At 43.8% G+C, this 72,089-nt stretch overlaps 1 protein-coding gene across 1 annotated transcript; it reads right to left on the reverse strand.

The window, feature by feature from the left end:
* Window positions 1–24,068: 24,068 nt before the first annotated feature.
* On the reverse strand, window positions 24,069–58,821 carry WDR1 (WD repeat domain 1). Its single transcript, XM_063309619.1, has 15 exons — window positions 58,698–58,821; window positions 58,076–58,197; window positions 49,056–49,146; window positions 43,105–43,252; window positions 41,707–41,887; window positions 40,367–40,444; window positions 38,987–39,067; window positions 34,681–34,914; window positions 33,063–33,152; window positions 32,224–32,378; window positions 29,866–29,953; window positions 29,355–29,465; window positions 28,812–28,985; window positions 26,472–26,616; window positions 24,069–24,709 (listed from the first exon to the last, which is right to left on the reverse strand). The coding sequence occupies exons 1-15, from the start codon at window positions 58,711–58,713 to the stop codon at window positions 24,600–24,602; spliced, it is 1,824 nt and encodes a 607-aa protein (XP_063165689.1). The 5' UTR covers window positions 58,714–58,821; the 3' UTR covers window positions 24,069–24,599.
* Between the last annotated feature and the right edge of the window lie 13,268 nt (window positions 58,822–72,089).

Here is a 72,089-nt window from a genome sequence, read left to right on the forward strand (position 1 = left end):
GGTACCGCTGCTTCCAAGACGTTCTTGACGTCCCTGGTAGGGATCCCTGTGTCTCATCCCAGGTGATCAACTTGCCTGGTGACTCGCCGGTCGGTTCAGGGGCCCGCTTACCTCCAACCTCCTCATCTCTTGGGCTGAAGCTCGACCCCTCCCGAATTTCTGAAGCCTCTCGAGGAGGGACTCTCTCCGTTCTTATCACTGTGGAGTCGGGTTCCCCCTCGCTCGATTCCTCGCTTTCCATGGTTTGTGGATTTGGTTTGCTCATCGCTAGCACTTCCCCTCACAAAATAAATCTGGAAAGGGGCTAACGGAAAATTTTTTGGATTCTCAGCTTTATGTAATGATTGCCTATCCTGATATACTCAGACTCACAAGCAGGTACTTAATGATATCTGATTTATTACAAGAATAGTATGCAAATACAGAGAAAGCTGAGAATGACTAAAAGCGCGCCAAATACAAACTAAAAACCCTCGGCTCAAACGTAATCCCTCCCCTCGCCCGGCCGTTGCAAACTCCCCCCCCCCCCAGGTGCTGGTAACCGTTTCAACTGCTATCCTGGGAAAGGAACCTTGAACACACGAGATAACCCAAACACATTCCAACCCAGCAGCCAACAGATAACAACTCCCCGAGATGGAATCCTCCGCCCTTCCCAGATGAAACACGTATCAGTGAAATGACATGCGAAGTGTTACGATGTACCAGGAACATTGGAACGGTGAACATGACACCATGCTTCTCTCTACACTGACAACCTGTCTGCTGGGCAGTTTTTGGACATGGGTTTAGCTCTCTTTCAGAAGAGTGATAGACCCATGTTCAGAGTAGACCAGCTGACATGTAACAGACATAAACCACCTCAGTGCCTGCAACCTGTTAGTTGAGCAGTTTGACAGGTGGCTAAACACACTGTTTCAGGCACTGATTGATTTGATTGATTATGTGCCATCAAGTTGTCTTCAACTCCTAGCGATGACATAGACAGATTTTCTCCATGATGATCTGTTCCTAAACTGTTCTTTCAGGTCTCCCAATGGTGCACTAATCACCACTGTAACTGAGTCCAGCCACCTGGCTGCTGGTCGTTCTCTTCTTTATTTGTTTATTTATATTTCAAATTTCGTCACCGCCTGTCTCACTTGAAGCGACTCTGAGCGGTTTACAATAAAACTAAAAATAAATGCAGATTAAAATACACTAAAAACTGTACCTCTTCAATATAAATATAAAATATAAGATGGTGATATTAAAAGTTCTTAATTTAAATTTGTAAATATATAAATTCATTGGAGCCTCTTTAGGGCACTAGCCACCCCTTCTTCTCTTTCCTTCCACCTTTCCCAGCATTAGAGTGTCTCCAGAGAGTTAGGTCTTCGCATAATGAGTCCAAAGTAGGATAATTTTAGCCTGATCATTTGTGGCTCAAGTGAGAACTCTGGGTTGATTTGTTTGATGATGCATCGGTTTGTTTTCTTGGCTGTCCACAGAATTCTCAGGAGTCTCCTCCAAGACCAAAGTTCAAAGGCATCAATATTCTTCCTACCCTGCTTCTTTAAAGTCCAGTTTCAGGCACTATATTGTTCCATGTTAGTAGGGGTTTTTTAGGGTTTTTAATGTGGCACAGCAGTTCAGTGTTCATGCTGCTTTTTTTTTTTTTGCTGGGAAATCCTTGTGAGGTCCAGCAGCCAGTATGTAGACTATTTAGCTGTGACAAGTCACATTGCCTAGGATGCACCACGAGGAGGCTGGTCTACATTGGTCACCTAGGTCACCCAGCCGGCTTTCATGCCTAAGGCAGGACTAGAACTCACAGTCTCCTGGTTTCTAGCCCAGCACCTTAACCACTAGACGGAAGTGGCTCTCATGTTAGTAGGTGACAGCCGGTGGGAGAAAAAGGAAGCCAGGGGAATCCACCAATTCCTTTCTTTAATTTGGCCTGGAAAACAATAGTAGGGGCAGCACCACTATGGCAGGAGAGGAACTGGCAGTGGGGCAGCCCCACTTATGGTGGCAAACTTTTTTTTTAAGGAGTAAAGATGGACCCTTAGGAAGGGAATTCTCATAGTCCTTTCTATGCACAAATACATTTCTCTTGTGCTGAAAAGCCTACCCAGACTATTCCAGCCTTAGTAACGTTAAAATAAAGGCCATAGGAGGCTAGCAGGGGCCCTGAAGCCATTCAATGAAAAGAAAGGACCTGTTCCTTCTGGGCAAGTGGGGGATGCTGGCCATGACCTCCTAGAGGGAGAAGAGGAAGCAGGGGGCCTGACCTGCGTCAAAAAAACCAGAAGTGGAAAAAAGAGACAGGATCTGGGTGGGCACCTCCAGAAAGGGGAGGAAGTGGGAAGGCTGGATTAAAGAGGGGAGTAGAAAGCAACTGCAGTACCTAAAACAGGACTAGAACTCACAGTCTCCCAGTTTCCAGCCTGGTGCCTTAACCACTACACTAAACTGGCTCTCATATAAAATATTACATAGTTTTAAAAGATGAAATAAAGATCAATACTCAATGGTCACCTCAGGTTGTGATAAGCTGCAAAGTTGATCTTAATTTGAAATGTACCAGGGTAAGGAGCACCAAAGTCAGGTAAGTATAGAAATGAAAGTTAGCATGAAGAACTGCAAACCAGAGGAAAAGAAGACAGTCATAGAGAACTTGACATAAATCCACATTTTTATATAAAACAGTTATAAATATTATTCAACAGTTTTACTAGCTCTAAAACTACTTCATGTAGCATATTGCATATCATTTCCTGTTTCCAATTAGCCCACTAGAAACCAAGGAAGTAATTAATGCTAAAATTTACTGAATTAACTTGATTAACTGGTTAGTGGATTTAATACCACAAGCCTACCCTGGCCAGAAAAATGTTGTTATTAATAATGTTTATGTATACTGTATGTGTTAAAATTGCACTATTTAGCTACAAAATTAATAGGAATTATTTATTTAAAAATATACCTTCAGATACTAGTCTAGTTCCTGCGCTGTCTCTCTGGATTCAGATAACGTTGAATGTCAGTACCTGCTTCTGAAGTTTTGAATGACCTCTGTAGATGGGGAAGGAACAGGAAACCAAGTTAGGGTTCAAGGAACTGGGTGTCTTTTGCCTGCAGAAGAGCAAACTGGTGAGAGAAGGAAGATGGCTGTCCCATCTCTAACGGGCAGCCATATAAGGGAGGGAGCAGGCTTGTTCTCTGCTGCCCCAGAGGGCAGGGCCAGAACCAGTGGGGTGAAAATACAGGGAAGTAGAGAACCTGTGCCTCTCCTTCAAAAGAATTCAGTTAGATATTAGGAGGAATTTCCTGCCAGTAAAAGCTATCAGCCATTAAGTGGACTGTTCCCCTTCACTGGAGGTCTTCAAACAAGCTGGATAGTCATCTGTCTGAAATGCATTAGCAGTGACCAGGGCTTGGATTTAATGGCCTTTGAGATCTCTTCCAAATTTGTGATTCTATGAGATTAAAGAGCACAGGGGACAAGATGAAATTCTGCAACACTTCACTAATCAAATGCCATGCTTGGAAGTGTTTCTGCAGGAAGGAGTACACAGGTTTCTTGTGGCGATAAGACCCCGAGCTCAGGTGCTGCAGATGGAGAGATACCAATGGCCACAGAAGAATGAGCCAGCTTCACTCTCAGGAGCTGATGTCAGATGAAATAGATTCCTCCCCCATTTCAAATGGGTGCCGCTCACTTCTGTAGGGAACCAGCAAAGTGTTTTCCTTGGAATCCTTGATGCAGAGAAAAGGGTTTGCCCTCTGCTTCGGACAGAAGGTGACTCTCATTGAGCGGCCACAATATTTCAGATGCCCCACAGGAAGCTGCAATGCATATTTCGCATCCCTTGGACATCTTTGTACAGTTGCAGCCCCAAACACACCACGTATGGGAAATGAATGCAAGGCACAAGATTACAGAACTTGCCAAAAGGTGCATTTGCTACCATTGACCTGCTACTTTTTCACTTCTCATTTCTTGTCTCCATTATTTCTTAGTCTTATTGCTCAGCCATTCTTCCCAGGTTGTTCAGTACGAATGGTGGTCACCAAAGGGACCTTCTAGCTGTGCCTCTCCTTCAAAGAGTGCTCCAGGACAGTCAAGTGGGGTTGGCCAAGACACGTCAGGCTCTTTTACACATCTCGATTAGGAGCACTAGATCATCTCCGCAGGTGACCTAATAGGTTAAGCAACACATCACAACTGCAGTCTCAGTCTCTGTTTTCTGACCCTGAAAAACTGGAGCAACCTCAACTGTCACCTTCATTTTCCTTGGAAGACAATCACAGTGCCTTGTTGTTATTATTATTATTATTATTATTATTATTATTATATACACAACAATGTGAAATCACAGCTGCCAGTTCTTTAGCTGGTGTTGGCCTTCGTTTGCAACAAGTTATTCCCAAGAAGCTAGGATATCGTAATGTATCAACGTAGTATATGTGCCAATCCAAGCAGTGTGGCCTTTTGTAATTGACAGATGGAAATTTTGTCAATGTGCAGGTTATCTAAGTGTTGCCCAAGGTTTTTTGGTATGGTGCCCACTGGGAGTATCACGGCCAGTTTACGCCATAAATTATTATTATATTGTGGACATGTTTCTACTTGGCATGAGCAATAGGGTGTTGGTTCAGTTTAGATAGGACAAAATAATTATTAAATGCTGTTTTATTATTTACTCCTTTGAGTAACACTTCTTATTTTTTTACATAAACAAGATTTATTACTTTGTATGTTTTGGATAGCATTTCAACTGATATAATTTTTACTAATGATTGGTTTTATATCAGATCATTTGCTTATCCCTGCTGTTTGTATACCTGATACACTATTGTAAGTTGTATAAACAGAAGTTTTATAAACTTTCTAAATGACCCTTTATATATGACCATGTTGACTTTCTCAACTAAAGAAGAATTATAGAATATCCTGTCCTTGAAATGTTGACAAAAGCAAAAACTATTTTAATATTCCTTTCCCAAATTCTGCTATGTTTTCCTTGGGAAGGAACACCAAATTTTCTTCAAATTTTAGTTTAAATTGATTAAATTTAAATTGTCTTTTAAATTTCCAGCAAAAAATCAATAGCAGAAATGTAATCCACACAAAGCTTTTATTAATGTTGTAGTTTCTAGGACTAATTTTTAGTTCTTTTTCCTGTAACTGATAATCCTATTTTACCTTCTGAAATGTTTTATCTACAGTTCATTTACTGCATTAATCAAACTTCATTTGAAGGATATGCATTAGTTCAGGCGTATTTACTCTGATTCACTCCGACTTGGACTCTCATGGGCAGGGCAGGCTGAGATGCCTGGGGTACAGTCTGGGGTTGTGGTGTGGGAAGAATGAGCCAGTGACTTCTGAGGAAGTGGACAGGGTTCTCTGGGCTGTCAGCTTGGCCAGCTGTTTACTGGATCTGGGCCACTCCTGGATCATAAAAGCAGCTAGGGAGGTGACCCACAGTTGGGTCCAGGCTATGGTGTTGGCCTCTCTGAAGGAGGGGGTGATACCTCCTGCTTTGAAGGAGGCAGTGGTGTGCCCCTTCTTCAAGAGGCTGTCCTTGGATCCAATGGTTTTCAACAACTCCAGTCTCCTTCTGGGGGAAGGTTGTTGAGAAGGTGGTTGGTCTGCAGCTGATGAGAACCCTGAAGGAAATGGATCATCTAGATGCTTTTCAGTCAGGTTTCAGGCTGGGATTTAGTACTGAGACAGCCTTGGTCATGTTTTTTGATGACCTGTGGTGGAGCTAGGATGGCGGTGGTGCATCCATTTTTGTGGTCCTTGATCCTCAGTGGTCTTTGATACTCTTGACTTCTTATCTTCTTAGCTGGCTCCAAGGATCGGGGATTGGGGGCAACATTTTATAGTCATTGACTTCCTTTCGCTGGGGCCATTTCCAGTTGGTGTTGGTTGGTGGGGGAGAGATCACTCCCTCGTCCTCTCCTATGTGGGGTGCCATAGGCTGTATTTTCTTTTCCCTCCTTTTCAACATCTACATAAAACCACTGGGTGAAGTCATCTGCCAGTTTGTGGTTTGGTATCATCAATATGCTGATGATACCAGTTATATCTTTCAACCCCAGGCTGGTCAAGTGAGGCCATAGAGGTCCTCTCCCAGTGCCTGGAGGTGTATGGGTTGGATGGGCAAGAAGTCTCTGACTCAGTCCTACCAAGACTGAGGCTGTGGGTTTGGGGACCTCTTGGCTCTGGGGATATTCCATCTTTGACCTTGGATGGGGGTGCACTTCCCCATTCAAGGGTGGTGCACAATCTGGGGTTCTTCCTGAACTTGCAGCTCCTGCTTGAAGAGCAGGTGTCAGCTGTGGCCAGGAGGGCCTTTGCACAACTCCATTTGGTGCTCCAGTTGTGCGCTTTCCTAGAATGGAGGATTCTTGAGACTAATATCCTGGTCACCTTGCAGCTTGACTACTGCAACACAGACCACCCAGAAGCTTCAACTGGTCCAGAATGCAGCAGTGTGAACAGTAGTGGGCATGCCTCTGCGCTGTGAGCTCCACTGGTTTCTAGTTTTCTTCAGGTGCGGTTCGAAGTGCTGGTATAGGGCCTGTGTTGCTTCATCACATGCCATCTTTTATCTTTACCTTTTATTGATTTCATTGTAATTTCTTTGTTTATTGTGAGCCACCCAGAATGGCTGGGGCACCTCCTCTCCTCCAATGGCCAGTCACTATGGCCAATTTTGTGCTGGACTGCTATGTTCATACCTGGTCAGCCTCTTTCTGGTTGGTTGGTTGGTTTTCTTCCTTTCCTCACAGTTGACCCAGTGATAGCCCATAAAGACCATGGAGTTCAGTAACTCCAGAGTCATGTAAGGGAGTTGGGCAGCCACATACATTGATTAAATAAATAATAATGAAAAGCCTCCTGGCCACCATGTTTTCCTCACTGCTTCTCCATTCTGCCCTTCCATCTCCCAGTGGGTACCTGTAATGGCTGAGATGAGATGGGAATTTAGTTCCTCCTGACATTGCAACCCTGACAGGGGCCAGATTCAGTTCCCCGCTTGACAGAATCCTGCCAGACCCAAAGGAACTATTCCTACCCCTAAACAAAGCCCCCCCCCCAGTTAATTGTTTCTCTGCCAAAAAGAAGGAAGCTTTGCTCACCATTACCAAGGGCAGAATGAAATTGAGTAGAGTCAGGAGATGCAGACACAAGAGCCTGACACCAAATCAGAGTCCTAGAATTTCCTGCTCTACAATTCAATTTTTGTATAAGGTCTTACTTTTCCATTGCTCTCTGTTCCCCTTCCTGTGTAAACTGGAACCCAACTATCATCTCAGTAAAGTGAGGACATTCAGGACCTAATCTCACCGCTTTGGAATCAGCTCCCCCTTTAGTGTTTGGGTGATGGATGACTTCTTTAATTTTTAAAGCTGGGCTCAACATTTTTCTGTTTGACTCTGAGAAACAGGGGTGCTCCTGTGGCAATCTGAGGCTTCTTGCGACTGGTTTCCCTGGTTTCTATGCTGCATGTTGCTTAATTTTAGCTGATTTAGTTAGTTACAACTTTTTAGTATACTTTTATGGTCTGATTTATCTACTCTTTTTATTGTAAATGCTTGTTCAATATCCCATTATACCTTTACAGTTACAGCTGCCTAGGTTTGTCATGAATCAATTTGGTAGTTCTGAATACGGTATTTTAATTAATTCATACCCCTTTATTTCTGTTCTGTGCTTAGTTTTTAAGTGCAATATAAATTATGACTATTATGATTATTATGGGGTCATAGAGATAAGTTTCACTGTTTCTAGAGGAGTAGACATGTCAGTTTATTTTAGCAAAGATACCGGAGGTGTCTTGTGGCACCGCAAAAACAAGTGCCTTGCTCATGGTCTTTCCTGGAATCTCTTTTGTGCTGATGCAGGCTGCCTTGGCACTCTGGAGTTGGGAGGAAGGAGGTGATATGCCAGTAATCAAGTTTGGATCCATGAGGAAAAGGCTAATAATTTAAACTCTGCTTTAATTTCTCACAGAACAAAGCTATTTTGAGACACAAGGTGCTCAAGATGGCAGAGTGACTATTGACATGCCACTCAGTATTGCAATGAGTGGAAATAATGATGTAGCTTGCAGCTCACTTCAGTTAACTGTAAGGTCACTGGGGCTTCACCACAGTAGCTGAGTAAACTACCTGTGGCCGCAGTTAACACCACTGGAAGCCCACCTCGTAACGGAATCTAAGCGCCTGTACTTTTTTAGCATCATTGGTGGTATACTTTGATAGGACCCTATCAGCTGCTTAGACTGCTGTGTGCTGAAATGGAAACCTATTTAATGTGGAGCCATCTTTTCTGTTGCAGGCCTACACTGCTGCATGGACATACATTTTAATGTGATCACACACTTGAGATGGAAATCAGGTTTTATCTAGGTACCCCACAGTTACAAAGGATAGAGGAACTGTGTAGTCAAAATTCCCAGAGCGTTATATAACTGAACAACTTGAAAACAACCCACCTAAAACAAATAATTGAAGAGTCCAATGCAAAGCATTTTAGGGTTAAGTATGTAGTCAACAAATGCTATGGAAACCTAGTTGCAGTTTGGTATGCCTCTCTTAGCATTTAGAATAGCACATCCCCTTTTAACAATTTATTGGGCCCCGTGATATGGATGCTTATTTATGGTGACTCTTGCTTTCCTTGGCCCCCATTATATGGAGGAGGAGTAGCGGGAGTTGTTTTTAATCCTACATTAGCCACCCAGAGTTGCCGTTGGGGGATGTGCAGCCATATAAATTGATTGAAATGCAAATAAATTTTCACAGGAGGCCCAGTGAAATCAAAGGACTTCTTAAGCAATGCCCACCCATCTCCTCTTCCAGGGCTTAAGGTTCCTGGATGAAAAAACGAACAAACAAATGTCTCTCTAAGTAGGGAACAAATCCCAAATGTCAGGCAACTTGGATTCTTCAGGCTTCTTCCCATGGCCATTCACAAACCAAATGGCTACAGTATGTGCCTTCAGTTTCATATTTCATATTTTCATCAGTGAAGCTAGTCATTTATTATGGCAACACTTCCAAGCAAATGTTTGACTACAGAAGAAAAATAGCTTGATCTCTTCCCTCCCTCCTTCCAACAAATGTGAACCTTCTGGTAGAAGTACTTCATTGGATTGCTTCTTATTTTTATAGCCTTTGTTCCTATATATGCAGGGAACTCTCTTGCTGCAAAGACTTTTTAAAATAGGTGGAATTTTGAAACAAAATTGGCCATAGTTTGGCATTTCACCCTAGAGCGCTCCCCACGTACATGGACTGTGTTAGATCTTGCCACTTGGACTTTATTTTTACTCCTATCTTTATAGATATTTATTAATGGTATTTATGTTTTTATATATTGTATTTGAATTTTATATTTATAGTTTTAATCGATTACTTTTGTTGTAAACTACCCAGAGTCCCTCTGGTAGGAGGAGATGGGCGGTGACATATTTGATAGATAGACAGACAGACAGACAGATAGATAGATTGATTTCAGTGAAGAATCCTAGAACTGTAGAGCTGAAAGGGTCCACAAGGATCATGCAATCCAACTCTTTGCGGTGTGCAGGAAAACTAATTAAACTATGCATGAGAGGTGGCTATCCAGCCTCATCTTAAAAATTTTTGGAGTTGAAAAATCCACAACCTCCATAGATGAAACATTCTTAAAATCTCGTATTTGTCCTTAACTGTTTTTATAAGTTTTTCCTTATATTTAAATCTACTGTAGGTATCAGCAACTTTCACCCATTATTTCATTCTAGTTTGTGTGGCAATGGGAAATAGCATCCTTTTATGTGCTTGAACACTGATACGTCTCCCCTAAATCTTCTTTTCTCTAGACTGAACAACCTTCTTTTAGTCTGTCCTCAGGTCTTTGTATCATCTTGGTCACCCTTCTCTGAATCCCATCTAACCTATCAATATCCTTCCAGAAATGTGGTTCACAGAATTGTTTACTATAGTCCAGGTGTGGTCTCAGGCGGAGTAAATGCTTCTAATGAAGCCCAGAACTGTGTTAACGCCTCTAGCAGCTGTTTCACCCTGCTGTCTCGTGTTCAGCTTGTCGCACCCTTGGATTGCACCCAAGTAGTACTTCCAAGCCATGAATCTCCCATCTTGTACATTAACCACCAGGAAGCACCATGTGATCAGTTTCATCCTCTTCGGGATTCATCAGATATGGGTAGCCACATGTCATTCTATGGGATTCCAACCTTTTCCTGGTAATTGAACTCACTGACCTTTGTATTTTATGCAATGCATTCACTTTAATTTAATATATTCCAGTTTCAAGGCTGCCCAGCTCCATGACCACTCTGGGTGGCTTACTTATTTTTAAATAAAAATTTAAAATAACATTTATCAAAGAAAAGAAGAGATGGCTGACTGGAAGACCAACCCATAACAGGAAAAGGAAAATGCAAACCAAAAGACCCAAAGGGGCTCAACCAGCCATCCTACCCAGGAGATAGGTAAGTCCTGGCACTCAGCAGTTGCAGGAAGAGATGCCTAGAGGTGCTATCAGAACAGTATACAGGTAGTCCTCAACCTATGACCATTTGTTCAGTGACCATTCAAAGTTACAATGGTGGTTACAACCAGTCCTCAGAATTCTGGGTTAATATTAAACTAAGGGCAAGAAGCTTCATCCTTTTTTTTTCTTTTAACACATTTAAAAAATAAAAAGGCAGTAAGGAGGCCAAAAATGAGAGAAGACTAGCCAGGAAAATGTTCTTGTATTTCATTTCCTGCACGCAGTTTATCCCTTCAGAATTGTTTCCTCATTTCCAAGGCAGGCCCTGCACCTTTTCTCCTCACCAATCCCTCCCAGCCTGTAATTGTCCTCTTTTCCACTGACTTTGAAACAGCGAAGAAATGCAGAAATATTTGGGAGCCAAGCAATGGTCCACCTGTATGGGACGGGACAGTGCAGGAAACAGTTTTGCCTCCTGAGCTGCCACAACTCCTGAAATTATTTTTTTAAAAAACTCAGTCCCGATTACAAATGAAAAGGAAATAAAACTAATTTCTACCCCCACCCTGCTCTCTGTGTATATTCTGCTCATTTGTCTGTTTGCCAAACTACAGGAGCACTTGTGAAACGACGTTTGCCCATCCCTGTCTCCATCGATGGCTCTGGGGCCCTCCTTGCTGTGCCCGGCCCCTCTGAGTCCTTCCCTTTGGCCTCCCCTCCCCAGTGCTCATGCAGGGGCACTGGCTGCTTGCCTCTCCACCTGGGGCCAGCTAGGTGCCAGGCCATGCCCACCTTTATAAAGCATTTCCCCAACTCCATCTCCTTTCTGTTACAATTAAAAAATCTGCTTCAAGTGCTGTCAGGATGGTATCCTCACTGCACCTTCCCTTACGCTCTCAAAGGAGAGAGCTCCAGGTGTTTCATTCATTATGTCATGCCACCATGTATGGGGTGGGGGTGGGGTGATTTCTCTATTGTTACACAGCGTATTCCTTAGGTGGTGTTCTCAGTTGCTTGATGACACCTGGTGAAGTCTGCTTCACTAACCTTGCTCCAGTCACAGTCCCAGTTCTAAGGAAAACTTGCATCTTTACACAGAACACTTCAACATCCAACACAAATGAGACCACTTAGTTAACTGAAAATGAAGATTGAGATGAGTTCATTATGCAAGTAAAAGTGAAAGTGAAAATTCTGGGTTAATATTAAATATCAAGAAATAAAAGTAATGTCAACTTCCATGCCTAGCAATTTCACAGTTGACAGTGAAGAAATGAAGATTGTAGACTGGTTTTCTTGGGCTGAAGAATAGATCAAGATGGACATTAGGCCACAGATGGAAAGCAGAGATTAATCCTAGAGAGGAAAGCAATAACAAGCTTAGAAGAGATCATGAAAATTAAGGATATTTCTGTGACACCTAAGATGAGAATAGTTAAAATAATAGATTTTCCCAATGGTTATATATGGCTGTGTAAGCAAGACACTGGGAAAGAGTGTAAGAATATAGAAAGCTTCAAAGTAAGGATATGAAGGTGATCTGAGAGAGTTACGAAAAGTGCAAGAATGATTAATCATCTGATCCTGGATGAAATGAAAACCAACTGCTCCATTGAGCAGCAATTCATGTACCAGGCCTTTAGTCCTAGAAACAAAAGCTTCCTCGTGGGGTGATGCAGAGCTGGCACACGCCCATGGAGAAGGCAAGGCGTTTGCCTTGCGGAACAGAATGAGGGATAGGCAGATGCGGGCTATGGCAGCCAGCCTAGTAGGCACAGGGAGGTACTGTAGTGTGAGGTCGAATAACGCGATACTCGATTTAGTGCAAATTGTAAATTGACACCAGGTCACTTTAAATGCAACCCAAAATTCAGTTACTATGAGGCTAGTGTGTGTACAGTTGAGGCCAGTGCATCCATAGTTATGGTTTTAGACACTGCTAATCTTTATGTATGCAAAATTTTCCGTAGAAATATTACTTTGAATAGTGCAAATTTGAGTAATGCAACCATTTCGTGGGATACATTAACTGCACGAATGGAGACCTACCTGCACTGATTAGGGCAGGGTTTCTCAGTCAGGGTTCTGTGGTACCCTCAGGTTCCGCAAGAGGTCACTAGGGGTTCCCTGGGAGATCACAATTTATTTTAAAAAATTATTTCAAATTTGGGCAACTTCACATTAAAAAGGTAAGTTTCATTCTTTATTTTTAGTTTAAGAACACTGTTAGTATATATAGACAGGCCTACCCATGAAACAGGGGAGCCTCGTGTGGCTCAGAGTGGTAGGTGACAGCATTGCAACTCTCCCCAAGACCTGAGTTCGATCCCAGCAGAAGCTGGATTCTCTCTCAGGAAACCAGCTCAGGTCGACTCAGCCTCCCATCCTTCCGAGGTTGGTAAAATGAGCACCCGGCTTGCTGGGGAAGGTGACGACTGGGGAAGGCAATGGCAAGCCACCCTGCTCTATAGTCTGCCAAGAAAACATCGCAAAAGCGGCGTCCCCCCAAAGGGCCAGACATGACTCAGCGCTTGCACAGGGGACCTTTCACCTTTTACACCCATGAAATGGATATAATAATTTGGTAACTACTGGCCTATCTTTGGGCCTGAATGTATAGGGGTTCCCCTTTTAAGGCCTGGAAAATATTTCAAGTTCCTCCAGGGTCAAAAGGCTGAGAAAGGCTGGATTAGAGTGACAGGTAGACAGCAGCAAAACCGCCTAACACTTTGCTGCCATCTGGTGGCTCTCTTGCAGCCCCGACCTGATTCCATCTGCTCCTGCTTGAGGGGACACCTCAACCCCACCTTCACTGCCATTCCTCCCTGGGAAGCCTGGGCACCGGTTCGAGTCTGCTGCACAGTTGTAGCCACTGCTTTTTCTCTGAGCCAGATTGGGCTGGGGGCTCCACCTGAGACATTTGTCTTGGGCTCTGGAAGTCTCTGCTTACCCTCTTGCCAAAATGTCTTTGGAACAGCTGTGGATTGTCTTCAGAATGAGGTTGAGATGGAATGCATTTGTCCATATACAGCAGTTGCCAAGAGCCTTGATGACATCTGACTATACAAAGTAAACAAATAGAATTCAAATGAAACTGCTTTTGTATTAATAAGAACATTAAAACCTGACAATTTTACAGAAGTATTTAAGACACACTCATGGATAACTTCAGCAAAGGATCGTTACCTTGTCGTGGTGCTGGAGCTTGAGCACCGCAATGATGCCATGAGCTAAACCATGAAGGGACACCCAAGACGGGAAGGTCATGACAGAGAGGTCAGACTAAATGAGATCCCTGGGGAAAGCGATGGCAACCCACCCCAGTATTCTTACCATGAAAACTAAATGGATCAGTACAGCCAGAGATATGTCGGTATACCATCGTAAGATGAGACCCCCAGGTCGGAAGATGGTCAAAATGCTACTGGGGAGGAACAGAGGATGAGCTCAACTAGCCCCAGACGTGATGACGCAGCTAGCTCAAAGCCAAAAGGACGGCTAGCGGCCGACGGTGCTGGTGGTGAATGGCGAATCCGATGTTCTAAGGATCTCAACGATAGAATGATCTCAATTTGAATTCAGGGCAAGCCATCTAACATCACAGTGATCCAAATATACTCCCCAACCACAGATGCTGAAGAAGCTGAAGTAGAGCAGTTCTATGTGGATCTGCAGCACCTACTGCACAACAGACTTAAAAGAGATGTTATTTTCATCACAGGAGACTGGAATGCTAAGGTGGGCAGTCAAATGACACCTGGAATTACAGGTAAGCATGGCCTGGGAGAACAAAATGAAGCAGGACATAGGCTGATAGAATTTTGCCAAGGCAACTCACTCTGCATAACAAACACTCTCTTCCAACAACCTAAGAGACGGCTTTATACATGGACTTCCCCAGATGGCAACACCGAAATCTGACTGACTACATCCTTTGCAGCCAAAGGTGGCGGACATCTATACAGTCAGTAAAAACAAGACCTGGAGCTGACTGTAGTTCAGATCACGAACTTCTTGCACATTTAGGATCAGACTAAAGAGATTAGGGAAGACTCACAGATCAGCTAGATATGAGCTCACTAATATTCCTAAGGAATATGCAGTGGAGGTGAAGAATAGATTTAAGGGACTGGACTTAGTAGATAGGGTCCCGGAAGAACTCTGGACAGAAGTTGGCAGCATTGTTCAGGAGGCAGCAACAAAATACATCCCAAAGAAAGAGAAAACCAAGAAGGCAAAATGGCTGTCTGCTGAGACACTAGAAGTAGCCCAAGAAAGAAGGAAAGCAAAAGGCAACAGTGATAGGGGGAGATATGCCCAATTAAATGCAAAATTCCAGAGGTTAGCCAGAAGAGATAAGGAATTATTTTTAAACAAGCAATGTGCGGAAGTGGAAGAAGACAATAGAATAGGAAGGACAAGAGACCTCTTCCAGAAAATTAGAAACATCAGAGGTAAATTCCAGGCCAAAATGGGTACGATCAAAAACAAAGATGGCAAGGACCTAACAGAAGAAGAAGAGATCAAGAAAAGGTGGCAAGAATATACAGAAGACCTGTCTAGGAAGGATAACAATATCGGAGATAGCTTTGACGGTGTGGTCAGTGGGCTAGAGCCAGACATCCTGAAGAGTGAGGTTGAGTGGGCCTTAAGAAGCATTGCTAATAACAAGGCGGCAGGAGACGATGGCATCCCAGCTGAACTGTTCAAAATCTTGCAAGATGATGCTGTCAAGGTAATGCATGCTATATGCCAGCAAATTTGGAAAACACAAGAATGGCCATCAGATTGGAAAAAATCAACTTATATCCCCATACCAAAAAAGGGAAACACTAAAGAATGTTCAAACTATCGAACAGTGGCACTCATTTCACATGCCAGTAAGGTAATGCTCAAGATCCTGCAAGGTAGACTTCAGCAGTTCATGGAGCGAGAATTGCCAGATGTACAAGCTGGGTTTAGAAAAGGCAGAGGAACTAGAGACCAAATTGCCAATATCCGCTGGATAATGGAAAAAGCCAGGGAGTTTCAGAAAAACATCTATTTCTGTTTTATTGACTATTCTAAAGCCTTTGACTGTGTGGACCATAACAAATTGTGGGAAGTTCTTCGTGGTATGGGGATACCAAGTCATCTTGTATGCCTCCTGAAGAATCTGTATAACGACCAAGTAGCAACAGTAAGAACAGACCACGGAACAACAGACTGGTTTAAGATTGGGAAAGGAGTACGGCAGGGCTGTATACTCTCACCCTACCTATTCAACTTGTACGCAGAACACATCATGTGACATGCTGGGCTTGAGGAATCCAAGGCTGAAGTTAAAATCTCTGGAAGAAACATTAACAATCTCAGATATGCAGATGATACCACTCTGATGGCTGAAAGCGAAGAGGAACTGAGGAGCCTTGTGATGAAGGTGAAAGAAGAAAGTGCAAAAGCTGGCTTGCAGCTAAACCTCAAAAAACCCAAGATTATGGCAACCAGCTTGATTGATAACTGGCAAATAGAGGGAGAAAATGTAGAAGCAGTGAAAGACTTTGTATTTCTAGATGCGAAGATTACTGCAGATGCTGACTGCAGTCAGGAAATCAGAAGACATTTAATCCTTGGGAGAAGAGCAATGACAAATCTCGATAAAATAGTTAAGAGCAGAGACATCACACTGACAACAAAGGTCCGCATAGTTAAAGCAATGGTGTTCCCCGTAGTAACATATGGCTGCGAGAGCTGGACCATAAGGAAGGCTGAGCGAAGGAAGATAGATGCTTTTGAACTGTGGTGTTGGAGGAAAATTCTGAGAGTGCCTTGGACTGCCAGAAGGTCAAACCAGTCCATCCTCCAGGAAATAAAGCCAGACTGCTCACTGGAGGGAATGATATTAAAGGCCAAACTGAAATACTTTGGCCACATAATGAGAAGACAGGACACCCTGGAGAAGATGCTGATGCTAGGGAGAGTGGAGGGCAAAAGGAAGAGGGGCTGACCGAGGGCAAGGTGGATGGATGATATTCTAGAGGTGACGGACTCGTCCCTGGGGGAGCTGGGGGTGGCGACGACCAACAGGAAGCTCTGGCATGGGCTGGTCCATGACGTCACAAAGAGTCGGAAGCGACTAAACGAATAAACAACAACATGGATAACCAGAACTGATCATCAAAGTAAAATCTGTTCATTCATTCACTTAACATTTCAGGGCTACTGTACTCTCAATTAGTCATAAAAGAAACAGAAAGTTAAAAACAATGTAAACTACTGAACAATATGCATTATACTGGCACTGAGCAAGAAGGATAGTTGCCAGCATCTAACATCCTCCAAATGCTTTCTTGCAGAGCCACATTTTTCGTTCTTTACAGAAAGTCATTAGGGTGGGATGCCATCATTGAGAAGGCCTTGCTGCAGGGTCCCTTATCTGCCAGATGAGGAATGTCAAGCTGTGGCCCAAAATGGAAGATCCTGTTCAAAGCCTATCCTATATTCAATCGCTTTCCCTGGAAATAACCAATTTCTTGGATTGCTATAAATAAATGTTGCCTATGGTTCCTGGTAATGGAAAACAAGCTAAGCTGTGGTTTCCTGGAAATACTTTCACAGGCAAACATTTTTTTCTTTTCTCACCATCTGACTGTGTAGTACTTCCATTTTATTTTAATTTATTTTAATTATTATTGTACTTTGGCCAGTATGGAAGTAGCTCAGTCTTTCATATAAATTGTGCACAGTGGTTTGGAATGAAATTGATTTTCCATGATGGGACTGCATCCCACTCATCAGTCTTGGCTGTAGCTCATCCTTGATGGAGATTGTGGAATTGGTTGCTGACTGCTTTGCCAGATTCTTTCCAGCTTTGAAATTGATTGGAGAAGATTGAATAAGTCCTCTTGAGTAAAATAAAACAGAAAATCAATGATATTCACCTTTCCCAGTCCATGTTGCTTCATCTGTTTCTAAAGACTTAATAGTTAATTGGTAGCCTGTTAAGAAGATTACTTTCTTTACAATTAAGGACTTCAACTTTTTCTTTTTTCTTTTTGGTAGAAGGCCAGAATTTATGAGCATTAGAGAAAAAATGGACTCATCTGGGGAAAGGAAGGAAAGAAGGAAGGACATACAAATAAGAAAGCAGAGCTTGAGAATTAAAATGGAGCTTATAACTAGGAATGGGTGAAATGGTTTGTGTTCCAAGATGGAACAAAGAGAATTGGTTTAGCTGAAATAGTGTCCATGCTGCTTACCTTTCCTTCATTATGCACTGGTAGGTGTACGTGAGGAGGAAAGTCTGCTACAGGTTGTAGGCATAAGTGAATCCTTCTTTATACCATATGGCCAAGGAGGTGAGGTGGGCCAAGAACTGCTGACAACTAAGATCTGGGCAAGCTGAACTGAAATGAGCAGGAATAAATTTAACAGGGAGAAATGCAAAGTTCTCCATCTGGGTGGGCAAAACGTAAGGCACAAGTCTAGATGGGAAAAATCTAACTTGGCAGTAGTAAATGTAGATACGATGGGAGCCTTCGAATATAAAATAAATGGGTTAAAATCACAAAGGAGGAGGTTTAGGCTAGACAACTTCCTGACTGTATGAGCTGTCGAGCTGCCACATGAAGTGATGAATTCTCCTTTGCTGGAGATCTTCAGATGGAGGCTGGGTGGCCATCTGCCAGAGATGCTGTAGTGGATCTTGCACACAGCAGGGGTTGGACTAGATGGAGTCTAAGGGCCCTTCCAACTCTAGGTTTCAGTGACAAATAGTGGAGCCCACGAGGTAGCTAGGGAGCCATAAGGTATGAACATTTGCAGAAGGGATCACATTCTGTGATCCAGGATCATCAGAGTCATTCCTGAAAAAGCTGCCATCTGAAATTACTTCCACACCTGTATGAAAGACAGACAGAAAACTCGGTAAGAAGCAGATCAAGCTTAGGCTTATCTGACACCTGAATCCATAGGATCACGTAATGTAGTGGAGCTCCATAAACCATCTGTCTGAAAAGTGCTCGAGCAAGAGATGGTACAGAATGCCATGGACCCAGTGGGAGTGGCAGCTTATCCCAGGTTAGTCTCAGCCCTTGAGCCTGTCTACAAACAGCCTTAGCTCTGACAATGCCAGACGGTGATTCTACCTTTTCTTTTTTCTTTTTAAATATAAGGCCATGAGTGACATTCAAGTCAACTTGGAAGTCTGAGGAAGGAAAAGCCGTGTCGGCTCAACTGAAAACTGGAGTTGTGCACCAAGTGAGACTAGGCTGAAGCTTCATAACAAAGCAGGCAGGTAAGCAGAGCGGGTTCTTGTCTAAAGATCCCTGCAGGGAGGTAGACAGAGGAAAAAGAATGTCACCTGGACCAGACAAAGACATCAAAGAGCCTGAGCAAATGGATCCCATCGAAGGAGATCAAAGGGCCTGAAACAAAGGAAAAACCCCACCCTAATTCCATCAACAAAGCAAGGACTTTAGGGGATAAAAGGGGTCCAAAGCCCGCCCACTCCTGGAGTTGTTTTTTGGATCCAGACTTGGCAGCTTCTGTCCCTCTTGCTAGAGCCTGGTAGCCTAATTGGGAGGATGTGGTGAAGTGTGGATGAGCATGCATGTGTGTGTGTGTGTGTGTGTGTGTGTGTGTGTGAAGAGCAATTGTACCTTGCAGCCAGTCAAGTTTTGCTGTTAAATTCACTGGGTCTCTGTGTATTCCAAAGAACCTGTTGTGCCTCAGTGTTCGGTTGAAAGTTATTCGTGTGTGTCCCTAATTACTTCCCGGCTGTTGACCAGGGCTGTGTGTCTTGTCTGCTCAAGCCGCACCTCTCTGGAAAACCAGGTGGAAAGCAAGGGGTGGGTGACAAGATCCATGTGCCTCAACAGGCTGTGAGTCTGTGAGTGATCAACTGTAAGCTGAACCTGGGAGCAGCTTGCTTGTGTTGTGTGTAACAACCACCTTCCTGGACTGTTTGAGTACTGGAACCATTGATGTGCTGGCAAATCCATGTGACCCAAGAGTGATGGTGAGCATTGACAGCACCTCTGCCTTCTGGAGAGATCTCGTGGTTTCAAAGAAGATTTAGACTTAGAGAACACACACAGTGTGAATCAGTTGGAACCAGGACTCTGACTTCCATTGTGTGTGTTTGTGTGTGGTGTGTGTATTCTCTTTGGCAACCATCTCAACCCTTACTGCAAGCAGGTGAGTGATAAGACATCTGCAAGTGTAAAAATGGCAGAATAGACCCATTCTGTGGTACACATGCCCGCTACTGAGTTGGGCAGCCAATGTGCGTATTTCACTAGAGCCATTAAAACTGCTTTCCAGAAGCAAGATTGGTGGAGCACTTCATTTTCCTGAACCTCAGAGCTGGCTCCTGTGAGACGAGACTGAAGCTGCCATGATCTAAAGATGGAGCAGGCACGGTAGGCAGAGAGGACAAAAGCCAGGAAACTTGTCTAAAAGATCCCTTCAGGGAGGTAGACAAGAAGGAAGCGAGTCATTAAGGAAACAAAGGAAAAATGTCACCTGAACCAGACAAAGGAAGCTGGGCCTGAGCACATGGAAAACCACCACCCCAATCCCATCAACAGCTACCAAACTTGTGAAATCAACAAAGCAAGGACTTCTGGGGATAAAAGGAGTCTCAAAGCCTGCCCACTCTTTGGACCCAGACTTGGCGGCTTCCGTCCCTCTAGCTAGTGCCTGGCAGCTTAGTTGGATGTGGGTAAGTGTGGATGAGCGTGTGTGTGCGTGTGAGAAAGAGCAATGCACCTTGCAACCAGTAAAGTTTTGCTGTTACTTTAAATTCACTGGGTCTCTGTGTATTTCAAAGAGTCTGTTGTGCCTCAGTGTTTGGTTGAAAGTTATTTGTGTGTGTCCCTAATTACTTCCTGGCTGTTGACCAGGGCTCTGTGTCTTGTCTGCTCAAGCCGCACCTCTCTGGAAAACCCAGGTGGAAAGCAAGGGGGGCTGACAAGATCCGCCTGCCTCAACAGGCTGTGAGTGTGTGAGTGATTGACCATAAGCCGAACCTGGGAGTGTGTGTGGGTAACACTCCCTGCTTTATCTCCTGATCACCAGCATCCACAGTCCACCAAACTTCAAATTCACAAACTGCCAATGGTGATGCTACAACCTGCACCTATTTTTGTGACTGTAGTACTACAAACCAGGGAGAAAAGACCCTTTTCTTTTTTTTTAGTTCCCCATGGTGGAACATTTGAAACATTCCAAATTTTTGTTCTGTTGTAATTTACATCTCTAATTTTAAATCATTGGGCACTTGATGAACATAGTTACATGCTATCAAATGATTCTGGCTACTACAACCTCTAGGACTGTATCTTTGACATTCCTTTTTTTCATCTTTAGAGGGAAAGAATCTCAGGTTCTTCGAAACTCAGTTTTTGCAATGAAAAGGTAATCGTTACATGAAGGTACATCATCAGGCGAAAGCACTGATCAAATAGAGGGCACAAAGCGGATCTAGCCAGGGCTCCAAACTTTCTTGGCAGTGAATCCAACAGATATTCTGTCTTCCCCATGGCATACCTCAATAAACTGGAAGGACCTTTACTCTGGCACAAAGTCCTGTCTTCCCTTCAGCCATCCCAGAGGACTGATAATAGAAAACTTCCTACTTGGAGCAGCAATGCCCTTGTGCTTTGGATATGCAGAAACAACTGAGCATGTGCTTCTCCAGTACTTGTACCACCGAGACTCATCTTACCATTGCTACATACAGTAAATACCAAGGGCACACAGGACAATTTGATAGCACCCTGTTGTTTCAGATGCTAACACTGCTACAACATGCAACCTTGCCAAGTTTTGCGCAGAAGTGCTCAACATTTCTTGGGTGATAACTGTTGGGTTTGAAGAAGAGCAGTAAGAAGGATCAGAGGACTAGAAATTCAATCTTATGAAATGACACTTAAGGAATTGAGAATGGTTAGTCTTCAGAACTGTTAAAAAGACATCATGCAGAAGGTCAAGACCTGTTTTCTCTCCTTCCACAGTTCAGGACAGGGGACTGTGGACTTAAGGCACAGGAAGAGAGATGCTGGTTCAGTCTTAGAAAAAAATTCCTCATAGTCAGATCAGCTGAACCATGAAACCAAGGTCCCCTTCACTGGAAGTTTTCAAGGGGACTTTCGAGCAGCAGTTTGGATTCCTTGGCCCTTCCAGCTCCATCTTTCTACAGTCAGGACCAGAAATATTGGAACAAGGATAACTGTTTTGGCATTTGGCCTCTGCACACCACCACATTGAAGTTGGAAGGAAATACACCCAGACGGGAGCAAACTGTCATTCAAGGGGTTTGACAAAAGTGGGGCACTAACCATTCAGGGCGTACAGCCAGTGGCATACACCCCCCCCGCCCCCCCGCCATCATTGGTGGCTCATAAGTAAGGGAACAAACCTGTTGGCATTTCTTTGTTTTTGCCTGACCAAGCCACTAGGTTACCATGGTAATTGAGTACTTTCTTAAGTATCGGCAGGGTGAAGAGGTTGAACTTAATTGTCCTCAGTTTGGGTATTAAAAGTTGCATTGCCTGGGGGAGGGCAGCTTGCCTGGGCTTGTTTAGTTTTGCTTTTGCAGCCTCTCAGCTCAGTCCTCTCTGAGCGCGTGTGAATGCACAGCTTATAAAATATGTTTTTGTGCTTTCTGTAAATACATTTATTTTTATAGAAATGCCTGGTGTGGGTGATTTTTCTGATCTCTCGGGCCAAACGCTTTTAAGCACACTCTGACAAAACCAACATCATTACAAACGTAAGGATCGCCTTTAACACCTGGATGAAAATCCTTTGCAGTCAATGACTGCCTGAAGTCTGGAACCCATGGACATGGCCCAGTGCTGAGTTTCCTCCCTCGAGATGCTTTGCCAGGCCTTTACTGCAGCTGCCTTCAGCTGCGGCTTGTTTGTGGGTCTTTCTGCCTTCAGCCTTGTCTTCAGTAAGTGAACAGCATGCTCTGTTGGGTTGAGATCAGGTGACTGACTTGGCCATTGAAGAACATCCCACTTCTTTGCCTTGAGAAACCCTTGGGTAGCTTTTGCTGTACGTTTTGGGTCATTATCCATCCGCAATATGAAGCAGCGTCCTATCAGTTTGGCAGCATGTGGCTGAATCTGAGCAGAAAGTATAGCCCTGTACACTTCAGAATTCATCCTGCTGCTTTGATCAGCAGGCAGGTCATCAGTGAACAGCAGTGACCCAGTTCCATTGGCAGCCATGCATGCCCATGCCGTGACACTGCCTCCACCATGTTTGACAAAAGATGTGGTATGCTTTGGATCATGAGCTGTTCCTTTCCTTCTCCATACTCTTCTCTTCCCATCATTCTGGTGCAAGTAAATCTTGGTTTCATCAGTCCAAAGAATCTTATTCCAGAACTGGGCAGGCTTTTTTAGGTGTTTGCTGGCCACGTCTAATCTGGCCTTTCCGTTCTTGAGCGTTACCAATGGTTTGCACCTTGTTGTGAAGCCTCTGTATTTACATTCATAAAGCCATCTCTTGACTGTAGATGTTGACAATGACATGCCTACCTCAACAGCATTCTTGACCTGGCTAGATGTTGTGAAAGGGTTCCTCTTCACCATGAGCAGAATTCTGTGGTCATCCACTTTAGTTGTCTTCAGTGGTCTTCCAGGCCTTTTGCTGTTGCTGAGCTTGCCAGTTAATTCCTTCTTTTTCAGGATGTTCCAAACTGTTGTATTAGCCGCTCCCAAATGTTTTTGCTGTCTGTCTGATGGGTTTAGTTTGTTTTCTCAGCCTAATGATGGCCTCCTTCACTCACATGGACACCTCTTTGGTCCTCATGTTGAGGGTTCCAGTGAACAGCTACCAAATGCAAATGGAACACTCAGAACCACCCCCAGCCCTTTTATCTGCTTGATTGGTCATGGGGTACCCAGGAAACAGGCCACACCTGGCCATGCAGCTGCTTGTCAGCCATTCGTTCCCTTACTTATGAGCCACCAACAATGGGTGTGTGTGTATGCCACTGGCTGTACGCCCTGAATGGTTAGTGTCCCACTTTTGTCAAACCCCTTGAATGACAGCTGAAAGTCCTGACTTCCCTCCCATCTGGGTTTGTTTCCTTTCAACTTCAATGTGGTGGTGTGCAGAGGCCAAATGCCCAAACAGGTATCCTTGTTCCAATATGTTTGGTCCTGACTGTATATTCTAAAGCAATATAGCAGATCTATGTTGAGAACATGGATTTCCTAAACAATTATTTGTTTTCACTGGGCTTGGGTTGATCTTTGTAATGACAAATTCAGAGCACAATAATGATTTATTTTATTTTAATAGTTATAGTGAAAAAATTATTTTTTATGATTAATGCAAGTTTTCTTACATCAACATCTTTCTCTTCATGAAAAATGTGTATTTAAAGCTGATCTAGAAGCTTTCCTTTCCCAAACAAATCATGATCAAATATTCTCATTTGTGCAAAAAGCTAACAAACGTCAATCGGGAAAAAATGCCTTGACATTAATCTGCAAGCTTTAAATTCTAAAAGAATGGCAAAGTACATCAATACCCCACATCTTCGTCGTCAAAATAACTGCAAATCTGCACAGGAAATACCAAAAACTTTATTATGGATGTACCACACCGTTTTCTCTTGAGGGAAATCTGAGGCCAGAGCTTGGTGGATTACAGGCAAGCCCATATACAGTAGCTGCACATCACAATTCAGTTTTGTGGATCACAACAAGCCTTCTTCTTATGAGTACAGAAATGTTCTGCAAGTAGAAAAAATGAGAGTTCTCTCATGCTGTACAAGACCATGTGAATGTGTGTCTTACATATTAAAAATAAGGAACCAAATCAGTTTGAGTTCTTCTATTCCAATCTGCAAACTCTGGAATGTTCAGCACACAAAGGATTTTTAAACTCCAAATATAATTTAAGTGCTTTTCATGTGCAAACTGTTAGACTAAAGCTTTTCAACAGTATTGTAATTACAGATATAAACACCGCCCGCAAAGCTAGTAGAATATGCTATAGGACCCATTATACATTTGCTAAATTTTCAGAAAAAAGAAATGCTCTATTTCACTCCAGTAGTCTCTCCTGATGAGGTTCTCCTGGCTGAAGGCTTTTATTTGTAGGAAATAGACCACTCTTTGACAGAGGCATCGTGTGATGTTGTTACCAAGGTGTGCTCGTCCAGCCATGCCAAGCCACTAATGTGATGTAACCTGTGTGCATCTGGCAAAGGGAAGACGAGAGAGAAACGTGAGTAGTTACAGACAGTCCTGTCCAATTGCTTAGAGGCATTCTGAAAAAGGTTCAGCACAAATATGTCTTTCGGTCTGCCTATGCCTGCACTTGCTTCCTTGGCTAATACTGTTTGCTCGTCTTGCACATCGCTGCTGCAAAATGTTTGGTCTGGCGCTGAATTCCCTTCCCAAGGCTCTCACGGTTCTTCTCTTCTGAGATTCAACAGCCTGCATGCTCTCCTTAAACACCAATTTTCATGGAAAGAGCAGGGATTTAATTTGTCAGAAGGCAGATTCCAAATGAATGTTAGGGAAAAAATTCCTAACAGTAACTGCTGTTTAATAGTTGCCTCATAAAGATGGTGGGCACTCTTTCACGGCTGTCTTGAAGCAGAGACTACGTGGCATCTATCATGGATGCCTTAAGAAGGAGGGATGGTCTAAATGGCCCCTTTGGAGTCTCAAGATTCTACAATTCTACTGGGAGAAGAAACAGCGAAGATAAGTAATCATGGCCTGGGCACTCTCTTACACAAACAACTGATTTAGAATTCCCAATTGCCTCTGTGGCAGATTTTATTTTCAAACCTAGAATTTCTCCTGAGAACTTTACTTTTGTCTATCAAATTAACATCTACATGAAACCACTGGGTGGGGGTTGTCATCAGTTGTACATCTCCAACTGTACATCTCCATTCCAGGTGAACTGAGTGATGCTGTGGATGTTCTTTTGCAGTGCCTGGAGGCTGTGGGGGTCTGGATGGGGAGCAACAGGTTACAACTGAACCCTGGTAAGACGAAGTGGCTGTGGGTGCGGGGCTCTTTTGTATCTGGGTTTACCATCTTTGGACCTAGATGGGGTTACACTGCCCCAGACGGACCTGGTGCTAATCTGGGGGTCCTCCTGGACTCCCGACTCCTGCTTGAGAGCTGGTGGCTAGGAAGGCCTTTGCTCAACTTCACGTTGTGCACCAGTTGCATCGTTTCCTGGGTCAGGAAGCCCTTCTCTCAGTCACTCATGCCCTGGTCGTCTCCCGTACAGACTACTGCAATGTGCTCTGCATGGGGCTACCCTTGAAGAGTACCTGGAAGCTCCAACTGATGCAGAATGTGGCCACGCAGGCAGTTGTAACAGAGCTGTGCATGTAACACCTCTGCTGCATGAACTGCACTGGGTGCCAATTTGCTTCCAGGTCCAATTCAGGGTGTTGGTTGTGACCTGTAAACCCCTTCATGGCATGAGCCCAGGTGACCTGAGGAACCGTCTCGTCCCAGTTACATCAACCTGTCCCACCCAGTCTGGCAAGGAAGGCATGTTACAGACCCCGTCGGCTACAGAATTTTGGCTGGTGAGGTTGAGGAGGAGAGCCTTTCCTGCCGTTGCCCCCGCCCTGTGGAACATCTTGCCCCCGGAGGTGAGGTTGGCCCTGCTCTTCTGGCCTTCCAGAGGAGCGTCAAGACCTGGGTCTGCCAACTAGCCTCAGGGTCCAAGAGTGGTATGCAACCTGGGGGTGGCTGGTGGCTTAAGGACGCGCTCTCCGCCTTTTTAACTTTGTACATTTTTGTAAGGATTTTTATGGTGTTCTTTTTTTACTTATAAGCCACTCAGAGTCACTTATATAGTGAGATGGATGGCATATAAATTTGATAAATAAATATAATGTAGCCCAGCTAAATAATGTAGACTGTCACACCTTCTTTTCAATCTAGTCCAGCATTACTTCCATCAAAGGAAGAAAAGCCTGAATTACCTGGTATTTTGACTCGGGTTTCTGGGTCGCTCAGGGTCCACACATTCACCAACATGTCCATGCCACCAGTAGCAAAGTGCTCATTATCAGGGGACCAGGCAACACAAACAATTTTTGCATGGTGGCCATAGAATATGTTATGCTCCTATTCAGAAAGCAAAATAAATACATAGAAGAAAAATACGTAACTTTTCAAGTCACTTTTAATCCCCCAATCAAATCAATTAATTATTATTCTAATTATTGTTCAGCCATTTATGGACTATGATGTTCTAATTACATCAAAGCTATAAGAGAAATGAAATCTGATGTGTCTAGCTGAATAACAATACAATTATTAAGTTTGATAACTAAATTTAAATGGATGTCCACACGTTTTTTAAAAAAGGGACAATAAGTTCCAACAGTAAGCTTTAATTTTATCTTTTTAACCTATTAATACTTTGATTAGGCATGAATTCCAGTGGGGGATTGGCAACTTGAGATGTGTCTCTGTGAGCTCCGCGGCTGACCCAGCACCACAGACTTTTTTGGCCTCAGGCAGGATTTCCTAGAGCCCAGAAGTGTTCTCTGGATTAAGGAGAACCCCAGGAATTACCCCATTTGTCCTCTGGAAGGCTGGAAGCAGCCAGAAGACTGAAAAACAGTGTTTTGTGATCGATCGGTAAGCTAGCAGCTGGGAGGCAGGGATTGCCATCATTTCCTAAGCCACGTTGAAGCCTTAAACGGACTCAAAATCTGCCCACCCCGTTTCTAAAACACCAATTTTTTTTCTTTTTTAATTATTATTAAGGAGAGGCTCTTTGTGACAAAGAAATGCGGAATCTCTTGATGGTTTTCATTACTTTTGGAAGCTATTAATTTGTTAATTTGGCTTCCCCACCCCTAAATACATATTTTTTCTCTTTTTTCTTTTTTGTATTGTTGAATTTAAAGACTTTTGCCTCTTTACTGTTATTTTTTTCAAAGTTTGAAGGATTACAAAAGAATTACCCACTTCATTGAATTTGCCGAGCTGAGCTTTGATCTATCTGCTTTCCAATGAGAAACGGCCTCGTTCACCTTTATTTTTCCACCCCTGCTGATTAACACTTTCTTCCTGAAAGACAGCCTTTTGTCTAATATCCTGAGGCGCTAGTGGGCACCACAATGTTCCACGGAGGACTATGGAAGATTTTAAAGATATTTTTAAGGAGCTGTACCTCAAGGTTACTTATGCTTTGGACCATCTCTTAGAAAGTTATTTGGAAAATAAGGTCCCAGTCTCAAAAAAAAAAAAAAAAAAAAGAGCAGTAATGTCCCAAAGCCAAAAAGTGAAGAATATTCACCTCTGGAATGTTAATTTTGAAGAAGGAAAAGCTTTGGGTGTAAAAGGAATGGAAATGGCTGCATTCTTGGAACATTAAGGTCGAAGACAAGATTTAAGCCTCAAGGGATGGAAGGGCCTTGAAAATGAGTTGGACTTTACAAGGCAGGTTGAGGATTGCAAGGAGAAAGCCGGGTGTGTAACACTGAGATATATGAATGCCTTGGTTTACGCTGAAGTGGGTTAACTGTTTAATTGTGCTTATTAGGATGGTCTTTTTTACAGTAGACAGATGTTTTTGCTTTGGGGTAATGAATTTATCTTGGGTAAAAGGATATTAATAAGGTTATTGTTTAAATATGTAACGGTGGAGATATAACGTTTAACTATATAAATGCTTTGGTTAGGAGTAAAATTGTAATGAGGAAGGATAGTATTTGATTATCTGTCTATTAAGGGGGGAACTTTTTTTATGTTATAAAAATGTTTTTTTTTAATATATCCATTTCAAGGGGAAAATAGTGTTTTAGAGGAAATGTTATACTGAGAATGGAAATGTTCTACAGAAGTAATGCTCATTCCAATTTGAACTGGAGTAAGAGATTGATATTGGCTTATTTATATCTTTGTTGTAGAAGGTCGGAAGTTAATATGTACGTATCATGTAGTATGTAGTAGTCGTTTTTTGTACTTTCAAGCTTCTTAGTTCCTTTTTTCTCTTGTAGTATACTTTATTTCATTTCTTGTAGTTTTTATGTATTTGTTGAAAAACTTAATAAAGCTTTATTAAAAAACAATACTTTGACTACGCAACACGGGTCTTCCAAAATGCATCTTAATTACCAAAACTATAGGCTGGCAGCTTCTGTGCTACTAACAAGCCTGCTTGTGAGGAACAGGCCATAAACCCGCCAGATGCCACTGCAAGCTGGTTAGGACTCGGGATCTACTGCCTGTGGCAGAACTGCCACAGCGCTTTCTGTTTAAGACATGGAAGTAAAAGCTCAGCTGGAGACAATAGGCGTGGTTCTTACCCCGTAACCGTCAGCGACGCTGAACACAGTGACCACCTTGCCTGCGTCTGTCACAGCCAGGAAGGCTCCATCAGGAGAATATGCCAGGTCAGTCACCGGGCCTTTGGCTTGCAGGACCTTCTCCTCACTTTTTAAAGACAGTCCCTGGATTGCATACAAATACACTTGCCCATCCTGGAGAGAAAAACACAGCAAGGACCAAAAGAAAGTTCACCAAAGAAAACTGTGCGAGCTTTCAAATCTAATCTGCATGATGCCCAAAGTGACATAATTCTGCCTCTCTTTTTTAAGGTATTAAAAAAGAGAGGCAGAATTATGTCACTTTGGGCAGAAAATGATGCAATGCAGCTTGTAAAGATCAGCTGTAACTGTATGGAAAAAGCAGGGGTATTCATGGGAGCCCCAATTCAAAATTAAGAACTAAGGTGTTAAGATAATGTGAAATTCCACTACTTACAAAAAAGATTTTATTACACTGCTGTAGGTATATCAAATGCTTGAGAATTAAAAAATAATGACTTCATGAGAAATTAATATCCTTACTGTTCCTCCAACTGCTGCCACACCACCTCCAGGGTGAACTGCCACTGCTTCCGGTTCAAAGTCAGGGTTATTAATTGCAAAACACTTCTTCTTATCCTTCATCAAAACGATCTATAATTGAAGAAAAGTATGCATGAGCTTTTGCCCAGAGCGCAGTGTTCCAATCTGTGATTTCTGCAACAGGCATTTTCTACTCTCTGAGTCCAAAGCAAGTGCCGCTGCCCATTTCCTTCACATATTCATTGCAGTGATGATTTCTTTCCCTGCTCTGTTATTAATTTGTGGGGAGAAACCCCCCTCGGTCACCACTGCTGCATTCTAACAACGTCCCCTGACCTGGTTACTGAATTAACCTACTTTCTGAGTTTACACAATTGCAATGGAACTTCAACTGCCCAGAGGGGTTGGATTTATAAAATATACTAAAGGGACAAGACCACCTCCCCAAACTAACCAGGATTAAAATAACTAAATAAATGGGTGCATTGTGATGCATTTTTCTGATACTCACTTCTCCAATGCATATGACCACTGCATATCCTCCAGGTCCAACTGCCACACATTTTGGTTGAACATCCATTTTTATAACATCTTGGTCACTAAAAAGAAAAAAAACACGAGTTCGCCCAACTGAAGAAGCAAAAGCAGGTACATACCATGAAGGACTCACGCTGCTTACAAAAGCAACTTTGGCACAGGTTTGCAAAGGTCACAGTAGATATATTTTACAGGCTCATAGCCCACTCTAGTCACTACTGACTCTGAGTCAGTACAACAATACTTGCTCTGTAATTTGAATTAAAACAAAAGTAAATACAACCCACCAATCACAACTATTTAACCACAATAGAAAATCATATAAAAGAGTTGTGATCCACCCCCTGTAATTAGAATTATTTCCATTAGTAGATGGACAAACATCTTATTCAACCTCCCAGGGTTTGTTCTGAACATCAAATCTTTATAGATTTTTTAAATGTCAAAAGAAAAGAGACCATTCAAATGCCTGGGGGATGCTTTTCCAAAGGAGGGGGGTAGCAATAGAAAGCTCATGCTTCTGTGACCTCTTGAGCAAGGGGATGGACCTTCTCAGCCAGGCAGATGCTACTGGGGTCCCACAAACATCCAGATCCTGAAAAATGCATGGTTTTAAAGGTGGCAACTAGCACCAGGAAGCCAAGAAGCCACATGACTACTTATAGTTTCCAAATGTTCTTCAAGAACAGCCCCACAAAGAATGCGCTACAGCAGCTCAGTTGAGAGGCATGAGTGACTATGAGTCAAATCTCCTATTCCAAAAGAGGATGCAGGTGGTACACTAGATGGAGATGTGCAGTGGCTTTCCTAGCCACAGCTGCCACCTGCTTGTTGAGCAGGAGCTGTGGATCCAGGAGGATCCCTAAGTTACATGCCAGTTTGGCATGAAGAAACATGACCCTAGACAGAACTAAAGATGAAATCTTTCTGGAATTGAATGAGCATCAACCCGTTCCTCCCTATCCAGACTCAAGCCACCTCCAGGTACCTGGACAGCACTTCAGTGCCATCATCTGCTCAGCCCAGGGCTGAGATGTATTATTTGGTATCCTACCTTGATGTTCTCACCTAGTGGTTTCATGTGGGTGCTGAACAAGAGGGGGAAGATCATCAAGCCCTGCAACACTCCACAATTGAGGATTCTAGAACCTGATCTCTCTATCACAACCAGCTGGAACCACCTCTTCAAGAAAGAGGAGAAACACTGCAGGTCTAGAAGGATACCATGACCAGTGATATCAAAAGCCTGAGAGAGATCAAGCAACACCAGAAATCTTGCACTCCCCAGTCCCAGTCTCTCCAGAGGTCACTGTCATCTCCATGCTGTGTCTTGATGTGAAACTCAACTGAAATGGGTCCAGATAATCCATTTTCTCCATGATCCTTTTCTGCTGCAGCCCCACCACTTTCTCAACTGTCTCCCAAAAAGGAAAGATTGAAGTCTGGTTGATAAATGTCCAGCATGTCTGGGTCCTGTGATGGCTTTTTAAGGAGTCAACAAATCATTGCCTCCTTTAAGGAGGATAGTTTGTTTTTCCATCTGTTCAATCATGTCCGATTCCCAGAGACTGCCTGGACAAGTTCCTGCAGTTTCCCTGGCAAGGTTTTTCAGAAGGGGCTTGCCATTGCCTACTTCCTAGGGCTGAGAGGGAGGGACTGGCCCAAGGTCACTCAGTTGGCTTTGTGCCTAGAACTCACGGTCTCTGGTTTCTAGCTTGATGCCTTAACCACAACACCGAATTGGCTCTCTAAGGAGGACAGTAGTTATTCAAGGATGCATTTACCACCATCCTAAGTCAGGCCCCTGTCACTTCCCTGGCTTTCATCAACCAGGAAGGGCAGGGATCCAGATTGCACTTGGCAGAACCAAGGCTGTAGAGAATCCTGGCCACTTCCCTCAGGATTCACACAATCAAACTAGACAAGATATAACCAAGCTGTGTTATTTTTCACCAGTTCTGGAATATGAAAACTGGCTTCAGAATCAATTTATTTTAGCACAACAAGGAGAATGCAGTTTTTCTCCATTCTTTTACCCTTAGAATTTTCTTTTTCAATATTATTTCATTTCACCTTCAAAATCGTACTTAAATTTGGATAAACACAATTGTTCGTGTGTTATGGCTATGCACCTAACGTGGTAACAAGGATGCTACTGAAACACTGATCAAAGTATGTCACAAAAAATATTATTGTTGCTTGTGAGAACTGCTTATCAGATACAGATCTTGATATACAGTACCACTCTAAATTGCCTAAAAAAGTTAAACAGAGTCATTTTAATGGTATGATAACAGCAAATAACTGTGATGAAACTTTGAAACACAAATACCCGTACTCCTTTTTGTTAAGACTGGTATAGCGCACAGTATCATCCATACTACAGCTGACCAACTGCTCCACGTCATCCACAGCCATTTGGGAAACCAGGTTTGTGTGTCCTTTCCCTCCAAATTCATCATTTTCCCCTGTGTCAGAATCCCAATAATGTGCAAAAAATATTAAGGAAATTCTTTTCAGGATGAGGAGGAAAGGAGAATCCAACACCTAATCCGTATAACAATTAAGCTATGTCAACAGTCCTGCTACATACATTTAGATAGCAAACAAAAAAGGCCCAAACTAAATGATATTTGATTATTCTCCCAAGGTTTTTAAGAAACCAACCCCAATATTAGCACTGCAAACCCCAGCGGAACTTTCATAAATTCAAATTACCTATAAAGAAACGTGTGGAAAATACTTCAGTTGCTATGGAAATGTGCTTGGGTCTTGCTGAAAATATCTTTGGATAACGGAAGAGAAAATCACTTGTAGTTTGAGAAGCTAGAAATGCTGCATTTGTATGTAGGAGTTTCTATGCTAATGAGTTTATCTAACTCAAACAGAATAACTTCACATTTTACTGAATGTTTGTTATTGTTGTTAGTTGCCGTCGAGTCGTTTACAACTCATGGCGACCCTGCGTATAACAGAATGAAATGCCAGTCTCAAAAGAGGGTTGGACAACCATAAGGCGTTCATGCAGCGGTTCAAATAAGCATGATATTCTATTATATCCTGTTTGCTAATAAAGTTTCAGTGGCAGCAAAGACGACAGAAACAGTGATGCAAAAATAGCTATTTGGCCGCTTCAGGTTAGCACTAATAACTGTTGGTCACTTAAAGGATATTAATATGTCCATCATGGCTTCCAGAATATATATAGGATTTCCCCCCATTTTTATGCACCGTAAGACACTGTATTGATTTACTGTGACCCTGCAAGAAAGCAGATATAATTACTACAAAATGCCACAATTATCTTTTTAAAAAAACAAAGCAGTTTGCTTAAACTTCTTCACATTAAAAAACAGAGGCTTAGATCCAGTGGAGCAGGATTAGCTCCCAGTTTCCCAACAAAACTTTACCCTGGCTCTGTCTTAGAAAATTCAGCTACTTTAGTGGTAGCCGAAGAGAAGTTTAGGGAGCCACGCAAAGACTGTCTGCAAAGGAGGAATCCGGTCCCCGTCTTCCTTATGCCTTAGTTTACTCTATTGAAAAAAATAAGGTAATTGTACCTTAATATACACCAAAGACTTTCTTTCTGCCATTGTAACCTAAGACTTTAAAGAGTCCCTAAGCTTCCCTCAACCCCTACACTTCTTACAAAGAACCCCTTTTCAGAAATTTCAGATCAAAACGCTGTGCTGGCAAGTGCAGGAGCAAGGCTGGTTTTAAAATTCGCAACAGCCGTCAGGGTTATGGAGTGAGTTACGGAGTCGCCCAGGATTACGTGTCCTCCTCGGAGGAGCCTGCAGCCCAAGTGGGGGAAGGCAGACTATTCAGCTCACTCCCTACAGAGCACGGGAAACCCGGCTGAGGACACGGATGGCGCTCAGAGAGGGGCTGGCCTGTCTCATGGATGCAGCTGGAGAAAGGGCAGCGTGGCCCATCCTGCAAAGACAAGGCAGGACAAAAATGCAAAGTGACTCTACTCTGAGCGGCTCAGACAGCTCCGTCCTCTCTCGCTGAGGCAGGCCCAGGCACGCTGAAGCACAACTGCCTTCACAGTCCCTCCAACAGGAAAGGGCAGCCAGGCCTCCTCTCAGTGGCCTGCTCCCCGCCTGGGCTTCAGGCCTTCTGCTTTGGCGCTCGCCTCGCCCACCACCCACCTTTCCCATCAAGGCAGGAGCCAGTCCAGATGGAGGATTCTGGAGGGAGGCCGATGGGGCAGCCTTGGCAAGTGAGGGAATGGGTGCTGGAAGCTATGTGAGGAAAGGGGTTCTGGAAATGGATTTGGAGTAAGAAAAGTTGGGATAAAGTAGGTGTTCGAGGCTGGAATACTAGGAAAAGCCAGAGACTGAAGGACGAGCATGAGCTCTGGGTGCCTGAGGATCGTGGGACAAGGAAGTAAAACTCCAGGCAAGGAATACCCTGGACTATGTGGATGAAGGGCTGGAGAGCTTTTTCTGCTCTCTACTGCATTTCCTTTTACTTTCCAGGCAAACCTACAGCCCTGTGGCCTCCATTCCAAGTACCAGCCACCTCCAACCCATTAGCTTTTGGAGACCAGGCCAAGGAGAACAAGAAAGGTACCGCTATTTAACAAGTACAGGTCAAAAGCCCTTGACACATAGAACTGATCACACTCTCTGGATCCTGAAAGGGTCAGTATGTAGGCATGTGACACCATATTCAGATCAACTTGGCCCAATGCAAGATTTTTCTTTTAATGTTCTGATTTACCCTAATGTAAACCAAACAGAAGTTGAAAACTAGAAATGGCTGCCTTAATTATTCCACAAACCTTTATGATGCGAAGGGGTTTATTTGGATTGTTCTCATCCAGATAGTTGATATAGCCAGAAAGGGACAGAGTCAATAAATGGCCTTTTTGCCACAAACAGCCCAACTGCTGATCTAGAACATCTGATCCCATTTTAAATGTAGTTACAACACTCTGGGCACCAACATCCCAGATCTTAGCTGTTTTGTCCCCAGATGCAGAAAGTAGACGATGGCCATCTGGACTCCAACTAACCTGTAAAAAGAAGAGAAGAGATAATTTAGCTAATGAAAGCCTTGATGGACCACTCTTCAAATAAATAACTTATCAATAGGATAAATAGAAGAATTTATTTAATAAATATATAATTCCCATCTTGACGGATCAATATGGGCCAGATGCTTGGCCGCTTTAAAGGCACCTGAGATCCTTTCCTATTTGATGGAATCCATGGCAGAAAGTTAGGATTCTAACCTAGCAGTTTGAAAACACGCCAATGTGAGTAGATTAACAGGTACTGCTTCGGCGGGCAGGTAACGGCATTCCGTGTAGTCAGGCCGGCCACATGACCACGGAAGTGTCTACGGACAAACGCCGGCTCTTTGGCTTTGAAACGGAGATGAGCACCGCCCCCTAGAGTCGGACACGACTGGACTTAATGTCAAGGGAAACCTTTACCTTTACCTTATGGCAGAAGGTAAACCCACCACCTTTCTTTATCAAAAGCCTAAGAATAGTTTTAAGTAGGCACTACCGGAGTATATCAAACATCTACTGAAGAATTGGAGTATCCGATAAAGTTCCATCAATGGCTGCATGTTCTTAAAAATGTTAAAATGGTATCAATGGATTTGAGATTAAAGTTGATGCATCAAAAAGTTGTATTGAGAGTGTACAGGACTCTCCCACAAATGTATTTGAAAGAATGGACATCAGATTTTCTCTGCTGGAGATATAAAAAGTCTGAGGGTTCACTGACCCATATAATATGGTTTTGTGAGTTTCTGACACTGTTCTGAAATACTATTTATATAAGTAGATTTATGGGGAAATCTTTAAATCTTTTAATGTTAATGTGATACTGAATTATATATCAAAGATCTGGAATCTTTCTATGAGGAATTATGGTTGTATTGTGCAGGTGTGCTTAAAGAATACTGAGAAATTAGAAAACTGATATTATTCCAGATATTAAGGATTGGCTTTTGGAAATTTACAACATATCCATCCTGGAGAATATTTTCTACTAATCAGAGGATGAAGCAATATGTTCTTCTTTGGCATAGATGATATGATAATTTGCAATAATACTTTTATCTGATTGTAACATAGTACCATGGTATTTTTTGTAAACTATATAAATATAGACTATACATTTAATAAATATACAAATATATACAATATATTTGCATATATATTAATATACAATATATTTAATACAATATATGGTTTTTTATTTTTTCCTTATTTTTCTTCTTTCTCAATTAACATTTTAATTTTTTTGGATTATTTGTATCATTGATGTTATTGATACTATATATATATATATACACACACACACTGTATATACTGTATATTATGGCATTATATAATATATATATTAATATATATTGATACATATTGATATATTATTGATACATATTGATCTTATATAAATGTGCTTTTATTTGTGATCTTTTAAAATAAAGAATAAATTTAAATTTAAACAAAGGCTCTCTGGTCAGACTGGCATTTCCAGGCATCCCAGGCCACATTTCCATCCTGTTTTCATCCTTGGAAGCAGATCATTGTTTTGTGTTTTGCTGAGCAGAGAAGGGCTATTTATTACCTGACTGCCCAACACCGTCTTCCACAACTAAGGCGATCATTTTGGCAGGTACTGAGAGAGATCTGGTGACCGTCCTCATGGAGAGGAGAGTGGATATGAAAAGTTATGAAAAGCCTGCGTGTTTCAGATTAGTTGTGGCTGAGAAGGGACATCTTGGCTGCAAGGGAAGACGGTGGATGTAACTATTGTTCATTTACTAAACGCTGATAAGACACATCCAGACAAAACAATGTCCATGGAACGTCATACAACTGATGTACGCTTAGAAATCTGGAAGAAGCCAAGGAAGCCCAGCCGGCTCTCTAGCACAGGAGGTACCGACTGTGCCGCAGGACCATCTTCTGATACAAGCCTGGTCAAATGGGACTTGCTTTCAAAAGTCTGGGAGACCGAAACAGCCTCTTCCTGTGAAACCAGTTCTTGTAAGAACTTGTGTGGCCATCAAAGGACAGAAGAACTCTGGGGAAGGTAGGAGGAGAACAGAAGGAAAGAGGGAGTCAGGGTGAAGGAGTGGAACACGGGTCTTTCCAAGTGAAACGAGAAGACTGTATGACAAAGCGTTTGGGGAAGAGAACCCAGGAGTGAGTCTCCCCGACACAGGTCGAGAGCGAGGTTGAGGGGCAAGTGGAGATTGTGGCTTGTTGACGCAGTTGTCAGACTGGCAGTCAAATACGTTGGCAAGTGGAACACTTCAGGAAGGTGTTGTGTGACATGGGGTTGGGGGTAGGAATTGTTACTCTTAAGGAGGAAAGAGTGGAATCAAAGCTCAAGGGTAAAAAACTTTGAAAAAAATCTACTGTAGTAAAGATCAGAGGGAGCTATTAGAGGCAACAGGGCTAAGCCACCCTTAAGGAGACCTGGTTTTCTAAGATTCCCTGCTTCTCGCTCCCTGACATCCTATTGCGAACCAGGTTACCTTGTCCTCAGAGGCCCTACACCCCAGCTGCTGTACCTAATGCCAGGCATGCACATTGTAAAGCTCTTGTGATTTAATCATGGATGAGAGAGCTGATGTGGATCTGGACCTGAGGCCCGGATGAATGAAGTTGTGAGACACACCGACTTGGGTTTGGTATTGGCATCAGCCATGAGCCCAGGGTATAGAAAGCAGTGTGGCCATTGCTATGCCGGAGGCTCTGGTCAGGGGGACCAGAGGCAGAGATCCACTACAGAAACATAAAAGGAAAAGTAGAAAAAAGAAATATGAAATAAAAGGTAAAGTGAAAGGTAACAAAAAAGAAAGAAAAAAGAAAGATATCTAAAGAAGCAACTTCTGATCTTCTTTACAGCAGTTACAAACATATCGAACCATCTCCCCCCTCCCAAATTATGTATCATGGTTCCTTTCTTCCCATAAACAAACCTTGTTAATCAATAAATTCTGAAATCACCCATTCATTTTTATCCATTTTCAGCAAAAAAATCCATAAAGAGTTTGTAGTCTCTTATAAAAGTAATTGTTGTTCCCTCTTTGGTTCACTACTGAAGACTATCTAGATCTCTCTGAATCCTCTCTTTCACTTTTGAAGTGTTAGCCACTCCTCCTGTTTGGGGTCATCTGCAAATTTAATGATCTTCCCGTCAACCCTATCATGGAGGTCACTATGGTAAAATGCCGAATACTTGGCTCAACTTGACAATAATCCCAATTTACAAGAAAGGAGGGTTTGATCAGCCCAGTAATTTTCGTCCAATCAGTCTCTTATCTGTCTTGGGCAAGCTTTATGCTAAATATCTTGAACGCTGTCTACTAGATTGGATGTATACAAATGACGTAATTGGTCCTGAACAGATAGGCTTCTGTGCTACTCTGTCACTCTTCTAATAATAAACAAGTGTAATCTGATTCCATTCTGGTACAAGTGAAGCCTATTTCTTTTTTTACAAGTCCAGTTTCTCTGGACACATTTCCCAGAGCCTAACAAGCGCTTTCCATGGATAGAGAAATATTCTCTAATAAAAAGTTACTTTATCTCAAAAATGAAGAATTCATCTCAAAAGGACCTCTACTTTGCCTGAAAAGAAGAGAGAATGCCTCTTCTGAGATGGCTCATATTACCTTTGGCCTTCATAAATACTTGTGTTTTTAAATAGATTTTGAAGTGTCTATCTCCCACAGGAAGTTCTATTATCCGTTCAGATGGTTAAAACAGATGTAGCCCTAAAATTGGAACCAAAGTTCCAGCAGAACTTTATTAAAAGTTTTATGAAAGGGCTGTCCTGGGCTGGATTTTGTTCAGCCTTTTGCTAAAATCCAGACGTTTCCAATACTCTGTTGTAACATTTCTCCGTGCCTGACTTGGGATGTGTTGAGTTCTGGCACAGCTGCCCAAGCACACCGTGACGATGCTGTTGTGGCTACTGCAAAGTAAGGTGCCATTTGTGCAGCGATAATGAATCACTTAAATTGACCTGAGGTAAATCCATCTCTCCCTCCCTCTGTGTCCGTGTGTGTGCATATAAATAGAAATCCATACAACCCAACTGGAATATACTTACTGCGTAAATGCCCCCATCATGCGCTTTATTTCCACCAAGAGCACCAACTTTTTCTCCAGTTTTGCCATCATAAATAATAATCTATTCAGAAGTTTAAAAAGAGACTTAGGATCTTAGATTTTAGACTTAGACTCGGATCTTAGAAGAGTTAAATTATGGATTACATTAAAGGAAACCACTAATATTTCAAGGAGAGTTGAAAAATTTTAAATGGCAACCAGTATTTTCCAACCATGTGCTTTTGATACTGGAAAACGCTTTCAATATAAATTAATGAGCGAAGAATCTATACCTTTGTAACGCAAATGGTAAGAAGCATGCAGGCCTTGCTAAAAATAGAAAGAATCCCTTTTCCACAGCCAGACTCACTTCTTTTTCATGTGGTCACTGCCACATTTATTCTCAGAGAGAAGCAGCTGGCATCAGAGTCAGGGCAGCGCTGGGATCCCTCAGCATCTGCCAACGCTGCAGATGGCTCTTATCACCACTTTAAAGAAGTCTGGCTTCGAGCCACTGCACCGCCAACGGCTGTGACTACCATCTGAGTATCTCACAGGGCCACAGAGCATCCCCCAGAAGCATACGTGGAAATTGAAGTAACAACTAGCCTCAGCAGCCTGGAGCGTTGCTGCTGCTAAGCAGGCCAGTCTGAGGAGGGCCTCCTCCCAGCGGTGGCACCACTACTGGCTGAGAACGGTGACTTCCACGGCTGTGCACTCAGAAGGACGGTGGGAGACTTTTGTCTATTTTGTCTCTCTCTCTTCCGTGGTGCTCTTCTCTTCACCATCTGTACAACAACCCCTCTGTCTTTCCTGGTGTTATTTTTTTCCCATTCTAGCCATTTTTCTTCTCACTTCCTTTACTATTAGATCATTTATGCCAATCCACACCTGTCAGACCTTCCCATCACAACACCCTAGCAGTATGACTATCCACAAAACTACTTTGGAGAGAATAATTGCTCCTTCTTTAAATGCAGGCAAATATATTCACTGGAATAGTTCTATTCCCATTAGATCTGTGAAATGCTTTTAAAACTCTGGCTCTCTTGTGTATTTCTCTAATAGGAAACTTTAGGAAAGTTTAAGGAAAAAGGAAAAGGGAAATTTAATCGCCCAGAGTCCCCTTTTCGGGAGAGATGGGCAGTGATAGAAATTTGAAATACATACATACATACTTACAAATAAATAAGCTGGCTGTGTGAATGAGGCATCAGACAAAGCCACCGTAACGTCTTACCCACAAACATTAAATGCTCCATTAATGCATGTGAATTAGAACACATACTAAGATGAGTCATGTGCTCTTGAAAATAGGTCCAGTATGGCATTTTTCATTCAAAGCAAGTATTTTATTAGTTAAAAACTGTCCCCTTTTTACCTGGCCATCTGCACTGGCTGTAGCAAGCCTCTTTCCATCAGGAGAAAACCTCACACAGTTAACGAAGCGGCTGTGGTCCTACAGCAGAAGAAATACGCAGCATGGCGATTATGCAGCCGAACCTTGGCTCCTAAACTGAGTTATCCAGATACACAAGCTTGTGTGTTATCTCGGCCTTGCCCATCAAAGTGCTGAGAACGCTAAACCATCATGGAGAATGATGATTGGCCGTTCACAGGAAGGAAGCTAAGAGGTCATGTTCAGAAGACAGGAACATGCATTATGTTGTCTGGGGAACACATGATTATCTCTGTGAACAACGCAGAGTTTTGGTGGAGATACAAGCAGTGTTTTAAATCTTCCTGAGCCCTTGGCAGGTTGAAATAGAAGGCTGGCCCACTGCCAGCTGGTTCCCATACAAAGCATGGTATCCATTTTCAACTGCAATAAAGCCAGCGGCAAACACCCCCCTTCAAAGATGGCAAGGTCTGAAGCTGGCACATTAGTCTGCATGATTCCCTAAGCATGGAAAATAGTTAAATAGGAAAACTGTTTAGGTTTTTGAAAAGGTTCTAAAGTTCAAAAATATGCAGATGCTGCTTATCATACCTAGAGCCACTGCATATGTACAAAAGCCTGTGCAGATGTGACTTGTGCTTACACAAAACGTGGGAATCAGGCGGCTGAGTGGACAGGGAAGTGCACTCCTGATCCCCCTCTGCACATGGACGCCACATGCTTACAACCGTATTAATACAGCATAAGGAATTCAAAAGGTGTACCTATACACACGTGAAGTTTACGTTTATTTTAAGGTAGCTTAGCTTCACTGAACAAAGAGAGGGAGGGAAAAGGTATGCATTTTATATGAGCAAAATTATTTCATCGCTGAGGGTTGTACTTCCCTGAATCTTCTGGATGAGCATTCAGGAAAGGTCACTGCAAGAATGGATATCTTACTTCTGTGCCAAGGAGCTTGTGAGATCGATATCACAGGATCACATGGCATCCTCTGCCCTCAACAGCAGTGTGGATTTCCACATGTGGAAAAACCAACACACGTGGATCCCTACCTATGCAGGCTTCCCTGGGACTTTGATTGTGACATTTATTACAAATGCTTTTTATCCTCTGCTTGTACAAAGGAGCTTTCCAGATCCCCATTCCAGCAGCAGCGCCTCGCTCACATGCTGCCAACGCAGACCCGCTACCATAGTCCTCCATAAGCAAAATGGCCCATTTCCCAAGAGAGGTGGAAAGTGCTCTCAACTAGCATGGGAAGGAGGGAGAGGATTCTGAGAACAAGGCTGGACTCTGCATAAGAAAGAAGACAAACTCACGCTAATGGTAAACTGGAACTTGAATGGTGGTCCTTCGAAGAAAGCAGCACAGTTGTCGTCACTGCCAGTTGCCAAGCGGTACGGCCTCGTCTGTTTAATGTCCACCGTATTTATTATTTTGTTGTGACCCGTCAGCTCACCTACTGAAGAGCCAGTATCCCACAGGAAGACTGCTCCAAATCTGTTTAGGCAAAGCAAAGACATACTTCCTTTTAATAGACGCTAAAGTAACTGCTCTCATGCAACTTCAACTTTACTCCTTATGGTATCATGTCAAAAATAAACAAACAATGAAGTCAACAGTTAAGAAGAAAAATAAACTTCTAATTCTTGCTTTTAATTTTTTTTCTTCCCACTTACTATTTTTATCATGTTATGTAGTGCAATTTAACAGAGTAAAAAGGTTCTCAAAGATGAACAAAAACCAGGCTGCGATACCAATTAAATTCCTGCAATAACTTTTAAACAATATGATTAATTCTATCATTTCAAGACACACAAAAAATGAGTGAGCAAGAATTTTATTTGGTTATAAGCAAATCATACATTTTAAATAGATCTTGTTTGTATGATCAATACCAGCAAAGCAAAGCATAGTGGTGTTTTAAACGATTGCTTTATTTATGAGCACTTAACTCCTGAAGAGATTTACAGAAGTTTACTTCTTATATAAGGAAGCTGGAAGGAACAATATGCATAATATTTCATAGTCTGAGGCTCCATATAAGGAAAAAAGGACGTTACAGCATTCAAAGCCACAGAAGAAAATACAGTGCCAATATTTCTGGACATAGGCATCAAGACCTCACTATGGCAAAGCTGCAGTGAGCTCTACTTTTGCCTAGATTTTCTCCACCTCTTGACATGTAAGAGCTTTATAATCACAGTAACATAAATGGCTCAGGCCACTGAGTTACAGTGAAGAGATAAATGTACATACAGCAACAAAGGAATAGATGTGCACTGCCCACAAAACTCTGTTCTACATGGAGATTTCTTCCTTTCCCCCACCTCAACTAGCAGGATGCATTAAAACTCAACTTCAGCTTGTGATGCGGAAACTTAAAAACACAAGACAGACTTCAGTCATCTAAGGAATAATTCTTGCACCAACCACTTTCCCATGCTGCCCCAAACTCATTTTAAGCACAGGGTAAGCTTTGATATTTTGAATTCCAGCAGGATGAGTTACACGAATTAGTGACACTGTGGATTTAATACAGCAAGCCCTTGCAATTATCGCCATTAAAAAAGTGGTGTTTTGCTTACGGAGACCAAGGGGATGCATTCTCAAGAAAGATTCAGCTGTTGAATGAGTAGATTTCAGCTGTGAATTTGGAAATTAAAAACCCAAGGAAAGAGCTAAGAATTAGAATGGGTAACACTTGGCTTACTCACTTTTCCCTTCCTTCTCCAACAGCAGCAAGTCTCTTGCTGTCTTCAGTCCACGCAATGTCTTTTATCTTTCCTGCAAACGGCTGATATTCATACTTCAATAGATGTTCCTTCTGTGTGGTGTCCCAAATTCTAAGCTTTCCAGAGACATCTGTCAAAGCACAAAAATATAGGAAAATAGCATCTCAAGCAAGGTCAAGATACTACGTAACTATCAGATCATAACTTTCCAAATCTCAGATATAACAGCTCTAAAGTATTCATATCACTGCTATGGAAACAAATGTATTATTTCTGCATTTACTTGGTTTCTATGAAGCCTTTCTGTTCAAAAAGAGCATTCAAGATGGCGTTACAATTTACAACATACACTGCATATGAGAATAAATAAAATAATAAAATCACGGATAATAAAACCACTGTCCATTAAAAGCCTGGCCAAAGAGATGCTATTCTTCTGAAGACACAGCAAATCCATGCTGGGAGCGCACTCAACAGCTACAGGAGAAAGCTCTCTTCTGCTTCCAAGCTCTTAACGGTCAGGCCAATTCTTTACAGGAGGTGGGGTGCCTCAAATAGTGCTGTTTCTAGCTTTAAATACCTTTAATATCTTAAATAAACGTTAAGTTTATATCAATCAGCTAACATTAAAAATTAGCACCTTGTATTGTGCCTGGAGCGCAACTGACAATTAGCACAGATCTTTTAGTACAGTCTTGATATGCTCATATCTTGCATTGGTTACTGGTTTTGCACCAAGGACAAGCTCTGGACATTTTTTGAAGGCCAAGACCACACAGAACACGTTGCAGTATTCAAACAAGATATGAACAAGGCAAAAACAACTACAAATATGGAATATCCCTGGATCCAGAGAAGGCTGTCGTGGAGGACTCAGATTTGGAGTCAGATTCAGACGTAGAAGGGCAGCCAGCTCCAGAAGGGGCTTTAGGTAATGAGCAGTCAGCTCCCTCCGGGGTCACCAGATGAACTGCTGCCTGAGCAGGCAGAGCAGGTGGGGCTAGCCAGCAACCAGCAGGAACAGCTGCCCCCGCGCTCTGAAAATGAGGGCATGGAATTACTGCCCCCTCTCAGTGCAGAGAGAGCAGAACAAAGGAATTCTGCAAAGTTACTCACAAGGAACCAGCCTCCCCCTCCACAATGAGCCACGCTGGGGTTGCTCTTATTTAAGAAGAGCTAGGAGGTCGGGCATCTTCACTGGAAACAGCCGTTCACAAACCCAGACTCCATGTGCCTAAACCCATGTGCCTGTGACTCTGAACCCAGACTGGCTGACGACCTTGCTAACGCTTTGGGCCCTGGATCGGCCTGACCACCCTTGTGCTTGCTCCTTGGATTTTGGACTGGTTCTTTAGGCAAGTTTGCTGGACTTGTGGGGACTTGACTCCTCTTGCGTGTGTGTGTGTGCATCTGCACCTGCCTTTTCCTCTGCTGCTTGCTATTGCTTGAAAAACCCACCCAGTAAAAGTTTGCAACCACCTCCCCGTTTACTTGTGCATGCTTGGCCTGAGGCAGGACCGGGGCCAAACATCCACAGTCGCTCAGTCTTGTCAGGACTGAGCCTGAATCTGTCCCTCCCCATCCAGGCCTGTGTAGCCTGCAGACACTGGGACAGGACCTCGACAGCACCACACAGCTGGCCCAGGACCAAGTTGTACAATGGGGTATAATCAGCATACTGAAGATGCCTGGCCCAGGACAGACAGATGACCTCACTCAGCAGTTTCAGGCAGACATTAAACAAGAGGAACGAGAGCATCAAGTCCTGTAGCAGCCCACAGGTGAAGGGCCATGGACTTGATCTCTTCCCCACTGTTAACAGCAACCGGAAGCAGCCACAAAGGAAGAAGGAGAACCATTGCAACGTGGTGCCCTTCCCCTCCAAGCCTTGCAGCCGGTCCTGGAGGATACTATGATCAACAGTTTTGAAAGCCTCTGAGACATCAAGGAAAGGAGGATAGATGTACTATCCCCGTCCTGCCAGGAGACCTGTACCTTCGTACAGCTGTTAAGTAAATAAAAGTGTTAAATAAAATCTACTTAGGTTAGCATATTATGCTATACCCTTTAATCTTTTCCCTGCACTGTCTGGTTTACATAATTTGTGGGACGCAGGTTTGTTTGTGAGACTGACCTCTTTTTGCCACGTCACTGTGCAGGCAACATTTTAAAACCCACAAAGAGGTAGCCACTCCCTCAACAGCACTATCATTTACATTCTCCCCACTGTCTGGGCTGAATCAACAAAGCATTTCACGGGGAATAATCATAGTTGTTCACATGCTTTTATTTTTAGGACTTAGATGGATAAATTCCTATTTAAGCATTAACTTCATGGATGAAATTAAAACTTTTATGTATCATTTCCTATTAAAAAGCTTAAAGCAATCCACTAACTTACAAATCAGAGGGAATGAACAACATTTCTAACTGCAGAAAGCAAGGCTTAAACATCTGCTTAATTTACATAATTTATAAAGCTCACCAAATTCATTTTAACGCAAAATGTATTTTGCATGGCTGTAGTAGACATTATAGGCATTAGTAAGGCAGCATAAATAAGACTGCACTGCTGGCTTAATAAATAGGCAATAAGAAAGATGCCAGTTCTTGGGTTTTACTTGTTTTTTTAATGACAAAAGACAGAAAATCACTACAGCTGTTACAAAGCAACTTCATTCTAGGGATAAAAATACCTCAGGTACACTTGGAAACAAGCAGGAAGCCTTTATGTAATGTTTAAATATACAGTAACATTTGCAATTGCGGTGGTGTTTAAAAGTTTGTGAACCCTTTTGAATGTTCAGTATTTCTGCATAAATATGACCTAAAACATGACCTGTTCTCCACACAATAACTTAGTCAGGACCAGAAATATTGGAACAAGGATAACTGTTTTGGCATTTGGCATCTGTACACCACCACACTGAAGTTGAAAGGAAACACATCCAGATGGGAGCGAAGTCAGGACTTTCAGCTGTCATTTGACAAAAGTGGGGCACTAACCATTCAGGGCATATAGCCAGCGGCATACACACACCCCCATCGTTGGTGGCTTATAAGTAAGGGAACGAATGGCTGACAAGCAGCTGCATGGGCAGGTGTGGCCTGTTTCCTGGGTACCCCATGACCAATCAAGCAGATAAAAGGCCTGGGGGTGGTTCTGAGTGTTAATTTGTATTTGGTAGCTGTTCACTGGAACCCTCAACATGAGGTCCAAAGAGGTGTCCATGCGAGTGAAGGAGGCCGTCATTAGGCTGAGAAAACAAAATAAACCCTTCAGAGACATAGCAAAAACATTGGGAGTGACCAAAAGAACAGTTGGAACATCCTGAAAAAGAAGGAATTAACTGGCAAGCTCAGCAACAGCAAAAGGCCTGGAAGACCATGGAAGACAACTAAAGTGGATGAATTCTGCTCATGGTGAAGAGGAACCCTTTCACAACATCTAGCCAGGTCAGGAATGCTCTTGAGGTAGGCATGTCATCATCAACATCTACAGTCAAGAGATGGCTTTATGAATGTAAATACAGAGGCTTCACAACAAGGTGCAAACCACTGGTAACACTCGAGAACACAAAGGCCAGATTAGACTTGGCCAGCAAATACCTAGAAAAGCCTGCTCAGTTCTGGAATAAGATTCTTTGGACTGATGAAACCAAGATTAACTTGCACCAGAATGATGGGAAGAGAAGAGTATGGAGAAGGAAAGGAATAGCTCATGATCCAAAGCATACCACATCTTCTGTCAAACATGGCGGAGGCAGTGTCACGGCATGGGCATGCATGGCTGCCAATGGAACTGGGTCACTGCTGTTCACTGATGACCTGCCTGCTGATCAAAGCAGCAGGATGAATTCTGAAGTGTACAGGGCTATACATTCTGCTCAGATTCAGCCACATGCTGCCAAACTGACAGGACAACGCTTCAAACTGCAGATGGATAATGACCCAAAACAAAAGCTACCCAAGAGTTTCTCAAGGCAAAGAAGTGGGATGTTCTTCAATGGCCAAGTCAGTCACCTGATCTCAACCCAACAGAGCATGCTGTTCACTTAACTGAAGACAAGGCTGAAGGCAGAAAGACCCACAAACAAGCCGCAGCTGAAGGCAGCTGCAGTAAAGGCCTGGCAAAGCATCTCGAGGGAGGAAACTCAGCACTGGGCCATGTCCATGGGTTCCAGACTTCAGGCAGCCATTGACTGCAAAGGATTTTCATCCAGGTGTTAAAGGCGATCCTTATGTTTGTAATGATGTTGGTTTGTTCCCTTACTTATGAGCCACCAATGATGGGGGGGGTGTGTGTGTGTATGCCACTGGCTGTACTCCCTGAATGGTTAGTGCCCCACTTTTGTCAAACCCCTTGAATGACAGTTCGCTCCCGTCTGGGTGTGTTTCCTTCCAACTTCAGTGCGGTGGTGTACAGAGGCCAAATGCCAAAACAAAATTCAACTAATGAGTCAAAAACATTATACTTGTACACTTATTTATTGAGGAAAATGTCCCAAAGCTACCTAGTTGTGTGTGGCAAAATTGAACCTCTAGGATGTTCAGTTCATCGGAAGGGGAAATTAAGAGTCAGGTGTTTCAATCAATGGGATGATAATCAGGTGTGGGTGTGGGAGGTCCTGCCTTATCTGAAGAACAGAATTCTGGATATTCACTACCAAAGTCTGATCATCACAACATAGGGTTGTGGAGGTGTGTCATGGCTTGAACAAAGGAGGTTTCTGAGGACCTCTGGAAAACTGTTGTTTATGTTCACCAGGTGTTTGGACTCCAGCAGTCCACTGTCAGGCAAATCATGTACAAACGGAGGCCATTCAACACCACTGTCACCCTCCCCAGAAGTGGTCAACCAACCAAGACCGCACCAAGAGCAAGACATGTAATACTCCGGGGGGTCTCCAAGAACCCCAGGATAACATCTTAAGGAACTGATGGCCTTTCTTGCACTGGCCAATGTCAGTGTCCATGAGACCACCATCAGGAGAACACCAAAGAACAAGGTGTGCGTGGCAGGGTTGCCAGGAGAAAGCCACTACTCTCCCCAAAGAACACTGCTGCCCACCTTCAGTTCGCAAAAGACCACGTGAATAAGCCAGAAAGCTTCTGGAAGAATGTTCTGTGGACATACGAGACCAAAACAGAACCTTTAGGCTTGAGTGAAAAGTGTCACGTCTGGCCAAAGGCAAGCACTGCATTCCAGCACGTGAACCTCATCCCACCTGTGGAACGTGGTGGTGGCAGGATCATGGTTTGGGCCGCTTTGCTGCCTCTGGACCAGGACGGCTTGCCTTCATTGATGGAACTATGAACTCTGAATTGTACCAGCAAATTCTACAGGAAAATGTCAGGGTATCTGTCCATGAACTGAAGCTCAAGAGAAAGTGGATCATGCAGCATAACAACAACCCAAAACACACACGGTGTAGGACCAAAGGGGGGAGGGGGACACCAGTTACTGAAAGCAAAGGTTCACACGCTTTGCCACAAACAAATTTATCGAGGATCATTTTCCTCAATAAATAAATGAACTTGTGTAGAGAACACATCATGTTTTAGGTCGTGTTTATGCAGAAATATTGAAAATGCAAAAGGGTTCACAACTTTCAAACATCACTGTACGTACATTCTTCTCCTTGTCTCCTCTCCGAGATTAGCCGAGAGGGGGAGGAGTGGAAGGGAAGGTGCAGCTTACAGTACAGGCCCATCTAAATCCACCAATGCAAGAATCACTCAAGAGATTTACACTGCAGTCTCTTAGCCCGAGGATATGATATTGATACAATATTGTGTCAACAACAAGCAAGTGTACAACACTGAAGGTGATAGAAAACCGTAAGGAAGCAGAGAAACATACTCCAGCTGGGCCTGAGTGAGCGTGACCCTGCGTGGGAATATGCAGACAGGCACATTACTATTACACGTACCTCCAGATGCGATGTAGAAGCCGCTGGGCGCATATTTAGCCACCACAACCTGATGGGCGTGTTCAGTGTAGATATCCGCAATTGCTGGGTTCTGTAAGAGAAACAGAATTTCAGAATGTAACTTTTCAAAGAAGGGAATTTTCCCATCCACTGTCAGTTATCCATTTTTGCCAGATGACCTGATGAAAGATTGTTTGCCGCTGTGGGATGCCAATTTCTGGCTCCTGGTAGCTTCAGGTCCGTCTTGGCTAACTAGATGTCTATCCAGGGAGGGCATCTTGGTGGGGAGCAGAAGGCTCCCGCCCCGGGGAGATGAAGGTGGTGGGGCAAGTGGCTGGCTTTCTCAGGGGCAGCCCCCACTCTAGAGAACAACTTGCCCCTGAAGAGTGCTGGGCTCCTACTTGCTTTCTGCATAATGGCCAAGATAATTAAAAAAAATTTTTTTTGATTGGATAAGGTTTTTTGAGGGATATGTGCTGCTTTTAAGGATTTATGGGGGGGTGGGAATGGTTCTGTTTTTGTGAGACTTATCCTTGTAAGCCACCTTGACTCCATGAAACTGAATGAATAACTACAGTTGTAATCAAAATTATTCACCTCCCATTGCAAATCAGGTTGATTGTCAAAATTACAGACTTTCAGCTGTTTCCAATGAACAAATCAAACAAAAGCAATTGAAATAGCTCAACACAACAAATGCTTCAAGTGGTGTCCCCAAATTCAACTGAAAATGCAACTTATCATGACTTCTCCAGTCTCAGAATTAGTCAACCCCCTGAATAGAATCTGTCACAACAGCACACATACAGTATGCAAAACAGGTGTTGTCTCAAGCACACCTGATGCGACTAATCAGGGGCTTCATTAGTTGCACCAGGTGGGCTTGAGCAGGAACACATGAAATTCCTGAACTGGCTAGGGGTTTGTTGAGTGTCACGTTTGACTGCATGTTAGAAATACAGTCTGGCTAAGTCAAAAGGATGGTCCAAAAAGGTAAGAGAAGAGATCATCGCCCTTCGCAAACAAGGAACAGGATACAAAAAGATAGCAAAGGCACTGAATGTTCCTAGAGACACCGTTGGAAGCACAGTTCGCAAGTTCACAGTTGAAGGAACATGGTGACACTACCTGGACGGGGCAGAAGAAGGAAGCTGTCAGTGGCTGCAAGCAGATTTCTGAGAAGGGAGGTGGAGAGGAACCCTCGAGTGACTGCAAAGACCTGCAGCAAGACTTGGTGGCAACAGGCACTGAGGTTTCAGTGAGCACAGTGAGGCGCTCACTAAACACAGAAGGTTCCCATGCCAGAACTCCAAGACGTACACCACTGCTGACCCAAAAGCAGAAGAAAAGTTGGCTTCAATATGCTCAAAATCATATAAACAAGCCACAGAAGTTTGGGGATTCTGTTCTGTGGAGCGATGAAACAAAACCAGACCTTTTCGGCCCAATGGATCAGCAGTATGTCTGGAGGAAGAAGAATGAAGCATACGCTGAAAAGAACACTCTGCCTACAGTTAAGCATGGTGGTGGCTTGGTGATGCTCTGGGGCTGCTTTGCATCCTCTGGCACTGGAAGCCTGCAGTGTGTGGATGGGAAGATGGATTCATTGAAGTATCAGGAAATCCCAGGAGAAAACGTCATGCCATCTGTAAGGAAGCTGAAGCTTGGGCGTCCTTGGACCTTCCAACAGGACAATGATCCCAAGCATACCTCAAATTCCACTAAGACTTGGACGCAGAAGAAGTCCTGGAAGATTCTACAGTGGCCATCACAGTCACCTGACTTGAACCCCACAGAAAATCTCTGGTGGGATTTGAAGGAGGCGGTTGCAGCACGCAAACCCAAGAGTATTACTGAACTGGAGGCCATTGCTCATGGGGAATGGGCTAAGATTCCTCAGGAACGCTGCCAGAAGCTGGTGTCTGGCTACGCACCTCGTTTGCAGCAGGTCATAACAGCAAAAAGGCGCTCTACTGAGTACTGAAGATGCTTGCCATGAAGTGGTTGAATAATTTTTAGACTGGAGAAGTCATTATAAGCTGACTTTGGGGACACCACTTGAAGCATTCCTTGTGTTGAGCTATTTCAACTGCTTTTGTTTGATTTGTTCATTGCAAACAGCTGAAAGTCTGTACATTCTGACAATCAACTTGATTTGCAATGGGGATTGAATAATTTCGATTACAACTGTAAATACAATAATCTCAGAAGGAGATCCCAAGGAAACAATTGTCCATTTCAAGTGGGGAGGGGGGGGGATGGATTCCTGCCAGGCAAAATCACATTTCTGAAGCCCAGTCCAGCAAATCAGTGCTGGGATCTTTAACCCTGCCACAACGGCCTCTTGATCATTTTGTGAAGAAGTCAGGAACTCCTTCCCTCCATCTCATGCAGCTACTCAGAAGACAGAAAAGGGGCCAAAAAGATAAAATTGCTTTGGACTTGGTTCCCCCACCCACCCTGTGCTTGCTTCAATGCCTGGTGTCCCCAACGATCACTCTTGAGACTGCCCACACCCCCACAATTGGAACTCACCTTATTACAGCTTAATATTATTTTGAACCAGGCTACAGTTGTTAGTTAAACAAATTCTTTCATCCATCCATCCATCCATCCATCCAATTTGTCCCTGCCCATCTCCTCCCATCGGGGGACTTTAACTATGGTTAAAATACTAGCTAACTAACTACAGTCTGGGATGGATAGTCTGCTGAGGCCCATACATCTTTGATTCTGCTTGTCAGCTGCCTTATGTGCACGTATCTTGACCTGGCTATTTTTTCCAGCACAACTCTGTTCACATGGACAGGCAGGGAAACACTCAACACTGAGGGAGCATCCAGGACCCCAGAGAACATGGTTGAGAAGAGCAAAGTGTCTATGTGTGGAACTCAGCTATGTTTTCTACAGTGCAGGCAGCAAAAGGTGTGTTTTTTCCAGAGAAGTTTCCATAAGTAAATTTTTAAAAATTGCTTTGCAGAGTATCTTCCATTTCAAAGGTAAGAATTTTTGTGTGAGAATGTTATTGTAATAATTTATTAATAAGCAAATCTAAAAGTTGTGATTTACTTTTCAGGCGGCTTCTTAAAAAGCACATTTACATTCCTTCAAGCATGCTAAAATGCATTTGGTAATCCCTTAAATAAAATAAATAAATAACAAAATAAAATAGATGTAGTCTACTTAACTGAGATATGTTAAAGTATTCCCACTATTCCAATAAAAACATTTCCAAGCATAAACTGTCAGTTTGCATAGAATATTAAAAACCAAAATAGAAGTACTTTTCTTCTTCCTGAAATTTAGGCTTTTAGCGAATTTTCAGATTACAGTGTCTCAAGGTGCAATAAAAAAAGCCGCCACTACACTGTATTAGCGTATATAGGCCCACCTGACTTTTACACACTGTACCATTTAATAAACCCCAAGTGCTGCTACTACCTCATTACGGGGGTGGGATGTTCCTGGGAGGAAGGAATGTATGCCCAGAGTTAAGAATCCCAGCGGGGCCACCCTAAGCGTCATGCCAGCTGCCCAGCTGAAGCAAGCAGGCACCCATCATGGGCAGCAGCAATACAGGCAGATGCCGGAGGCAAAGGAACACTTTAGTGACAATGGCAAAGGCCATTCATACTGCGTGGGAGAAGGCAATGGTAAACCACTCCCGTATTTTACCAAGAAAACCACATGGAAAGGCAAGATAAAATGACTAGACATGGATGTGCTGGATGATGAAGGCCTCCGGTCTGATGATACTCAACATGCTACTGAAGAAGAGGTGAGGATCTTTCGGAGTACTAATGGCATTTATGTTGCGGCTCGGTTAAAGAGAGCCAGTTTGGTGTTGCGGGTAAGGCACCAGGCTAGAAACCGGGACACAGTTGAGTTCTAGTCCCACCTTAGGCACAAAGCCAGCTGGGTGACCTTGGCCCAGTCAGTCTCTCTCAGCCCTAGGAAGCAGGCAATGGCAAACCCCTGAAAAACCTTGCCAAGAAACTGCAGGGACGGCAGTCTCCAAGAATCGGACACGACTGAATGGATTTAAACAAAAACGTTAAATTCAGCACATCTAGTTCCCAATGTTGCCATCAGGTAAAATTTTCCCTGGGTGGAAAAAGCTGCAAAGACAGGATTGCAGTGGGAACATGGAAGGAACAAGCTCAACACAGTGTAAGATGAAATGAACAGACAACACGCTGACATCTTAGGCATCAGTGAATTGAAATGGACTGGAATTGGATATTTTCAGTCAGAAGATTATATTGTTTACATGAGAAGCAAAGAAGGAACAATGTGTCTTTCATAGTCAGGAAGGATATAGCAAGGATACAATGCAATGGATACAATGCAGTCAATGACTGAATAATATCAATTCAACTTTGCAGACAACCTTTTATTGTAATGACTATTCAAGTTTATGTCCCAACCACTTCAGCGAAAGAAAAGGAGGCTGACCAGTTTAATAATCAGGTTCAATCTGAAACTGACAGAACATGCAAGCCAGATGTGCTGCTTGTGGTTGGAGACAGGGATGGCAAAGTTGAAAATACTGAGGAAAACGTAGTCAGATTGTATTGCCCACGGAACCAAAATGAAGCAGGAGAATGACATATACATTTCTGCTAACCCAATTCTTCTTCTTCAACCCAATTATTTCTTTATTGCTCACAGAGTCTTTCAACAACTAAAATGACACCTACATACATGGACATCACCAGATGGAATATACAGAAATCAAATTGACTGTAATTGGTACAAGCAGCAACAATGTGGTCATAGGTTGACTACAGAACTGATCACAAACTGCTCACGTGCATGTTCCAAGTCAAGTTAAAGCAAAAGAACAATACGTCAAAGAATAAAACCAGTTTTCACAATAAACCCTGAGCATATTTCCACCACTTTTGAAGAAAACATCAGGAACTGTTTTGAAATCCTGAACTTCCTTGTTAGAGAAGCAGAGGAACTGCTGAATGATATTAAAGAAGTTGTAAAGGATGAAGGTGAATCTTTTCTGCCAAAGAACAAGAAGCAGAAGACAGCAAACTGTATGTCAGAACACTACAGTGAAACTAGCCAAGAAGAGAAGAGAAGCCAAAGCCATGGAAGTCAAATGCCTCAGGAAAAAGCGTAACAAAGAGTTTCAGGGGTTTTTTTTTTAAGAGAGACAAGAAGCAGTACTACAATGGTATCTAAGATGGAAACAGATCTGCAACAAAGAAAATCTGCTAAAAGACTGCTGAATTCAGAAGGAGGTTCCAATCAGATTGGTATGCTAAAGGATTCCAAGGGACGGATAGTAACTGATTCAGAGAAGATCAGACAAAGGTGGAAGAAGGATACTCTAATTCTGTACAATAGAGATGTCAACATCCAAGATATCTTAGAAGATATTCCTACTTATAAGAACCTCTAGTACAAGCAAAGACGTTAGATCAGCTCCCTGGGGATCAGCAAGCTGGAAGGCTACCTGAACGAATGGCACATCTACAGAAATATGAGGAGCAACAGAAGAAGAACCCGTAAAAAGAGCCTAACCAAACTATGCCAGCAAACGTGATTTTAAACCTGGAGTATGAAACATCAATAACCTGAATTATACTGATGACATTACTCTGATAACTGAAAAGGCACATGTTTTCCAAGCTGAAGTAATTAAAGTCAAGCAACATAGTGAAAAATTGGAACTAAGATTAAATGTAAAGAAGACTGAATTAATGATAAAAGATACAGCAAATAGGTTTAGATTTACAGTGAAGATACTGAAGTGGTGGATAGTTTCTGCCTTTTAGGATCGATTATCAGTAGTAAAGGAATCAGCAGTGAAGAAATTCACTGTGGATTAGCATTTGTAGAGTAGCAATGATGGCAGTGGAAAAGATTTTCAGATGCTGCAATGTGTCTGTACCTACAAAGATCAGAATCGTGCAAGCAGTGGTATTCCCTGTGACACTCTTTAGAAGTTGGACGGAGAAATAGGATAGAAAGAGTATTGACACCCTTGAACTTTGAAAGTGGAGAAAACTGAAATGCTATGGATAGCCAAGAAAACAAGCAAATGGATCACAGAACAAATCAATCCAGAGTTTTCCCTCAAGGCATAAATGACCAGGCTGCAATTTGGGGACATTATGCAAAGACCTAGCTCTCTTGAGATCATAATGCTGGGGAAAATGAAAGAAAAAAGAAAAAGAAGATGACCAGTAGCAAGGTGAACGGATGCAATTACAGAGGCAATGTTTCTATTGTTGGAAAACTTGAAGGACCAGGTTGGGGACAGATCATCTCCAAAAAATATATGTGGCCATTAAGCGGTGACACTGACTTGATGGCATGTAATTAAACATTAATTTAACGAACTAACTTTAGCCTAACATTTTAAGTCAGATCCCCATCCATTCAGAACAAATTCTTATTTTTAAACTTTTCTGTATCATAAAAGCAAGCAATTCTTAGTACAATCTTCAGAAACCCGATGCAATCTAGATAGGCTGGATTTGGCTGAGAATTTTGGGAGTGGTACAGGTGGTCCTTGCTTAATGACCACTCATTCAGTGACTGTTGGTACTTATGACCAACCCTAGGAGTTCTAGCCATTGCAGCATCCCTGCGATCATGTGACCATGCTCATGATTACAACATAGCCACAGTCACCATTTGCAACCTTCTTTGCCAGCTTCTAACAAGTAAGGTCAGTGGGGAAGCTAGCAGGTCACAAATGGCGACCACGTGATGTCCTCACTTAACGACCCACAGAGATTCGCTTAATAATGGCAACCTGGAGTGCCAGAATTGCCTTTGCTAAGCGGCGCAGTCACTTAGCAACAGCAATTCAAGTCCCATTTGGCATTGTTAATCGAGGTCTACTTGTAATCTGTACATCCAGAGGGGGGTCAAGTTGCTGGCATTTATATCCATGGAAGAAAATACCTGCTGTTGAGGTTGAATATCCCTTCTTTCTCAGATGGCTGTAACATAATTAATTAATAAACAATGTGACCACATTCTCCTTCACTAAGGTGCAAAAATCCATGGCACATTTGCACCATGCAAAGCCATAATCCTCCAACCCCTGGAATGGCTCTACCTCTAATCCCCTAACTGCCATGAAGAACTGGAGAGGGAGGAAGCATTTTAGCTGCTGAATATTCTTAGCTATCCTCCCCTTGCACAGGCTAGACCAAACTTTCTTCCTCAAGTTAATAGGAAAAGATTCTCATCTATTAATGAGACAGTCACAATATTTATTTATTTAGCTAGTTAGTTGAGAACCAGTTTGGTGTCATAATTAAAGCATAAGGCTAGAAACCGGGAGACCAGGAATTCTAGTCTTGACTTGGGCACAAAGACCCTGGGCCAGTCCCTCTCTCTCAGCCCTAGGAAGGAGGCAATGGCAAGCCACTTCTGAAAAACCTGGCCAGGAAAACTGCAGGGATTGGTCCAGGCAGTCTCCAAGAACTGGACGATTGAACAGAAAAAAAAGAAGTTCACAATTTATGTAGCCACCCATCTACCTATGGATCTCTGACAGCTTTATAAAATTGTATCTACAATTTTAGCTGCCTTGGATGCTGGCCATCATATTTGGTCACGTTCCTGTCCCTTCCTCTAAAGGCCCAAATGTCTAAACCACAAGCTGCAAGAAGTGACAGTATATGAACTCAGTGAACGTTGCCTAGAGGTCTCAGAACACTTCTAACAGGAGCACAGTTCTGGTTCCCACTTCTTCCATTAATACTAAAACCAGGAGAGAAGATGCGTCTCACTGGAAAAAATAAAGTCGCCATGGCAAACAAACTTGTAGGAAACTGGTTCTCTTAAGTCCTATTATCAAATCTTGATTTTCTGCTAAAGTGTAATGACTAATCTCTATATGGACATTAATACGACAACTAAACAGTGATCTGTTTTAAAAATGTAATTTCAGCCAGTCCAACCCCCCACTCTCACTGCTAACCAGACCCTTATCCAGAAACTATTTTGAAATAGTCTTACATGGAAAGGGGGGACAAGATGATACCATCTGCAACTTTCTATTTACCAACTATTTCTTCTTCTTTTCTTGCCACAAAAGATCGAGCTGTTAGAAGAGCTGCAGCGCTTTTAATGGTCATACGGGGAGAGCCTTGCATGTGACTCATCCTGAGGCTAAGCTCAGGAGATCAAAAAGGAAGTCCCTTACAGGTGACACTTGCTCATTGGCTGGGCTGACTTACGTCTCCCCTTTCCTTTCCTTCAGGAGTTCAAGGTAGCATAGCCACAGCTGCTGCCTGCCAGAGGACCCAACCCTCTAACAGCCTGTAACGATGTCACAGAATCTCGACATACAATCTCGTAACACATGAAACTGCGGTTTTGCCACATTGGTTGCAATATTAACGAAAATACAGCATGAAAAGACAATTAACATTTAATTGCTTAATTAAGCTTTTGTTTAGTGTCCCTAGACTTTGCATTTTTACATTAATAAATTAAGGGTGTGCATAGTTTTTAAATTATGCAGAATTGCTTTGGACTTTATGCGAGTGCAATCACAGCTCTTCTGTACTAGTCATTAATGCAGCCCCTCTTTTCTCTGTCTGCTTTAAAGCGAGGGCAGCTTTGGGGGGGTGAGAAAAAAAGAGGGGCTGCCTTCATGAAGCACAGAGGGGCTATGCTTGCACTTGTGTAAAGTCCAAAGCGCTTCTTCTGGATCCTTTTTTAACTGCGCACAGCCCCAACTTAACTTCATACCACAATAATTATATACGTTGAACCACTCTTTGTTTTTTTGGGTTTTCATGTTATTTAAAGCATCTGCCCGCCACTGTTCCTCATGTGGATTTCATGGCATGAGGTCCTAAAGGCTGGATATTCTTAGCTCTCTGGACTCATCTGCCACTGCCGCCCACTCACACCTCCCCGGATCAGCACAGATATTTCTTCCCCCAATAATATAGAAATTACAAAGTCAGTGATAGGTGGCTTTTACGAAGAAACCTTTAAAATGAGCAAAGATTTAAAAAACTAGGATACATTACATCAATGTTCCGAATGACGACAGATTTTCCATTGGTATATAAGAAATTATTGCCCTTCGGATCTCCACCAATGACTTTGGAGACCCCCCTTTCGACCTGCGGGAGGCTGGCAAACACTTTTGCTGCGAAAAAAAAGGGGAGACAGCGTTAGCCGCGGCGGCGGTTTCTGGGGAAAGAGGACGGCGGGCGCTGAATTTAACCTGTTGCTCCGACCCAGCCGGGAAGCGCCAGGCGGCTCCAGCCAGCGCCCTCCCCCCTCCCCCTCCCCCGCCGCCGCCCCGGCGCTCTGCCCCTTCCAGACCAAGGGCCCCGCCTCGGCCCGGCCCGGCCCGGCCCGGCGGCGCGCAAGCGGCCGGGAAAGGTCCCTCGGCCAGAGCTGCGGCCTCCGAAAGGGCCGGAGCTGCATTTTCCCGGGGCGGAGGTGGAATCAGACGCCCCCCGGCCTCTCCTCGCCCACGCAGCCCTCCGGGGCCCTCCGCAAGAGCCGCCCGCCGCCTCAGTCCATCGGGGGCGACCCGGGGCGCCGCTCCGCCGCCGCCGCCTCGGGTCCCGGAAGGAGCCGCAGAGCCGCGTCCCCGCAGCCTCCCCCCGGCCAGGCTCCCCGCGCACGGCCGCCGCTCACTCAGCTGGTAGGGCATGGTCGCTGCCTCTCGCTGCGGCGGCGGCTTCAAGGGCGAGGATCCCACGCAGGTCCGCTGCGGGCCCAGGGCAGGGCAGGGCAGGGCCGGGCAGGGCTCGCTGGCTCGCTGGCTGGGCCGGTCCCCTCGCTGCCGCCGCCTCTTCCTCCTCCTCCTCCTCCTCTGCAGCAGCAGCAGCAGCAGCAGCGGCAGCGGCGCGGGGGGGCGACGTCAACTCCCGGCTGCGCAAACCAGGAAGCCCGGCTCGCCTGCTCTCCCGCTTTGACCATATATAGTCAACTCTGCTCGCGCGGCGGGCGGAGAAGGAGCGGCGGCCGCGCGGCGCGGCTGGCGGGGCCCGGACCGGAAGCGCCGGCGGGAGGGAGAGGCCGCTCCGAGCCTGGCGCGCCGACGGAGCGGGAGCGGGTCTGCCGGGGGGCTCCGGGCGCCGCCCGCCCTCCGGCCCGCCGTCTCTGCTGCCTGGACGCGGCGGCGGCGGCGGCGGCGGCCGCGGGCACAGAGAGGGAGGAGCCGGGCGAGCGGAGCGCCGGGCCTGCTGGGCTCCTGCGCTTCCACGCGGCGAGTCCGCCGAACGGGCGGCCCTCCCTCGCTGCCTCTGGCGGTCGCCGGGCTCTGCCCCTCCGCTTTCCTTTTCAGTCGGCCTCGAGAAGCCCGGGACAGCCGTGGTTTTGCGGGCTGCCGAGTGCGGGTGGGCGGGAGCGAAGTGGATGCGGGCGGCTGGACCGACCGTGCCCGGCGGTTGGAGAAGAGCCGCGGGGTTGGAAGCGCCCTCCTGCTCCTGCTCCGCGGGGCTGAAGGGCGGTTGGCGTTGCAGGGCTGTTCATAAGTCGGCTGCGAACAGCGTGGGTTTAAAATACTCCACAGTGACAAAGATGATGCAGAGCTTTCTGGGGACGGTCCTAGGTCAGGGTTTGCGACCTGGGGTTCCGCGAGAGGTCGCTAGGGGTCCCCTGGGAGATGACAGTTTGTTTAAAAAATTATTTCAAATTTAGGCAATTTCACATTAAAGCGGTAAGTTTCATTATTTTTAGTTTAAAGAACACTGTTAGTGCATATATACAGGCCTATGCAGAAATGAATATAATAATTTTGTAACTTCTGGCCTATATTTGAGCCTGAACATGCAGAGGTTCCCCTTTTGAGGCCTGAAAAATATTTCAAGGGTTCCTCCAGGGTCAAAAGGTTGAGAAAGGCTGCTCTAGATGGTGAGGTTCAGCCTAAGTCTAGTGCTCTAGTGCCCAGGAAGCCAACTGTGTTAGTGCAGAACACCTTGGGGTCTTCCGGATGTGGGGATATCAAGGGCATCAGGGAACTCCAGTAGTTCATTGATCAATTTGGATTTGCTGTATTGTTAGTTTTCAGATTTCTTTTGCTCTTGGAAATTCTTCAGAGCCTAGGCAAATGGCTGTGTGAAAATGCTCCCTACCAGTCCTGGTGTCAGCAGAAAAGCGTGCTGACATAAAATTTGCAGCCTTTGATTGGTGGGCTCCAGCACAGCAAAGCATCACTGTGGCTCATGCATTTCTTACAGCTTTAATGCAGGACAAGCTAACAAGCAACTGATGGGTTCCCTGGCTCTCTGCTCCCACCAAGCATGAGCTGCTGGCAGGAAAACCATCCGCCTTTCTCCCCAGTGGGGAGGTAGTGGGTTGGGAGGGCGTCCGATGAATTTTTCAAACAGCCCTAAACCCTGGTCCAAAAAGAGCCAGGCACAGAGGACGGGGTGAAGCGGGAGGGACCAACCGACAACCAACCTCCATCCTTGTGCTCCAAGGGAAGGCAGTGCAGACTGCACGTCACTGTATCTGGTAGTCCCCTGAAAGAAAGAAAACGGTGTTCCCGTGAACAAAATGGTTACAGGCGAAACTAAAAAGTACAGTGGAAAACCTGTTATGTGCTCACTAGAGACACAGCCAGCAACAGAGAACCCAGGGGAATCCACTGCAGCAGTCCTCACACTGTTCTGTGCAAAATGGCTGCCCAGTCTTTTCTCAAAAACCTCCAGTAACGGAGCACTCACAACTTCGGGAGGCAGGCTGCTTTATGGCTCTCACAGGCAGGAAATTCCTCCTTAGTTCAAGCTTGGACCCCTCCCTATAAAGCTTCCACCCATTAGTTCTTCTGCCCAGAGAAGTGCAGAACCCAGCTCTGTTTCCCGTTTCAAATAGATTTTATGTGGAGCAAGGAGTGCTAAACCTGTGTTTAAAGGAGCCTCTTCATAAGATTTGAGATGCACTTTGGGAAGTGCTGGTCAGGAATTACATAGGCAGGTACCTCTGTGGAAGCAGGGGTGTGGGCTGTCCTGCAGCCCAAGCCAAAATGGCCACGGAGGATGACTCCCAGCAGGTGGAGGAGACTGCAGTGGCTTAAAATGTCCAGGAGGAGCTGGGTGGATCCCACCCCTGACAGCATCGCAACCACGCTACTGATACAGCGACGGACTGTATTCATAGCAAGCATTGTGTCAAGAGGAGAGTGGAAATGCTACTTCAGAATGGAGCTGGCTGAAGGAAATTTAAACTGCCGTAGCTGTGGGTTGGAAAAGAGGCAAAGACACAAAGATGTTGCTGAAGATAAGTAACTAGGATGGTTTTGGTTGCCGTTGAGGGATGTGAGGATGAGCCCTCTGCCTCTCAACTCTGAACCTGGATTTTGGTCAATCGCCAGACATCCAACTTTATGAACAGACTGAGCAAAGTGCCAAAGTAGTCGTCTGACAGGTGTGTGTATGTATAGCTGCAAGCGAAGGTTTCGTGCCTGTACGATGCTACCCTCATTTTTACTTAAAAATTGAAGGACCAGTGACAAGAGCAGTGAGATTATCAGCTCAGTGATAATCCGCTTTATCTTGGAAATAGCTCCCGAGTTGTAATAAAATGCATGACTGAAACGCTGAAACACAGTTGGGGGATGCATTTATCACAAGACTGGTCAGTCTCTGATTTGGCAACTTGCAAAATAACTATGCCATGATTTATGATTTCCTGAGCCTTTAAAAAAAGATTGTATTCTTCAAGCCTATATTTTTTGGGGGGGTGTATTCCTCAAGCCTGTTTTTTTACATAATGAATTTGAAACAAATATATTGCATTGAAGAAAGAATATTAAATGTTCAGACTTCCCACATAATAGAATTATACTGTAGGGTCTTGCTATCTTCCTTGTAAGTGGATAGATATTTTTCAGCCACTTGTAGTAATACAGCTGACAATAAGACTGTTGATCAAGTTCCCACCCCAACCTTCTCACCATCACTTGTGATTTTCTTTCGTGATTTCCTTTCAAGAGCTTTGCAAATTATGAAGAGTCAGGCCCCTGCTTTCAGCTTGTCAGCAAGATACATCATCCTAGGTCTACCAGAGGTTGCTATAGTAGCACGTTCTCCTTTTTAGCTTTGGTTGCAGTTGCATTACTTGTTTAGTTAAAAGTTTAATAATAATAATAATAATAATAATAATAATATAAAAATAATAGAGTTAGCTAATGGAAAAGGTGCTCCATATTGTTGCTAGATGGCACAATCATCAGTTATAGTTATAACATCATTGTATTATGTTTCATATATTGGCCATAACATGTGGGAACTCAGACTCCTTTGAAGAATATATTCTCCAACATACCGTTTATTCTGTCTTATGCCCGTATTAATTTGCAGCAGCCATTGTCCTCTAGTCAGATGGCTCTGCAGAGGAAACCGGTGAGCTGGTTTCCATATTGGGTTGACAAGACTAACAGTAGCAAAGCATATGAACCCTTATTTCCGTAACTCCTGACTCACAGGAACAAAGGCATCGATTATATGTGAGTTTCTGGAATCTTTCTTCCAGAATGATGTGCTATAGCATACAAGATTCAGAGCTCTGGAATTTTGGTGTGGTGATCATTAGGGCGAGGATTTCTATGACATGTCATATTTTTTCTGGAACCTTTATTTGAATTTATAAGTAAAAACATGTTTTAGAGTAATCTGGTGAGAATTAGATGCTTTTTATTTTGCCTGAAAAGTCATATTTTGACTTTTTAAAGGTGTTATGTCATATTTCTGCTTAGTTTTCTAACACACGTCATATTTTGGTCATTGGCAACCCTCCTGATAAGCCAGCAAGTTCAAGCCAGCAAAGAAAGTGAGAATTTGCCTGTTTTTTTTTTCCTTTTTCACTCCCCAACTCAGAGGTGTGTGTGTGTGCGTGTGTGTGTGTGAGAGAGAGGGGTGGGAACAAAGGCTTCTCCCCTGACCAGGCCTGAAAAAAAAGATGAGAATTTGCCTGTTTTGTTTTCTTTTTCTTATTTGCTCCCCAACTCAGGGCTCCATGTTAGTGCGTGTGTGTGTGTGTAAGAGAGGGAGAGCAACCTTTTTTAAAATGACTTCAGCAGGCAGAGGCTTCTCCCCTGACCAGGCTTCTCCCCTGAAAAAATGGTGAGAATTTGCCTTTCCCCCCCCGCTTTTTCTCATTTGCTCCCCAACTCAGGTACGTGTGTGTTTGAGGTGGTGGAGTCACGTGAGAGCTGCAGTCTGATTTCAACATGCCTAAAAGTAGATGTTCAGCGAGTGTGAAATACAGGGTCTTGTTCAAGAATTTGGGGAGCAGATTTTCAGCAGCGATGGTGATATTTTGTTTTGTAAATTGTGTGAAGTTAAGGCATCGGCCCAGCTCAGCAGCCAAATGGGCTTTCCCTCTCATCACGCAACCAAGTCCTTTGCTTGATAATTTCAATGGTTTCTGTCAGCAGTTGCAGATGATGCTCAAAGATCCAGTCAAGATTCAAACTGCCAGGAGACAGCTGCATGAACTAAGGCAGGGAAGGCGACCCGTGGCTGAATATATCAACAATTTTCACATACTAGCCGAGGACCTTACATGGAATGAACATGCATTGCTGGATCAATTCCATCAAAGCCTGTTGGTGGAAATCTTAGATGAGCTTGTTCACACGGACTGTCCTTTGCCTTAATGCAGCTATGTCTAAAGATTGACAGGCGCCTCAAACAGAGAAAAGCTTTTTGTCGTGCCAGAGCAGGGCTGCCTACGATTCCTCGCCGGGGGGTGTTCTGCTACTTCCGAAGACCCGATGCAACTGGGAGGAGCAAGATCGAAGTTGACGCCCTCAAAGAAAGACCGGCGAAGGCGCAAAGGGCTGTGCTTATACTGTGGCACTCCTGGTCATCTAGCCATGAATTGCCTGTGAAACAGAAATCGCAGCTGCCATCGGGAAACGGGTCCCACCCAACTTAAAGGGACAGTTAAGTTGGACTAACCTAGTAGATTTCAGGCCCGGATATGGGACAGAAACAGCATTGGTCACACTTATGGATGATCTCTGGCGGAAGCAGGATGTAGGAAGTGCATCCATCCTTGCTCTCCTTGACTCTCAGCGGCTTTCGATACCATCAACCATGGTGGTATCCTTTGGGGGCGGCTCAGGGAGTTGGGGGTGGGCAGCATGTTGCGCTGGTTCACCTTCCTCCAGGGCTGGTCCCAGTCGAAGTTAATACAGGAGGAGAGATCAGCCCCACGGCCCCTCCTTTGTGGGGTGCCACAGGGATTGGTACTCTCCCCTCTCCTTTTTAACATCTACATGAAACCAGTGAGATCATCCACCTCCATGAGATGAGGTATCATCAATATCTCCATCCCAGGGAAAGTAAGTGATGCTGTGACTGCCCTTTCCAGGTGCCTAGGGGCTGTTGGGGTCTGGATGGGGAACAACAGGCTTCAGCTGAACCCTGGTAAGACGGAGTGGCTGTGGATTAACGGCCCCTCAGCTCCTAGGAATTTGCCATCTTTGGTTCTGGATGGGGTTGCACTGCCCCAGACAGATCCAGTGCGTAACTTGGGGGTCTTCCTGCACTCATGACTCCTGCTCAAACAGCAGGTGGCAGTCGTGGCCAGGAGGGCCTTTGCTAAACTTCGTGTTGTGCAACAGTTACGCCCCTTCCTGGAGCGAGAGGCCCTTTGAACGGTCACTCGTGCCCTGGTCATCTCCCATATAGACTACTGCAATGCACTTTACATGGGGCTACCCTTGAAGAGTATCCAGAAGCTACAGCTAGTCCAAAATGCAGCCGCGCAGGCAGTTTTTGGTGCCTCAAGGTCAGCACATATTACTCCCTTGCTCTGTGAGCTGCATTGGGTGCCAGTTTGCTTCTGGGTCCAATTCAAGGTGTTGGTTATCACCTTTAAAGCCCTACATGGCTTCAGAGGTGGCAATGGGAGCTATCCTCTTACAAAGGGACCCCAAAACCGGCACCCTGTGTCCTTGTACATACTACTTGCAAAAATTGTCGCAGGCGGAGGGGCTTATACCATATGGGAGAAGAAGCTGTTGGTAATCAAGGTCGCATTTGAAGTTTGGCCGTACCACCTGGAGGGAGCTCAACACATAGAGGTGAGAACTGATCATCGAAACTTTTAAAGACATCATGGAACTTGAACCAGCGCCAAATTCAGTAGTTCTTTTTGCAATTCAACTTTCGAGTCATGTACATTCCTCATGGACAAACTCAAAGAGCAGATGCTCTACCTAGGGAACCTGAGTATGAGAGGGGTGCTCTCACCCTGCCTCCTCATCCAGTAATTCCTGTAGAGAAATTCGCAGCAACTCAAGCCGATGGAGTTTTGCCCCAGCAACCCCAGAAACAGCTGCAAAATTACCCCTTCATGAAGAAACAGAAAAAAGAGTTACTTCAACTCTCAACTGAACAAGCAGTATTATGGGATTGGAACCATGAACTGCTATGCTTCCGAGGCTGATACTATGTTCCCCCTGGGGCACTTCGTGAAAGAATACTTCATTGATGTCATGATAACCCAGCCACGGGCTATTTTGGATTTTTCAAGTCTCTGAATCTCTTGTCTCAGGAATTTTGGTGGCATCACATGTTACATGATGTCAAGCTGTATGTCCTTTCCTGTCCAGAATGTCAAAGGGCGAAGAATCAGACAGGCAAGCCTTTGGGGTTTCTCATGCTGCTTCCAATGCCAGAGGAACCTTGGGAGGCAGTATCAATAGATTTTATAACTGATTCCAAGATCCAGTGGAGCCACAGCTATCCTCATTGTCGTAGATACTTTAACCAAGATGGCAAATTTTATCGCCTGCCCAGGACTACCTACAGCCCAAGAGACTGTGCAGTTGTATATACAAAACATTGTTTGCCTCCATGGACTTGCCAAACTAATAACAACTGATTGTGGCACACACTTTACAGTGAAATTCTGGAAGGCGCTTCTTCAGGGAAATCTGTCGTCATCTCACCAACCCCAATCAGGTGGAGAGACTGAACATGTTAATGCCACCTTAGAACGGTACTTAAGGTGCTATGTTGACTATCAGCAGGACAACCAGTTTGAGCTTTCGGCCTTACCATAATTCAGTACATTTCTCTATTAAGACCACACCTTTTATGGCCACATATGGTTTCCATCCTCATTTATGTCCCCTAGAACCACCACAGTCATCGGTCCCTGCCTCCGACCGCTTCCTAGAAGAGCTCCAAGCTTGTTATCAGGTATTGCAGGATCAGCTGGATCCAGCCAAGGATAATTATAAAACATTTGCTGATCATCATGGGAAGGAAAGCAACAGATTGGCAGTAGATTATGTCTGGCTATCAACTCGAAATCTACCTTCAGCATGCCCTTCTAAGAAATTAGACCACAAGTTTGTGGGGCCATTCCCTATCAAAGCAATCATCAATCCTGTGGCTGCATCAAGACCAAAGAAAAGAGTTGAGCTTCAAGGCTGGGTGATTTTTGAAGATTATTTGGACTTCACAAGGCAGGCTGTTAATTTGAGATTTGTAAGGGGAAATTTTGTTTCAATTTTGTTTGCAATCCTGAGACTATAGTCAATTTTGAACTGGGATGTGTCTTACTTCCTATCACTTTACATGGAAATAACTCCAGTGGATTTAAGTGAAATCTTCCAAGTTGTAGTTGAATCATTTTTAAAACAAAAATGCAGAGTTACTCCCTGGAAAAAATTAAATTACAGCTTGACATTCAGTGCTAGAAATGCTAAGATACTGTTTTAAAATGTTTATTCAATTTGCTGATCTGGAAATTTCTCTATATATTTCATTTGCAGTCACTTTATATGAAACAAGATACATGAATGGTTGTGAAATCTGCTGCTCCTTCAACACAGTTTTAAACAACAGCCTTTTACTACCATCATTTACCACCCCATGAAGTGAATACAGGATGTAACTTACCGCATCCTGAAAACAAGCAAGTGATGGAAACTGCAGTGCTGGTTACTAAAAGACTGAGGAAATCAAATTGCAATAGATAAATTGTATAAAGGGCAAATATGTGCTGATACTGGACAAACAATGGTCAGCTGATAAAGATGTGCCTTCTGTCTGACCAAATCCAAGTCAGCCCTGTGTATTTTGTCATTCCCTCTGCAAGAGTCTCTGATTTTGTGAACGAGGGAAGAAAATTCTAGAAACAATTGGAATAAATGTATACAGGCAGTATACATGTGTACATCATGTACATTTGCACATGTACATCCAGTATATCCAGTGTACATTCAAGCAAAGATTACTGAGATAAATGTCAATTTTTCTAGAAAGGGTTCTTTATAGCAGAATCTCAAGTCATCACAGGTACCAAGGGCGGACAAGTGCAGCAGCCCGAGGGCTGCGATACTGAAGCCGTTTTATGCAATGATAAAAAAGCAGGTCTGCATCCCTGAGGAGGCAAACTGGCTCTGAGCTGACATACTGGGGCCTCTCACTCCTGGGAAATTGTCGCTTGGCCCAGATAAAGCCAAACTAAAAAAAGGATTTGGAATTTAGACCTACAAAATGATAGGGTGATAATCACCCACCTTAATTACATCACCCACCCACATCACCATAATGTGATAATCACCTTCCTTACTATAGTGTAATTGCAGGTTCTCCATGGATGATTCCTGATTACCTCCATAACATCTTACTTGTTCCATACAGGGTTTTTTGTTTTTTGTTTACCTCAGCTCCCCAGTATGGAGACAATACACACATCTACCGGTCTCCCCTGCAATAGCTGTGTGCGCTTCTGCTTGGATTCAGGGGTTGAGGCAGTAACCCATGTACTGTTAGGCCGCCCACTACCAGCCGCGGCCTCTGGCACCCGTCAGCCCGATTGTCGGAAACCTCCTCTGTGTCTGCCCAAGAGGTTACAGCCTTCGTCCTGCAAGACCCAACGCCGCAGCGGGTGCCCCTTTTCTAGCAGCAGAGGTGGGCTGGCACCCTCTCCTCATTATTTATGGTTTTGGGTTTGGCTTTCCTCTATTTTAAATTCCATACCTGTGTTTTTGTTGGTCTACAACAATAAATTAAAGAGTTTAAAAGTCTTGTTGAGTCAGAAATGAAAAAAAGAATGAAGAGTATCACTATCACAGTTTACTACTTCTACTGATAGAAGATTTTACATATATAGAACTTAAATATGAATATATTCCATTTTCATGTATTTTATATGTAGTATTTATACGTTAGCAACATTCGCACTTGTACTATGGCCCTGAAACCATGTTGTATTTCCTAGAAGAGTTTTGTTGCCTTCTTACTCTCCCTTTCTCACCGGCCCTGGTAGAGAGCTGTGCCCACAGAAACAAGATAGGGGGACATTCCAAGGACAGCTTCTCCCGAGGAAAGGCGTTGTTTAATCACGGTCAAGGCGCCCCAGCAAGGATGGAGGAAGCCCCTCATATGGAATGACGTTAAGAGAGAGGGAAGGAAGGACATTCCTAATGTGGAAGGAGGTTAAGGCGGAGTGTGGGTAGCCGGGTAAGGGGTGGTGTCCAGAAGGAGGAGTTGGATGGAGTGTCCAGTTTATAATGTGCTGTCAGGAGGGGGTCCTGCGTGGCCGCCCACCTAACCTCTTGCTGTCATTGCTTTTGCTCCTGGGTAAAGAACAAAGAACTTAATTTCATGCAACTGCCTGTTTCTTTGGCCCCAGCTTAGAAACGAACCTGGTAAGGAAATAGAAAAAATTCTAACACTACTAAACATAAAATTAATAAATAATAAAACATTAACTGCAGAACAGAGCTACTTTATCACCATTTCAGTTTGGCAACTTACCTGGTGCAGTTTGTCATTAACATCAATATTTGGTTTGATTTGTTTATTCGTTCACTAGCTTCCAACTCTTCGCGACTTCATGGACCAGCCCACACCAGAGCTTCCTGTCGGTCGTCAACACCCCCAGCTCCCCCAGGGACGAGTCCGTCACCTCTAGAATATCATCCATCCACCTTGCCCTTGGTCGGCCCCTCTTCCTTTTGCCCTCCACTCTCCCTAGCATCAGCATCTTCTCCAGGGTGTCCTGTCTTCTCATTATGTGGCCAAAGTATTTCAGTTTGGCCTTTAATATCATTCCCTCCAGTGAGCAGTCTGGCTTTATTTCCTGGAGGATGGACTGGTTTGACCTCCTTGCAGTCCAAGGCACTCTCAGAATTTTCCTCCAACACCACAGTTCAAAAGCATCGATCTTCCTTTGCTCAGCTTTCCTTATGGTCCAGCTCTCGCAGCCATAGGTTACTACGGGGAACACCATTGCTTTAACTATGCAGACCTTTGTTGTCAGTGTGATGTCTCTGATCGAGATTTGTCATTGCTCTTCTCCCAAGGATTAAGCGTCTTCTGATTTCCTGACTGCAGTCAGCATCTGCAGTAATTTTTGAACCTAGAAATACAAAGTCTTTCACTGCCTCTACATTTTCTCCCTCTATTTGCCAGTTATCAATCAAGCTGGTTGCCATAATCTTGGGTTTTTTGAGGTTTAGCTGCAAGCCAGCTTTTGCACTTTCTTCTTTCACCTTCATCATAAGGCTCCTCAGTTCCTCTTCACTTTCAGCCATCAAAGTAGTATCATCTGCATATCTGAGATCGTTAATGTTTCTTCCAGAGATTTTAACCCCAGCCTTGGATTCCTCAAGCCCAGCATGTTGCATGATGTGTTCTGCGTACAAGTTGAATAGGTAGGGTGAGAGTATACAGCCCTGCCGTACTCCTTTCCCAATCTTAAATCAGTCCGTTGTTCCGTGGTCTGTTCTTACTGTTGCTACTTGGTCGTTATACAGATTCTTCAGGAGGCAGACAAGATGACTTGGTATCCCCATACCACTAAGAACTTGCCACAATTTGTTATGGTCCACACAGTCAAAGGCTTTAGAATAGTCAATAAAACAGAAATAGATGTTTTTCTGAAACTCCCTGGCTTTTTCCATTATCCAGCGGATATTGGCAATTTGGTCTCTAGTTCCTCTGCCTTTTCTAAACCCAGCTTGTACATCTGGCAATTCTCGCTCCATGAATTGCTGAAGTCTACCTTGCAGGATCTTGAGCATTACCTTACTGGCATGTGAAATGAGTGCCACTGTTCGATAGTTTGAACATTCTTTAGTGTTTCCCTTTTTCGTATGGGGATATAACTTGATTTTTTCCAGTCTGATGGCCATTCTTGTGTTTTCCAAATTTGCTGGCATATAGCATGCATTACCTTGACAGCATCGTCTTGGAAGATTTTGAACAGTTCAGCTGGGATGCCGTCGTCTCCTGCTGCCTTGTTATTAGCAATGCTTCTTAAGGCCCACTCAACCTCACTCTTCAGGATGTCTGGCTCTAGCTCACCGACCACACTGTCAAAGCTATCCCCGATATTGTTATCCTTCCTATACAGGTCTTCTGTATATTCTTGCCACCTTTTCTTGATCTCTTCTTCTTCTGTTAGGTCCTTGCCATCTTTGTTTTTGATCATGCCCATTTTGGCCTGGAATGTACCTCCGATGTTTCTAATTTTCTGGAAGAGGTCTCTTGTCCCTCCTATTCTATTGTCTTCTTCCACTTCCCCGCATTGCTTGTTTAAAAATAATTCCTTATCTCTTCTGGCTAACCTCTGGAATTTTGCATTTAATTGGGCATATCTCCCCCTATCACTGTTGCCTTTTGCTTTCCTTCTTTCTTGGGCTACTTCTAGTGTCTCAGCAGACAGCCATTTTGCCTTCTTGGTTTTCTCTTTCTTTGGGATGTATTTTGTTTCCGCCTCCTGAACAATGCTGCCAACTTCTGTCCAGAGTTCTTCTGGGACCCTATCTACTAAGTCCAGTCCCTTAAATCTATTCTTCACCTCCACTGCATATTCCTTAGGAATATTAGTGAGCTCATATCTAACTGATCTGTGGGTCTTCCCTAATCTCTTTAGTCTGATCCTAAATTGTGCAAGAAGAAGTTCGTGATCTGAACTACAGTCAGCTCCAGGTCTTGTTTTTACCGACTGTACAGATGTCTGCCACCTTTGGCTGCAGAGGATGTAGTCAATCTGATTTTGGTGTTGTCCATCTGGTGAAGTCCATGTATAAAGCCGTCTCTTAGGTTGTTGGAAGAGAGTGTTTGTTACGCAGAGTGAGTTGTCTTGGCAAAATTCTATCAGCCTATGTCCTGCTTCGTTTTGTTCTCCCAGGCCATGCTTACCTGTAATTCCAGGTGTCATTTGACTGCCCACCTTAGCATTCCAGTCTCCTGTGATGAAAACAATGTCCCTTTTAGGCATATTGTCCAGTAGGTGCTGCAGATCCTCATAGAACTGATCAGCTTCTTCAGCATCTGTGGTTGGGGCATATATTTGGATCACTGTGATGTTAGATGGCTTGCCCTGAATTCAAATTGAGATCATTCTGTCGTTTTTTGGATTGTATCCAAGCACTGCTTTAGCCACTTTACTATTAATTATGAAGGCTACTCTATTTCTTCTGTGGTTCTCTTGTCCACAGTAGTAGATCTGGTGGTCATCTGATGTGAAGTGGCCCATTCCAGTCCATTTCAGTTCACTGACGCCCAAAATGTCTATCTTTAATCTTGACATCTCACCAATAACCACATCCAATTTGCCCTGGCTCATAGATCTTACATTCCAGGTTCCAATGGCGTGTTGATCCTTAGAACATCGGATTCGCTGTTCACCACCAGCACCGTTGGCCGCTAGCCGTCCTTTCGGCTTTGAGCTAGCTGCGTCATCACGTCGGGGGCTAATTGAACTCATCCTCTGTTCCTCCCCAGTAGCATTTTGACCATCTTCCGACCTGGGGGTCTCATCTTCCAATGGTATACCGACGTATCTCTGGTTGTACTGATCCATTTAGTTTTCACGGCAAGAATACTGGGGTGGGTTGCCATTACCTTCCCCAGGGATCGCATTTAGTCTGACCTCTCTGTCATGACCTTCCCGTCTTGGGTGGCCCTTCACGGTTTAGCTCATGGTGTCAGTGAGGTGCTCAAGCTCCAGCACCACAACAAGGTAACGATCCTTTGCTGAAGATTTGGTTTGATACCGGAGGCCTAAAATTCACAGCCCTCAAGTCATGCTCTGTGACCTGAA

Source organism: Candoia aspera, chromosome 8 (assembly GCF_035149785.1).
Source record: "Candoia aspera isolate rCanAsp1 chromosome 8, rCanAsp1.hap2, whole genome shotgun sequence".
In the NCBI taxonomy this organism is placed as follows: Eukaryota; Metazoa; Chordata; class Lepidosauria; order Squamata; family Boidae; genus Candoia; species Candoia aspera.

Bases quoted from the DNA above. Each gene is read 5' to 3' on its own strand.
- WDR1 (XM_063309619.1), bottom strand. The intron at 40,445-41,706 runs GTGAGTTTGTCT...CTTCTGCTGTAG, and splicing joins AGTTCCAGTTTACCATTAGC to GACCACAGCCGCTTCGTTAA. The intron at 29,954-32,223 runs GTATTTGTGTTT...TTTTCTTTTTAG, and splicing joins CTTAACAAAAAGGAGTACGG to TGACCAAGATGTTATAAAAA.